This window comes from Mustela lutreola, chromosome 11 (genome assembly GCF_030435805.1).
Source record: "Mustela lutreola isolate mMusLut2 chromosome 11, mMusLut2.pri, whole genome shotgun sequence".
NCBI classification, from domain to species: domain Eukaryota; kingdom Metazoa; phylum Chordata; class Mammalia; order Carnivora; family Mustelidae; genus Mustela; species Mustela lutreola.
The window spans coordinates 70200430-70270402 of NC_081300.1; the positions used below are offsets into that span (position 1 = coordinate 70200430).

Sequence of the window (69973 nt, forward strand, 5' to 3'; positions counted from 1 at the left end):
CACATGGGAGGGGGTTTTACAAGGGTATAAATATCAAGATGCTAGATTTTGGGGGTGATTTATTCCACAGTAATTAGAAATGGTCTAATTCCTTATTTGTAGAATTGTTGCCCAACATCTACTTGGTTTGCTGCCCAGAATGCCCAGTCCGTGGGTCAGGAACTCACTCCCATCAACTGCTCAGTTAACCAGCACTGCATGTCACTGAATGTCACAAAGAGAAACCCTGTGCACCACTCCTTCAAGCAAGGTAAATGGAGTTAGTTAAGCAAGGAAAAGATTCTGGGATGAAGTGGGCATATGTTATGAAGAGAGGGATGGGCGCCTGGGTGGCTCAGTGGGTTAAGGCCTCTGCCTTCAGCTCAGGTCATGATCTCAGGGTCCTGGGATTGAGCCCCACATCGGGCTCTCTGCTCAGCAGGGAGCCTCCTTCCATCTCTCTCTCTCTCTCTCTGCCTGCCTCTCGGCCTACTTGTGATCTCTGTCTGTCAAATAAATAAAATCTTTAAAAAAAAAGAGAGAGAGAGAGAGAGAAGGATAGGCCCACAATTGGGATGACCAAATCTCCTGGTTTTCCTGGGATGGAGGGGTTTCCTAAATGGAGGTCTTCCAGTGCAAAAACTGGGAAAGTCTAGGGTAAACTGGAATCAGTTGGTCATCCTAGCTGGGGTTGGGGTTGGGGTCTCGAAGCTGTACTTCCAGTCAGCTCCCACGCTGTGGTTCATAGGATGTGGGGAAGAAGATCTATCTCCCATCTCTCCTGGTCTGGGGTGGGAGATGCTCCTGGAACCACCTACTGTTATCTTCTTACCTCACTTAAGTGGATGGAGATGGGGAAACCCTCTTGGAAATGTCAGACCAGTGTGAGGAGGCTACAGGTCAGCCCTCCTTCTTGCCAGCAGATGTGGCCAGAAACATCTGGAATTTGGTGAAGACTCACCCTAGACCAGGAGGGCCAGCCCCTTCCTGTCCACGGGTTCTGGCTTCCCATGGTTTCATTACCAAATGCCCTCTACCGCTTGGCCAATGTATTGCTCTGTAGTCTCCCTTGGCATAATTCAGTCATAGGTCACCAAGGCTGCTCCCTCCATCATTTGAGAGCTATTCTTTGTACTCGGTGATAAGTTGGCTCCACATAATCTCTACCCTTTGATTATATATGATTGTGCTAAACATTTCTAACCTGTTTCAGCCTGGCACCCTTTTCACATACTATGCTCACATTGCTCTCTCTGCCCAAGTTTCCCCTTGCCCTGCTCCCTTCTCCTGCAAACTCTCTCCACTTATCCTTTCAACCATAGGTTCAAAGTCAGGCCCCCTGGGAGGCCCGTTAGGACTCCATTTCTGCCTCTCCAGGTCTACCACACTCAGAGCCTAAGGGAAGGAAAAGTTCTACCACATGACGCAAGTGACATCCCATTTGTTTCACCTCCATCTACCCATCTGGGCTTTTCCTGAGTGACTGGGACTGGGGAGCTTCTGATCACACCAGCTTCCAGAAGGGGAAGTTTATTTCCTTTTGGTCGTTTGGATAAACCCAAAGAGCCAAGGGGCACAGCTATGTCCGAGTTCTTCGTCTTTGTTTTTGTTTTGTTTTTTTAATTCTTTTTTTTTTTTTTAAGATTTTATTTATTTGACAGAGAGAGAGAGAGAAAGCCCGTGCACAAGCCAGGGGAGCAGCAGGCAGAGGCAGAGGGAGAAGCAGGCTCTCTGCTGAGCAAGATGCACGATGGGGGCACCATCCCAGGATCCTGGGATCATGACCTGAGTCTATGGCAAACACTTAACCAACTGAGCCACGCAGGTGCCCCTCGTGCTCTTCTTTGGTAACACAGAGAGAAGGCCTCAGACTCACAGCCTTCTGCCCTAGCTATAAGGCAGTGGTCACAGTGCTGTGTCCACAACATAATTTCGATGGTTCTGCCTGTTTATGACAGGTTTTCCATTTATCATGAGATTATAGTTTCCTTTTTAAATAAATCACAGATATATGTTCTTTTAGAAAGCAGAGGGGAAAAAATTACAGTGCAAGCCTCACTTCCTTATAGAAGTCATTACTGACCCTCAAGTGTATATAGGATGATCTCCCTTTTCCTCTTCCCCACCCATTGTTAAGTCCTCACAGCCTCCCATATTTCTCCCTAGTCTGCACTATAACTGACAAAATACTTTTGTATATATTTTTCACTTATTTAGTAAATATTTAATGTATATCAGGCAGGAGAAGTGAGGGGAGAGCAGCCTAAGGCATCTGTCCTGAAGGGGCTCAAAGTCAGTGATTTTGTCTCCCTTACCAGATCTCGAGTCCCAAAAGGGCTGGGGGCTTGTTTGTCCTATCCATCTTTAGTGTCTCAGAGCCTAACACAGAGCCAGGCTGACTCAGTATTTGCTGAAGGAGTAACAAAATTAATGCCTGCCCTCCACCCCCCTTGCCGAGTGTAGAGAAGGGGGCCAACGGTCAGTGGGTGGATATTCTTTCAGGGGTATGTATGCAAGTATCCATGCATGCACCCAGGAACCTGGGCCCCTCGTGGGGTCTGCAAACTCCCTGCTCTTGCTGAGATCTGTGACCTGGGGGATTGTGGACTGAGAAAGGATTAGTTTGGAAGGCAGGCAAAAGAGCCAGGACAAGGCCAGGAGAAGGCATGGGGCCCAAGATGCCCAGGTAGAGATGGTAAAACGGGATGAAGATAGAAAAGGAAATGAAGAAAGTACTAGTGGCCCAGAGCCTAGTCCAACTGTATTCAATTGTTAAGGGTTTGTTCTTTTTTTCTTTTTTTTTTTTTAGATTTTTTAATCTATTTATGAGAGACAGAGAGAGAGACAGAGACAGAGGGAGAAGCAGGCTCCCTCCCAAGCAGGGAATCCAATGCAGGACTCGACCCCAGAACCCCGGTATGAGGACCTGGGCCAAAGGCAGGCGCTTAACCATCTGCGCCATCCAGGCGCCCAAGGGTTTGTTCCTTTGATAATGTGCTAAATACTGCCCGTGGATCCTTCCTCCCCAGAAAAACGCACAACTTCAGGGGACCTACTCACTGACCCTCTGCTACTAATCTTGAGTGCCCAATTAAGAACCTGCAGTATCAATGTTCGACGCTTCCATTTTACCGAGGTGAACACTGGGGCCCAGAGTGGATAAAGGCCTTCGTCAAGGGGACAGAGCAAGTCAGTACCAGAGCTGCAGGAACTCTGAGGACAGGAAACTGTCTTCAGCCCAGCCGTTGTGGAGTTGGGGGATGTCCCGCGGCAACGCCCACCTGACTGCTCGCGGATGGAGGCGGGCTAGCTGGGTGGGGCGGGGATTAATCACGCCCCGCCCTACCTCGGGGTTCGGGGGCGGGACCTTTCTCCAACCTGCGCCGCTCCAACATGGCTCCGCGGCTGTGCAGCATCTCTGCGGCGGCGCGGCGGCTGCTGGGGGGCCCGAGGCCGGGCGCCGGGGACTTTGCGGCTGCTGCGCGGTGAGAGCCGGGTGGAGGGTGGGGGAACGGCGCGCGCGAGTTGGGTGCAGGGGCGGGGGCCAGGGTCTGGGTTTGGGGGATGGGCAGGCTCGGGCTTGGAATCTATGGGTTAGAGGCGGGGGCAAGATATAGGCCTGGGGAGGAGCTCTCGGCAGGGAATGGGAAGGATGGGTAAGATAAGCGCAGGGTCTTTGTCCTAGTGGGTATTTGGCTCTGGGTACAGAATGAAAGATGGGGTGAATGGGAGGGGCATTTCCTGGGCCCTGGAGAGTAGGAACCGGGCAGAGGGCAGGAGTGGCTCCTTCTTTAGGCCTTTGGGATGATTGTGAAATAGCATCCACTGGGGACTTCTAGGAGAGGCAGCTCCAGCTTCGGGAAGTTCTCGGAGTTAGAGATATGGGGAGCAGTGGGGAACCCCCAAAGGCCATGGTTGCACAGACCCTTTGCTCCCCAGTCCTGAACAGTATAAGTGGGGCAAAGGAGGCCTGGAAAGGGATGAGAGTTGCCCAAGGTCACTCTCTCTGGTGTCTCTGGGTCTGGACACAGGTCTCCTAACAACCAGTGCTCTTTGCACCACAACTGGTGGCCTCCTGGGAGGAGGAGGCTGGCTTGACCATGCCCTCATCCTGGGCTTTTTTTGGGACTGAGGCAGGGCTTGACCTCCCTCACCGGGCCTGGGTGGCCCCTCCCTCCTCTGTCTCGAGGACCCTGTACTTTCCCCATCTCCTCATCACCCTGTAGACACATTTGCCTATCTCCCCGAGTGGCGTGTCACATCACTTTTCTGTTAATCCAGCCCTTAGCACAGGGTTCAAGACAGTATGCTCAAGAACATATTGCTAATGAAGTGAAGACACCTGTCTCCCCACCTGTGGAAAGGAAGCAGGGGGCTCTCCTGTCCAGCAGCCCAGCCAGGCATGAAGCTGCAGAGTTCTGTTAGGCCTTGCCATGGGATCTCAGAGCATTGTGCAGTGTGGCTCTTGGGCTGTTGGGAAAGAGGAGCCAGACCTGCACCCCTACTCTGACTGCCCAATAACTGGGGAGAACCTTCCTAGCATGAAAAGAGCCTGGAGTTTGTCTGGCATGGGCAAATTTAACTCAGCCTGTTAGTGTGGTGACCTTGGGCAAGTCATTTGGCCTCTTGAAGTATCAGCTTCCTCATTTGTAAAACAGGAGTGATAAAATGGTATGTATGTCATAGAGCTGTTGAGGGCTAAAAAGCCACATCACATATGTGAGGCTTCTGGCTCCTGGTGAACATGCAACAGATGTTGCCCTTGTTCAGACAATTTCTGCATGAACCCCTTATGCCAGCAGGGCTGAAACGGGCTTGGGGAGATCATCTTCTATGAGGCTTTTGTTTTCCAGATGAGAAAATTGAGGCTGGGGACGGGACCTCCCTTCCTCAGGGTAAAAGAATCAGTAGGTGGTAGAGCCATTTGTGTGGCAAGTGTCCAGAGGCTGCAAAAGGAGCATGGGACATAGAGGCCACCTGAAACTCCTTACTTAATTCACTTGGATGAAGCGCTGAACCGCTGTAAACCTTGGTTTCCTTTTCTGTAAAGGGGGGATGATAATCCCAGCTGGGAGTTTCTGCGGGATTGCTGTGAAGGCACTTGCGTTGATACTTATAAAATCACTCAAAAACTGCATCTGAGTTACTTATGCCCTGATCTCAGTTTGGGTACCTGGCAACATCCCCTCCTACTGACCTTTAGCTGGTCCCATATCTCCCTGGAGTCACTAGAGGGTCAAGCAGCAGCCTTTCAGGCTCTGAGGTTTGGGGGCTGCTGGGATGGAGACAGAGTGTGGGCTTTGAAGTCAGATGGATGTGGATTGGAATCCTCTTGGCCATTAATGAACCATCTTTGAATAAGGCATGGAAAACTTCATTCTTCTCAAAAACATACTGTGGGGGGGTGCCTGGGTAGCTCAGTGGGTTAAAGCCTCCACCTTCGGCTCAGGTCATGATCTTGGGGTCCTGGGATCGAGCCCCACATGGGGCTCTCTGCTCGGCGGGGAGCCTGCTTCCTCCTCTCTCTGCCTGCCTCTCTGCCTACTTGTGATCTCTGTCAAATAAATAAATAAATCTTAAACAAACAAACAAATATACTGTGAGGATTAGTTCTTAGCACATAGTAATTGTTCAATAAATAGAGTTGCTACTCTTTTTTTTTTTTTTAAAGATTTATTTATTTATTTGTCAGAGAGAGAGAGAGAGAGACAGTGAGAGCACGCACAGGCAGACAGAATGGCAGGCAGAGGCAGAGGAAGAAGCAGGCTCCCTGCCCAGCAAGGAGCCCAATGTGGGACTCAATCCTAGGACGCTGGGATCATGACCTGAGCTGAAGGCAGCTGCTTAACCAACTGAGCCACCCAGGCATCCCAGAGTTGCTACTCTTGCACCAGTAATCCTGTTGATAGAACTATAGTTATTTTATTTTTATTATTATTAAGTAAGCTCTATGCCCAGCATGGGACTTGAACTCAGGGCCCTGAGATCAAAAGTCCCATGCTCCACTGACTGAACCAGCAGGGCACTCCAGAACTTCAGTTCTTTTAGTTCTCCTGGTGTGTCTTCTCAATATACACTTCTGCAACAGTAAGCAGAAACATGGTCCCTTCCTGCAGTCAGCCATCTCTAAACAGAAGTGTATTTCAGATTGTGCCTAGAGCTGAGTTTCCTAGCATATAAATCTAGAGAACTTTCTGGAGCAATTTCATGTTGAGGGGGGCAGGGCATCAGACTGTTGATCCCTGTCGAGAGTGCAAATGTGACATCTACTGAAAAGTTCTCATCCGGGACAAACATTTGTTGAGCAATTCCCATGCCAAAAGCACTGTGCTGTGTACCATGGCAGGGGCCTGGGGGAAGACATTAACTAGTGACTTCTGGTGTGCCTGGGGAAATTAGACAGATGAAAACAATAAAAAGGCTGATGGGGAAATGTGAGGGGTGTTTTGTGGAAGGGGCTAAACTGGTCCATGTGGGGCAGCTCCTTCCCATAGATTGGGCAAAGCTGCATGGTGTTTTTCTAGGCCTAATGAGATACCAGAATCTTTGGCATTCCTGAGATGACATGGAAAAAAAAAGAGGAAAGAAATTGGGGACTGTTCGAGATCAGTGATTCTTAAACTCGAGCAGGAATCAGAATCCCTTGGTGGGCTTGTTAAAACCCAGATTGCTAGGCCCGCCCCCAGAGTTTCTGTTGCCATAGGTCTAGGATGGGGCTTGAGAATTCTTCAGGTGACATTAATGCTGTGGGTTTCAGAACCACCAGGATAGTGAATTCTGGCTCTGTGGAAAGCTTGCCAAAGTACACAAGAGCTGGAATTCCAAGTGAAGACATCCAGCCTTCGTTTTGTTTTTGTTTTTTGTTTTTTGTTTTTTTGTTTTTTTAAATTTTATTTATTTGACACAGAGAGAGAGATCATAAGTAGGCAGAGAGAGAGGGGGAAGCAGGCTCCCCACCGAGCAGAGAGCCCGATGCAGGGCTCTATCCCAGGACCTCGAGACCATGACCAGAGCCCAAGTTAGAGGCTTAACCCTCTGAGCTACCCAGGTGCCCCCAGCCTTCGTTTTGTACACAATGGGGAGCCACAGAAGACTTTTGAGCCAAGCAGTAATAACGTTACCAAATTGTGCTTTACAAAGACAGGTGGGCAGATTAGGAAAAGTGGGAAAAGAGTAGGAGCTTGGGGATCTGTGAGAAGTTTGGTAGGAACCGTGATACTAGCTGCACTGCCATGTGAGGCCCTTTCTCTAGAGGACCTATCCTAATGCCCCTATTTTACAGAGAAGGAATATGAAGCTCAAAGAGACAAAGCTGTGCTGAGATTAGAACCTGGATTCATCCAGAATTTGTTCTCTTAAGCACTAATTCTGCTCCTGATGGTGGGGTGGGGGCGCGTAAGGGGTCCTGAGCCCTGCATCCACGCTCTGAGCCACCCTTTCTCTACTTACTTACCTTCCAGCTTTTATTGTCTTTAAGCAGCTTTCTGTCTTAGCTTCCCCGCTTCCCCCGCCCCACTGCCTTCATTTATTTCCCATATGCAGACTGAGCATGCGCCAGCTGTCCAGCACTGTTCCAGGCACTGGGTTACGTGGGGCAGACAAGATCCCTGTCCCTGTGGGGCTGCTTCTAATGGGCAGACGATAAACCAGGCACATAATCAAAGGAAAAAACCAAGGTATAATGTGTTAGAAGGAACTATGGAAAAATAGAGCACAGGGTGAGAGGGGTTGGGGAGTTCAAGGGAAGGAGGATGTTGTGATTTCACTGAGAAAGTGAAATTTGGATTCTTGAGAATGTCAGCCTATGAACACTGCCTTAGAGTTCAGACCCTGACCTGGGATCCTGGACAGGTCCCATCTTGGGTTTTACCTGGAGAAAAGATCTTTAGAGATAGGCTACTCCAGTTTGCTCATTTGACACACGGGGAAAGAGGCCTGTAGGCATGACAGATTAGGGAGTGGGGAGAAGAGATGGGAGCCCATCAGAGCTCTGGGACCCCCTGCCATTCCCCCGGAGTGGAGAACATTCTAGCCCCCCACTCTTTCTCCAGGGGCTGGCCTCCTGGCTGTTTATCTTGGTCAATACTGATGTTAATAAATTACTCAAAGCCCAGTCCTGGAGCAAAGGTCTTGGCTGACAGTAAGTAGGAGCCACTGTTTTCCCTGCCACCACCCCTTCCAAGGGAAGCATCCCCCCCTACTTTCAAACCAAAGGTCAGATCTCTCTGCTGGTGGCTTTGTTGAAATACCTGGTTCTTCCCCGTATGTGCCTGATGCCCCCCCCAGGTCAGTGCTCAAACCCAAGTTGGGGGCTGATTTAGGAGGAAAGAACTCTGGGTGGGTTCTTGCCTCAGCTCTGCCCCTGATTTACTATGTGACCTTGGGCAAGTTCCTTAAACCTCCTATTTTCAAGAGAAAATATCAAAAATGGCAATACTAATAGATATCAACACTGTGTCAACACTACATAGAGCATGTCTGAAAAGCTCATCACGGATCCCTGACAGAAGATGTCCTCAGCTGAAGTACCGAGAGCAAAGCTCCCTTACTCTGGTAGCCAGATTTCGCAGAACCACACTGATGATCAGAAGATAATCATCTTTTTGGTTTTTGTTCGTGAAACAGATACATGCACAGTGACAGAACACCTATGAATTCAGAAGCACTTAAAGTGTTTTTTTTTTTTTTTTTAGCTTTACAAAGAACTATAGTGAATAAATAAAAATTTAACCATCTCCCTTTCCCCTTTCCAAGGTAAGCAATATTAGGTTTGGGACAAATCTTCACTCATTTTTCTCCATGTTCATACAACTGTTTTGCTACTTTAAGATACTTTTTTTAATTTCATCAGTCTCGTGGCTGCTCCATATTTTGAGGAAAAAAATAATACTTTGATTTGCAAGACAATTCTTTTTATTTTAGTCATAGAAAAGGATTGAAAAAGGAGAGGACTTGCGGGCCATTAAGGCTCCCACTGCCAGGCTCCCTGGCTGGAAATCATCTAGCAGGAGACTGGTCTTCAGGCCTAACTACAAATTGTATCACTGCTGCTAAGCAAGAAGATTTAGAGCCTCTGGCAGTCTAAAAATAAGCCCTGCCCCTGCTGGGACCTTGTGTGGGAAGTATAATTCCAGCTGGCAGGACGTGCAACAGGTCCCCTGCTCTGAACAAAATTTTTTTTCTTTTCTTTTCTTTTCTTTTCTTTCTCTTCTTTCTCTCTCTCTTTCCCTTCCTTCCTCCCCCTTCCCTCCCTCCCTCTCTCCCTCTTTCTCTCTTTCTTTCAAAACACCTTAGCCAGGTTCACAGGATAGACATTTGTCAATTAAGTGTGGCCTGGATGAATGAATGAATCTTGCCATGGAATGCCTTTTTACCCCCTCTATCTGCTGTTATCTGCCAAATCAACCCTGGAGATTCAGAGACTGGTCAGATCACCTCCTCTGGAGAGTTTGCCTAGATTGCCAAAGGCTTGCTGACCTAGGCTCTCCCAGATCCCTCTGGCTACAATTACGTTTCAAAGCCTGCTTCTTGCAGTGGACTGTGACTTCCTCAAGGACAAAGTTTATTTTTCTTTGGCTTTCCATTTGTGGAGGCTGGGAAGGGGTCACAAGCCAAGTGGAGTGTGAGCCCTGGAGAGGACAGTGAGTATAGGCTTCTGCCAGAGGGAACAGAAATTACAAATAAAGCACTGAGGAAGAGAGTCTGGTATGTTCGGGGAGGAGCAGATCTGGATAGTAGAGTACACAGGTTGGGCGGAGGGGACAGCAAGGAAGGCTGGTAAGATCAGACGGGCTGTTAGGGATTTTGAAAATCTGGCAAGGTGGGTTTGGGGTTGAGCCTCTTGTCAGAGGGCTGCAAATATGTGCCCCAGGTGGAGAGGATGTGGCAGATAAAGGGAGACTGGAGAGAGGTGGGAGGTAGGGCTGCTTTTTCTGGCCTCCTGAGGCCCTTGCAAAGCTTTAAGAAGCAAATTGGGCAACCATGATCTTGAAAAGGGACCACTCTGCTCGGCTGGCTCCAGTGATGTTTTTGTTTTGTTTTGTTTTTTAAAGTTTTTTTAAAAAAGATTTTTATTTATTTATTTGGCAGACAGAGATTACAAGTAGGCGGAGGAGATAGGCAGAAAGAGAGGAGGAAGCAGGCTCCCCGTCGAGCAGAGAGCCTGATGTGGGGCTCGATCCCAGGACCCTGGGACCATGACCCAAGCCGAAGGCAAAGGCTTTAACCCACTGAGCCACCCAGGCACCCCTGTTTTTTAAAGATTTTATTTTATTTATTTGACAGAGAGAAAGACAGCAAGAGAGGGAACATAGCAGGGGGAGCAGGAGAGGAAGAAGCAGACTCCCCACTGAGCGGGGATGGAATCAGGCAGGACCTGAGCCAAAGGCAGCCGCTTAATGACTAAGCCACCCAGGCGCCCTCCAATGATGTTTTACACCCTGGAGCCGCCGCTGGATTCCATGGCCCCGTTCCTAGAGATGTGGGTCATCCGGCTATCTGAGGGATGGGGAGCAGGATATCTGAGCAGGTGGAAGAGCCAGGGCTATCCCCACCTCTTTTTGTCCTCTGCCCTGCAGCTTCTATTCCAAGGACAATGAAAGTAGCTGGTTCCGCTCCCTCTTTGTGCACAAAGTGGATCCCCGGAAGGATGCCCACTCCACCCTGCTATCCAAGAAGGAGACCAGCAACCTCTACAAGATCCAGTGTGAGTGGCTGCTGAGGCAGTCCGCCCTCCCAGAACCTCCAGGGGGCATGTGAGGCTTCCGCTGGGACACGAGAAGGGCTGGGACGTCCTGAGCTCTCCTGGGAGTCCTGCCCCTTGGGGGACAACCTCCCATCCCACCTCCCCACAGGAACACAAGCCCCTTGCTTCACCTCCCACTCTCTTTCCTCTGTTGCAGTTCACAATGTGAAGCCTGAGTGTCTGGATGCCTACAACAGCCTGACGTGAGCACCCTCCTCCGTGTGCTGGTCCCACCCCCTGCTTGGGCGTGAGCCTCCGTCCCAGCCCCATTCTCCTTGCAGAAATCTAGGAGACATAGATTTCAGAGCCAAAAGTCCTAAGAATGAATTGTCCAGTCTCTGCATCTTAGAGATGGGGAGACTGAGGCCCAGCCCTGAGGGCCTGAGTTGGAACCCTTATCTCAGGGGCCCTGGTGGCTGGTGCGAGCCCTTCCCACCTTCTCTGTCACCCTCCCCCCACTCCAGGGAGGCTGTGCTGCCCAAGCTGCACCTGGATGAGGACTATCCCTGCTCGCTCGTGGGCAACTGGAACACATGGTACGGGGAGCAGGACCAGGCAGGTGAGGTGCCCACCTTCCCAATGCCATTGCCACCCAGCCCAGGTCTCTGGCACCCCTCATGCCTGGCCACCCTCCTCTCCCTCTCCACAGCGCCCTCCAGAGGAATCTTTCTAAATGCAGTCCTCATCAGCTCACTCCACTGCTCTTTCTTCTCAAGGGCCTAGGTGCCCTGCCTGTAATTGTTCCTGTTGGTCCTCAGTATGAGGTTTATCCCTTTTCCACCGACCAGCATTCATGGTCTTGGTAGACTTCCATCCATACAGTATTGTTGCTGTTTCCCTTGGGAAAGAGGTCTTTAAGCTCTAGGGGCAGACCATATTGCAGGTAGGAAAATCAAGGCACAGATGGAATCAGAAGGTAGGTAAGGGACAGGTCAGGGAGGGAAGGAAGAGAAGTCTGAGCTTCCAAACTGCTGGTGAGCCAGCTGCCCTCAGCTCTAGCCTGCCTGACTCACCCTTTGGAGACCTTCCTCCCTCAGCCCCAGCCAGGCTCCCAGGAATGGCAAGATTGTTTCCTTTCTTCTCTTCCCCCTTGGTTATTGGAAGGAATAGTAGTTTATGGGACTGCCATAGCAAAGTTCCAACTGCTGGGTGGCTTAAAACAACAGAAATCAATTCTTTCAAGTTCTGGAGCCCAGGAGTCTGAAATCTAGGTGTTGGCAGGGCTTTGTTCTCTCCAAAGGCTCTAGGGGAGAATCTTTTCTTGCCTTTTCCAGCTTCTGGCAGTTGCTGGAAATGTTTGGCTTTCCTGGGCTTGTCGAGGCATCCCTCCCATCTCTGACTGTTGTCACAGAGCGTTCTCCCTGTGTGCCTCTGTCTTTACATGGTGTCCTGGTGTCTGTGTCCAAATCACCGTCTTCATATGAGGACACCAGTCACTGAATTTCGGGCCCACCCAGTAGGATGGCATCTTAGCATGATCGCATCCATGAAGACTCTGTTTCCTATTCTGAGGTTCTGGGTAGGCATAGAACTTCAGGGGAAGGGGACACCATTTGACCTAGCAGCACAGAGAATTCAAACAACACAAAGAATTTTCAGTGAAAAACAGGCCTCCCTCCTTCCCATGAGCCCCCAGTCCTCAGAGGCATCTCCTGTTACAGTCTTTTGGGTCTCCATTGAGAGATGGTGCATAGCTTAACATCACTGAATATGTCCCCTTACCCCTAGACAGATGTGCTAGCGCACTGTGCGTCCTTTTGTGGTCCTTGTTTTGTTTTGAATTCACTGTTCTAGAATGTTCCATCTTAGCTTATCAGATCTACTGGCCCCTTTTTTTAAGATTTTATTTATTTATTTGACAGAGAGAGAGATCACAAGTAGGTAGAGAGGCAGGCAGAGAGAGAGAGGAGGAAGTAGGCTCCCTGCTGAGCAGAGAGCCTGATGCGGGGCTTGATCCTAGGACCCTGAGATCATGACGTGAGCTGAAGGCAGAGGTTTTAACCCACTGAGCCACCCAGGTGCCCCTCTACTCACCGTTTATCCAACCTATCCATCCTAAGCCTCGTGGTCAGGTTCATGTGTGCTCTTGTACTTTGGGTACAAGGACACATCTGATCCTCTTGTGCTATTTAAGGAAGGTTGGGTGGAAATGTTATTCCCATTTTTAAGATGAGGACGTCGAGCCTGGAGGGGGTCAAAGGCCACCTGGCAGACCTGGAGCTCAAACTCAGGCCTCCTGGGTTTGTGTCTGGGGTTATCCCCTGCCCAGCGCCATCCCCCACCAGGGCAAAGGGAACTCAAGAGAGTCCTGGGGCTAAGGAGACCTAGCTGGAGACTGCCCCATTTCATATGCCCTTAGCTGGCCTTGGGGTATGCAGGGCAGAGTCCCGGCAGCCCTCTGACCTGTACCTCCTGTTTTCTCCCCCACGTAACAGTACACCTGTGGCGATTCTCAGGTGGCTACCCAGCCCTCATGGACTGCATGAACAAGCTCAAAAGCAACAAGGTATGTTGGCCTCTGCTCCACAAACCTCTCTGAACACTGGCTCTGGCTCAGCCCTGTGCCGGGGGCTGCCAGCACTACCCCATGGGGACAGCCGCTTGGGAGGGGGTGCTCTTCATGGTCATCACGGCCAGACTGCCGTGCCCGCAGGAGTACCTGGAGTTCCGAAAGGAGCGGAGCCAGATGCTGCTGTCCAGGAGAAACCAGATGCTCCTTGAGTTCAGCTTCTGGAACGAGCCACAGCCCAGAGCAGGCCCCAACATCTATGAGCTGAGGACATACAAGCTCAAGGTGCCTCCCCCCACTGGATCCCTGCCTGCCTCCCGTTTTCCCTGCTGTGGTACCCTGACCTGGGGAGAGGGGGGTCCTGTGCCCAGCACCTAGACTGGTGCTTCTGGCCTCTCCCTCCCTATGCACTCACACTTATGTGCACACATGCACACCCAGGTGTGAGCCAGGGCCCCTGAATGAGGGCAAGTAGCCCCTGGGGCTGGGGAGACAGGACAGTTTGCCATCTCCACCTAGCTTGACATTTGGAATCTGAGATGGGGGCTCATTTCCATTCTTTGTTCTGGTTCTCTTTCAGCCAGGAACAATGATTGAGTGGGGGAACAACTGGTGAGTGGGAGTGCCAGGGGTTGGGGGACCCTGCCTACCTGCCCTGCCCAGTTCCCTGGCATGCCGCCTTTCCCAGGGCCACATGGCAGGGAGCCTGGCATCCTTTGCCCCTCATGGATCCAGAAGAAGGATCCAGCCAGGAGGTGAGGACCTCCTAGAGGATTGTGAGGCCTCCCCTAGTGGCGGAATATCCAGCCCCTGGTTGTACCTTTGTTACCCACTTCCCTGATCATCTCTGAGAGCTGAGGGTCCTACCTCTGGCTCCTCCTTTGGGGAGGAGTGTGGCTGAGAAATCAGCCAAGAGACACCTCAGAGGGCCTTTTGCACTGGCCCCAGCTTCTGTTTGACACTCTTCTTGCCATCCCTAGGGCTCGGGCCATCAAGTACCGGCAAGAGAACCAGGAGGCAGTGGGCGGCTTCTTCTCGCAAATAGGAGAGCTCTACGTTGTGCATCATCTCTGGGGTAGGCTGAGGACCCTCCAGGGGCCCTCTGCTAGCCCATTTCCCCACTGTCACTCTGTATAGACAATGCAAATACATTAGTGCCCTTCTGGAGTTTGTGTTCTAGTAGGGAGAGATACCACCTCAGGCATAAACTAACACAGAAACATAATTTCCAATTACTACAATTAATAAAAAGACAGGGGAAAAATGATAAATACATGGGAATGGTTTGGATAGACAAAGACAGCCTCTCTGAGGAGGTAAAATGTTAACTAAGCTAAAGGATGAGAAGGAGCCAGCTTGTGAATTGCCAGGGAAGGGCATTCTAAGTAGAGGGGACATGTGCAAAGGCCCTGAGGTGGGGAAAAGGCCTTTGAAGAGTACAGAGGAGGCCAGTGTGGAGAGAGTGAAGAGTGTGAGGATATAGGGACATACCAGATCAGGCTGGGCCTTGCAGGCTGTGGGGATGCATTGGGATTTATCCTAAGTGCAACAGGGGACTGATGTAGCATTTTAAGCAGCATGACATGACCTGATTTGTCAAGCAGGATTCCTCTGCTTGCCATGTGCTTTGCCAAGAATGCTTTGTAGGGGAGCAAGAGAGGAAGTGGAGCATCAGGAGATGGTTAAACTTTTTCAGGCAGATGAGTTTGGGAGGATGGTGGCCTGGCCTAATGTGGTGGCAGTGAGGATGCTGAAAAGGCCACAGATAGATTCATTAGTCTGGAGGTGGAACCAGTGGGCCTTGTGGATGAGTTGTCTATGTGGGGCGAGGCAGGGAGAAAACTAGATTCTTTTTTTTTTTTTTTTTTTTAATTTATTTGACAGAGAGAGAGATCACAAGTAGGCAGAGAGAGGAGAAGGCAGGCTCCCTGCTGAGCAGAGAACCCAATGCGGGGCTTGATCCCAGGACCCTGAACTGAGATCATGACCTGAGACAAAGGCAGATGCTTAGCCATCGGAGCCACCCAGGTGCCCCAGAACTCCAGATTCTTGCTTGAGCAGCTGTGTGTCTTTTACTGAGACCCTAGGTGGACCAGGTTGAAGGGATCAAGAGTGTAATTTTGGCCCCCGGAAATGTTGCATTTGAGATGCTGACACATCCAAGTGGAGACATCAAGTGGGCACTGGATACATGGGTACGGAGCAGAAGAAGAGTTCTGGGCTGGAAATAGAAAGTTGGGAGTTGTCAACAAATGTACTGATGGAATGAGATTGTCAAAGCAGACAGTGTTGGCTAACAGTTCGAGACTGGGAAGAGACAGAGGGACAGGGTTTGGGGTAATGATAGGAGGGCCCTGTGCTAGGTATAAGATCAGATCCTCTATTTCCCCGGAATGAGCCAATGCGTTTCCCACAGCCTATAAAGACCTGCAGTCTCGGGAAGAGACTCGAAATGCTGCCTGGAGGAAGAGGGGCTGGGACGAAAATGTCTACTACACAGGTGAGTGCTTCCTCTGAGGGGTCAGTCTAGCCCTTGGAGGTCAACTGCCCAGAGCCTAATCTGAGGATAGAATCCCCTCTGCAAGGGGATCAAGCCACACTTGATTACCTCCAGTGACGGGGAACTTACTCTGAAGACAATGAGTGGGTTTCTATCTGGTGGCGCGCTCCACATGATCTAGGCAGTGGGTCTAGGAAGGTGCTCGCAGTGATGAAAACACAGGTAGTCCCCAGGCACTGTGACCTCAAGCGTGGTTCTTCACCATACCAAGGCTGTTTCTTCATCTGTAAGATGGTGACAGTGGTAGCACCTCCCTCAGAGAGCTGAAGGGAAGATTCTAGGAGCTAAGTTAGGAAAAGTGCTTCACCCGGACCGGCACAGAGGAAGTACACAGCGCATTTTTTTGAGAAGTTTTCGTTGTCTTGTGTTTGCCACCGTGCTGGGACCCATGAGAACCGCTTGGAGTCAGTGGGTGTTGACTGCAGTGGGTGGGTGGCTAGAGGACACAGAATGAACAGGAGCTCCTTGAGGAGCTTACAGTTAAGTGTCTGCACTTACCAGCTGGTGGGGGAGAATGCTTCCTGAAGGAGTTAGTGGGAGCCTCACTCTTGAAAGCGTGATGTTGAACGATCGTATCAGGATCTCCTGGAAGCTTATTAGAAATGCCGACTCTCAACTCCCACCCCATTTGCTGAATCAGAATCTGCACTTTAACAAGAGCTGTGGGTAATTTGTATGTGGGTAATGTTTGAATAGCTCTGAGCAAGAGTAAAGAGTCTGACCTCCTGGGTGACCTTGGGCTGACCTCCTGTGGGCTGCAGCCTCCCCATATGTAAAGTGAATAATTTGAACTAAATCAGTATTTTTCAAATCTTAGCCCCTTGAAGGACACCCTCTTAGCTTTTGTCCTACCGGTATACTAGGGCTATAATTATTTTCTTGATATTTTTCTTTAAATCCTCCTACTTTCTTCTCCACCTAGCTTTGTCCTAAGCAATATTATCTGTGAAATCACTTTTTGCTATGCTACTTATTCTTTCACATCATAGAAACATAAATAGATAATAATGAATTTTAAAAAATGTTGTATCTCAGCGACACCCAAGTCCCCTCATATCCCACAGTTGGCTGCTCTCCATTCTAGGAGGGCAGAGGGGCTTTCCCCACCTCAGCATCCCAGGCCTACTCCTTCAATGTCCACTTTTGGGATTCGCTTGCTGCTGCACCCTCTGTGACCTCTGCCTCTCTTTCCACAGTCCCACTGGTGCGACACATGGAGTCTCGGATCATGATCCCATTGAAGATCTCGCCTCTCCAGTGATGCTGCCTCTGCCTTCTTTCCCTTCTCCCTCAGGGCAGCCATGACAGCAGAGCTCCCAGTTCTGCTGTCTTGGTTTTCTCTTGGATTTGGGAAGACTCTGGTGGTTTTTGCTCAGCTCAGACAAGGGGAAGCTAAAGGATGACAGGGTTCTGAGGACTTGCAGCTCCGCCCAGACCCTTCCCACCTTCCCTGTTCACCCCTTCCCCTGTGCTGGAAGCAGTGTTTAGTTTCTCTGAATGAAGAACAGCAACCTTTTATGTCTTCCTACATTCCCCCCTAAGATTCCTCATCTCAAAGCCACCAGTCCCCATTTATCACCATGGAAGCCCTCTGTTTAGCTTTAGTTGTGCAAAAGGTAGGATGTTGAGTGGTTAGGGAGGAGATGGGAAGGGAGGTCAGATCAGGCCTGGCTGTCTGGAATTCCCTGGTCTCCACTGGACCACTCATTTGCTGAGTAGTCTGAGCCAAGGCCCTCCTGTCAGGGAAAAGCCTAAAACTGCCTCAAAAAGAAAAGGGGAAAACTGTCAAGGTAGCACAGCTGGGGTGAGGTCCGACATATTCCACTCAGACTGGGAAAAGGGATGGGACCTGGAAAGGATCTGGGTCACGGAATAGGACATGAACCTAGAAGGTAGAATTCAGAACTTGATTTGAACTGCAGAATTTGGAATCTGGAATCAGGAATACAGAACAGAGGTTATAGAAGACCACCTGGGGAGGGGTTCCTAATACAAGACAGTTGGAAAGGCTCATCTCTTTCTCCCTAGGTGAGACTGAGAACTTGACTGTTTCAGCCCTTTTGTGTAGGGAGAATCTCCTGCACTTTCTTTTTCATTCCTGCAGGCAAAGTAAAAGGCCAGGGCCTACATTCCCCTCACCCAGCATTCTTTTTCTCTCTTCATATTCTATCAGCCGAACCCCCATTCTACTGTGCCACTGGGTATCTGGAGTGGGATAGTGACTTTGGGAGGCTCCTCGGTGATCCTTACACCTCATGAACCTCTAGGTTGCTTGATTCTGTCTCCCTTTCAGAAAACTTGTGCTGGAGTCACCGATGGAACCAATTAAATATTTACTATAAACTATGATGTTTTTTCTTCATCTGCAAGGAACTTAGGTGCTAGAGGCAGAGCCACTTTCCTAGTTCCACCTGGCTAATTTACCTCCCCTGCCCTGTATTGTGTTCCCTGAGCCACAATGTTGGAGGGCCTCCCCCTAAGGCAGAAGGCATTCGGGACATCAGTGTTTCTACCTCCAGATAAGCAGAATTTACATGAAAAGTCCTGAACTCTGTAGAATTCGTGCCAGGGGTAGAAAACACTTGAGGCTGTCAAATGCTGCATTAGAATTGTGACTCTGCCCTAGGCAAATGGGGAAACCACTGATGCATCCGTGGGAAAAAAAACAAGTGTAAGAGAATTGAATACCTTCCCTGACTTGCTACCCTCAGTAGTGTGGTATGTCTGGATGAATATGACAGTGGTTAAATATACAGATTATAAAGGCAAATCCACAGGGTTTCGAGTCTTGGCACTACTACGCCCTCGTGTTATCTTGGGCATAGACACTCATTCAACTAATAGTAAGCAGAGCGCCTACTAGCTGCTGGACGTTGCTTTAGGCGCTGAGAAAGGAGTAAACAAGGCAAAGAATCGGTCCCTGAAGTCTCAAGTTGCCTGGTTCTAGAGGGCAGCGCGAGGATGCTGGCCGCTGATTCCCGCCCTGAAAACCTCAGATCTGCGACAGCCGGTCGCAGCTTTCACCACGCGCCGGCGGCGGTCCCGGACCTTTGTGCTTCGCTTCCGGCCTCCGCGCCTCGCTTCCGGCCAGCCGCTCTTTCCTTCCGCTTCTCTATGGTGTGCGGGAAGACGTCTCTCAGCCGCCGGAAGTGGCTGTCTTGCGGCGGCGGGTTCGGGGCTTGGATCGGTGAGGGGGCTGCTGCGCAGCGTGCTGGTCGGAGAAGCGGTGCTGGGCCCTCCGGCACTGAGGTGCAGACCTCCCGGAGGGCGTCTCCGGGCTGGGGACCGACCCGATTCTCCGTGCTCATCCTCCGGGGTCTCCAGCCGCTGAGCGCGGTGCGCTCAGTCTCTGCAGGTGAAAATACCCGCTGCTGCAGCAGCGTCGGGCCCCACAGGGTAGCCTCTAGGTGACGATGTCTATGTCGAAGGTGGTGGTGATGATAGCTCACATTTATTATGTGCTTGCGTGTGCCAGGCTGTTTTTACTAGGTTTCCGAAGTCAGGATTTCCCACAATCCAGCTTTTCGCTTCCTAGCGTTGTGGGGTTTGTACAATTTACCGTTTAAGACTTTGCTAAAGGTTTTTAATCGAGTCACCTTTTACATTTTAAACGTGAGTTTCCTTTAGGAGAAAATTTTAAGTCTCTCCCCTAAATGGAGATTTGTCCTATATAGGAGATAATGATGAAAAACTAATGTTTTTTTTTTTTTTTTTTTTTTTTAGAATTTATTTATTTATTTGACAGAGAGAGACCACAAGTAGGCAGAGAGGCAGTCAGAGAGAGAGAGGAGGAAGCAGGCTCCCCGCTGAGCAGAGAGCCCGATGCGGGACTCGATCCCAGGACCCTGGGATCATGACCTGAGCCGAAGGCAGTGGCTTAACCCACTGAGCCACCCAGGCGCCCCGAAAAACTAATGTATTTAACATGAAAACATTTTAAATTCTGGCTAGATTTCATTGTCTAAGGCTCTCAGAGTCCTTTTGTTAACAAAGGATCATTGTTGTTCACGGGTGTTAAAGACAAGCTAGGAAAATGAGATATTCTTGAAGCAATCAGAAGTTTCTAAAAATAATTGGTAAGGGATGAACTTTCTCTTAGGTGTTCAACATTATTTCAGATTACCCATGTACCACCTAAAGTACCAGTCATCTTCATCACCTTCCCCGGTGGAGTGCCTCCTGTGTCAATGACCACGGCAACCCCGGAGGTAGGGACTGTAATTCGCATTGGATCTGTGAGGAAGCCTGCCCAGAGAACAGTGAAGCAACTATGAGTCCCAGGACTCATAGCAGTAAAATAGAGTGGAGACTCCCAACTTTGGGCTTCTCTGACTCACTGCTGTGAGCCATTGGTTCCTTCAGTAAGCGTTTGTGACTGATTTTGGGGGGTTAGAGAGATTGTGCTGCCTACCTCAGGGCTGTGGTGACAACCAGGAGAGGTAGCAGAGGGAGGATGCTTTGTGACCCCAGTCCCATGAAGTGTAGGTTCTATTTTGAGTTTTAGGGCCAACCAGAGAGTTGATGGCATTGCCCAGTGAGATGGCAGCAAGACACACTGGTGTCACAATAATGTAGTTGTCAAGAGCACTGATGTGGTGTCAGATGGACCCAAGCTTAAGCATACCAGCTGTGTGACCTTCAACACCTCGTTCGCCCTTTTTTTTTTTTTTTTTTTGAGATTTTATTTATTTATTTGACAGAGATCACAAGTAGGCAGAGAGGCGGCAGAGAGAGAGAGGAAGGGAAGCAGGCTTCCTGCTGAGCAGAGAGCCTGCTGTGGGGCTCAATCCCAGGACCCTGGGATCGTGACCTGAGCCGGAGGCAGAGGCTTTAACCCACTGAGTCACCCAGGCACCCCTACTCGTTCTTCTTTCTGAACCTCAGTGTTCTTACCCATAAAATGGTACTTGTTTTTATCTGAAAAGTTTCATATAAGGATCAAGTAAGAACATACCCTTAAGGTGCTTAGATCAGATCCAGCGTGCAGTGATCAATCAGTAGTACTGGAAATGGGTATATATGCTAGGCAGAGGAGTTTAGTCAGAGATGTGGTTGTGGTGCCTTTAAAGAAGGTAGAGCTGGAAAAGATGAGTTCATTTTGGACAGGCTGAGGGATGATTCCCCCCTTTTCTTTGAGATACAGTGTGCCCATGGGACGCCGGGGGCGGGGGCAAGGGGCAGAGGGAGAGAGAATCTTGAATAGACTCCACACCTAACGCAGAACCCGATGCAGGGCTTGAACTCACAACCCTGAGATCAAGACCTGAGCTGAAATCAGGAGTCAGCCACTTAACCAACTGAGCCACACAGGTGCTTCATTTCCCCTTTTTATTTTTAAAAAGATTCTGTTCATTCATTTGAGAGAGAGGGAGAGATTACAAGCAGTGGGGAGAGGGAGAAGTGGTCTCCTCACTGAGCAGGGAGCCCAACAAGGGACTCGATTCCTAGGACCCTAGGATCATAACCTGAGGTGAAGGCTTCACCTTAACTGACTGAGCCACCCAGGCATCCCTCCCCCCTTTTACAGAGGATTAAACTGAGGCTTTGGAGGGTTAAGTGACCTTTTTTTTTTTTGAGCTAACAAGGGCATACGTGGCCAGAACTACTAGTTAGACTTCACTATTTGACTCCAGGAAAATCTCCCAATTCCAGCTCTGAAAAATCTTTAAAGTTTCCTCCTTTTAACAGGTCTCTGCTATTTCCTCCTGACGTGATCAAACAACCATGTCATCAGAATCAAGCAAAAAACGGAAGCCCAAAGTGATCCGAAGTGATGGAGCACCCGCTGAAGGGAAGCGTAACCGTTCTGATACAGAGCAGGTGAGGTCAGCCAGGATTGCCACACTGCTAAGAAATTATAGCTTGTGGCCAAAGCACCAGGCTGAGTTTGCAGCAGCTGAGTGTCACAGGGACTGCCGCCCAGATGGCCTCTGCTTGACCAGGTGCTGGGACTTCCCTTGGTTCTACAGACCTTAGTATTTACATCTGATTTAGCTGCAGCATCCCAAGAACCTACCAGCCTGTATTAGACATAAGTAGTGTGTGAACAGAGACCTCATTCTAGTATGGTGTATGTCTCCATTTTTCCTGAAGGTCAGAAGAAGCCAGTACACCAGAAGAAGCAGCACACCACTGGTGACTGGAGATGTGGCATCCCTGGTCTGCTGCTGAGTTAGTATCAGAACAGCATCCCCACAGAATCTCTTCTGTGGCCTGAGAGCTCATGTGGTCAGCAGGTTCTTTTACTGTTTCTTTCTCCTTGACTCTGTCAAGCTGATTTATGAAATTAATAGTTTTGGTTGGTTGGTTGGTTACTTTATTATTTAATTTTAAGATGTTATTTATTTATTTGAGAGAGAGTGCAGGAGAGAGAGAGCAAGCACAAGTGGAGATGGAGAAGCAGGTTCCCTGATGCGGGGCTCTGTCCCAGGACCTTGGGGTCATGACCTAAGCCGAAGGCTGATGCTTAACTGACTCAGCCACCCCAACACCCTACTTTTTTTTTTTTTTTTTTAAACTAGAATAGAGAAACATAAGAATTTGAATTTAAGTGAAAATGATGTTTTCCTCAGATTTAGGAACTCTAGACTAACAAAAATACCTTATCCACTGCAGGCACTGGTTCTTTTTTTATTGAGATATAATTGATATATAACGTATTAATTTAAGGTGTACAACATTCAATATCTGTATATATTGTGAAATGATCACCACAAAAGTCTAGTTAACATCTATCCCCATGTATAGTTAAAATTTTTATTTCTTCTGATGCGAACTTTTTTTTTTAAGATTTTATTTATTTATTTGACAGAGATCACAAGTAGGCAGAGAAGCAGGCAAAGAGAAGGGAGGAAGCAGGCTTCCCGCTGAGAGAGAACCCTATGCTGGGCTTGATCCCAGGACCTGGGATCATGACCTGAGACAGAGGCAGAGGCCCTAACCCACTGAGCCACCCAGGCGCCCCGAGAACTTTTTTTTTTTAATTAAGTAGGCTCCACGCCTAGTGTCAAGCCTGACATGGGGGTTGAACTCACAACCCTGAGATCAAGACCTGAGCTGAAGTCAAGAATTGGACACTTAACTCACTGAGCTACTCAGGCACCTCTGTGATGAGAACTTTTAAGACCTACTGTCTTAGCCACTTGTAAATATACAGTGCGGTATTATTAACTATAGTGGACTCTCTCTTTAAGAAATGCATTCTGTTCACTTTTAAGGCTGAGTGACCAATTTTGATTGGCCCACATCAGGTTGAAGAAAGGAAGAGATCAGACCCATGAGGTAGAAATTGAAAGGTTTAATCCTCCTCCTCTCTCTTCCCCACATTCCCTTCTTAATTTTAATCTCTGCTAAAGCTTTATTTGATCATCTAAACACTCATCAGTAGGAACTTAGATAAATGAATTCTAGTTCATCTATATAGTGGATTATAATGCAGCCATTTTAATGGATATTTAAATTTATTGGGATGAGAAATTGCATGAACAGTATGATCCCATTTTGTTTAAAAATAAAATTTGTGTTTATCCGCAGTATTAAAAATAGTTATTTCAGGCTGGGAGGTGAGATTACAGGCAACTTTTCATTTTGCTTTTGATACTTCTCACTGTGTTCTGAGTCTCTGACACCAAGCACACATTACTTTATGGTTAGAAATAAGAAAAGAGGAATGAATTCTTTTCCATTTTGAAAAGAACAAAAACCTTTGATTTGAGGACCAGATTTTTTAGACACCTGATTTGGGGTTTCATTGTTAACTGATTTCAGCCCATGTCCCTGGTCCCAGCAGGGCGACTTTTATTCCCCACCTAAGGCCTGTTTCCTCCCCTCCACAGGAAGGTAAATACTACAGTGAGGAGGCTGAAGTGGATCTGCGGGACCCTGGCAGAGACTATGAGCTGTACAAGTACACATGCCAGGAGTTGCAGAGGCTCATGGCTGAGATCCAGGACCTGAAGAGCAGAGGAGGCAAGGATGTGGTAAGGAGTGGGACTGGGATTGGGCAGACAAGAACCTGGTGGGTTTGAATGGGTGGCCTGGTTTTGCACCCATCAAAGCCTTTCCTCATCATGGTCTTCTGTCCTAACCGTGATCAGGGGGTTGAAGTCTGGGGGCTCCAGAGACGTGCCTGTTAACTTATGGGAATATGTCATCACCACCCAACTCAACTACCAGTTACAGTAACAAAAGTACAGGACAACTGATTTTTCTCATAACTGTAATTTGATAATTCATCTAACTGTGTTACATGTTGGGCATTTTGCTAGGTTTTAAGAAATGATATGTGTAAATTCCTTTGCTTTTTAAGGATGAATATGTACAAGTATGTCATTTCACAGTAATTTCAGAAATGAAATTATTTAACATTAAATGAATGGAACAGACTTTGGGTCAAAGAAACCAAACAGTGGCTAAAAACAAAACCCATATTTTTCTAAGAATCTCACTTATTTGTGCTTATACTAGCCAGTATTGTTACAATAATTACATCATATTTTAATGTAGCCAAACTTTTCATTTATGGTATTCTGTAATGTTATTCTCAGAGACCGATAGTGTGCAGGGTGTTGCTATTGTTAGGATCTCTGTATACAATACATAGGGACAAATTAATTGTTCATCGGCTGTACTTGCTCCGTCTTCAATTCCTGTTACTTCAGTCCAAGCAGAAATTGTTTTTTGGCCCAGATTTCCCTTCTACAGTCATTCTTGCATTTCCCACTTACATTTCTCTTGGTTCTGAGTTCCTTCCAGTATTTATTTTTGGTCCTGGATGGGGATGGGTCAGAAGTGAGGTGCTGAAGGAAGCTAAGCCAGCACCTGTTGACAGGATCTTTACCAGTTTTCTTTGCCTACAGGCGGTTGAGATAGAAGATCGGAGGATCCAGAGCTGTGTGCATTTCATGACCCTGAAGAAGCTTAATCGATTAGCCCACATCAGGTTGAAGAAAGGAAGAGATCAGACCCATGAGGTAGAAATTGAGAGGTTTAATCCTCCTCCTCTCTTTTCCCCACATTCCCTTCTTAATCCCCTTTACCTCTTCCCTGAGTTTGCTTCTCCTCTGTCTGACCTGACTTGACCCACTCACCTCTGACCTTGTCCTCCTTTCAGGCCAAGCAGAAAGTAGATGCCTATCACCTGCAGCTGCAGAACCTGTTATATGAGGTGATGCACCTGCAGAAAGAGATCACCAAGTGTCTGGAGTTCAAGTGAGTTTCAGAGAACAGCCTTTGGCAAAATAGTCTGTTAATAACTGCTTTTCTTACATAGCTCAGTGTGAGCTACTCTCCTTAAAAAATCAGATGGGCTTGGAGACTGCAGGATCTGGGACAAGGGTGAGTAGATCACTTTGATTGGGAGAATTGGAGGCAGTGTTTTCAGGCTGCACAAAGAACCTTGGAAGCCTTTCTGACTTTTCAAAGTTTTGAGCTCTGCACCTGGTCAAAAGCAGTTGTCTTTCTCCAGCAGGGGCCTTTACATTACCAGTCTGATTCCTGGGCACCTTGCATAGGAGCAACTGCCTTCCAGCCAAATCATTTTAACCTTTGGCCCATTTTTTCCTCTCTAAAGTTCCAGCCGTTCATTTTTGCAACTGGATTTTATTCTTCAGAAGCTGAACTTCTTGCCACTTAGCTGCTTTCAGGTGAACAAACTATAATCTGTCAGTGTCTGTCTTAAAATGTAATGCCTCTTGGCAAATCCAACCTGAGAGATGAGAAGGAAGGAGGAGTAGACAGAGGAAGAGAAGGGAATATATTCTTGCTTGGTTAGACCTACTTGTGCAGATTGAGAAGAGGCAGGTGTTTTGGGGTTTGTTTTTGTTTTTTGCGTAGGGGGGCACCTGGGTGGCTCAGTAGGTTTAGCGGCTGCCTTTGGCTAGGTGACGTCATGGTTCCAGGTCCTGGGACTGAGCCCTGAGTTGGGCTCCCTGCTCAGCAGAGAGCCTGCTTTAACCTCTCCCTGCCGCTCTGTCTACTTCTGCTCTCTATCTCTTTGTCAAATAAATAAATAAAATCTTTAAAAAAGAGAGAGAACAAGCACGAGTGGGAGTGAGGAGCAGAGGAAGAGGGAGAAACAGACTCCCTGTTGAGTGGGAAGCCCAATGCAGAACCTGGTTCCAGGGCCTTGAGATCCTGACCTGATCTGAAAGCAGATGCTTAGCCATCTGAGCCACCCAGACCCCCGATGTAGGTTTTATTTATAATAAACTTGGGATAAGAGGGGCATATCAGTCATTGAGTCTGGTGTATTTTTGACAATTATGCTGATTTGGGGGAGGTACCTTTATCTGCTGTACAAATTCATGTAATAATAGTTAAATATTAATAGAGGTGAGATCTGTGTTAGGCTTGTATCTCAGTTAATAATATTGTGTCATTGTCAGTTTCCTGGTTTTCGTAATGTACTGTGTGTAGATGTTATCATTGGAGGAACCCAGGGGAAGGGTACACAGAGGAAATAAATTCTCAGTACTATTTTTGAAACTTCCTGTGTATCTTAAACTGTTTAAAAATAAAAGGGTATTAAATACAAAAGAATGTGATGCACCAGGCTGTAACCATCACTCAGATGAAAGCTGACAAATGCAGAATGCAGTAGAACCCTGGCCTATGGAGAGGTGGGTGACCACCCTTGGCCCCCGTCAGACAGCCTGGATTCACATCCAGATCTGCCACTCACTAGCTGTGTGACATTGAGCAAGCTGCTCAGTTGTAGAAGTCTTCATCTCATTTCAGGTATGGAGATAGAAATCCCCATTTGATAAGAGTTATCATGAGAAATAAGTGAGATGAGGCTGGCATACAGTGGGTGCTTAATACCTGGTAACTGCTGTTACTATCATCTTTTGTCCACAGCCTGTGCACTACTGTGTTAATGCAGGAAAAGGCATTAGGTTTCTTTTCTTGTGAGTCACTGTATATGAAACAGTTGAAGCTTCTAAATCATTATACCCTGCTGGATCTTCCCCATCCCATGCTTAATGCAGTTAATATTTTTTTTTTTTTTAAGATTTTATTTATTTATTTGTAAGAGAGAGTGAGAGCGAGCACAGGCAGACAGAGTGGAAGGCAGAGTCAGAGGGAGAAGCAGGCTCCCTGCGGAGCAAGGAGCCCGATGTGGGACTCGATCCCAGGACGCTGGGATCATGACCTGAGCCGAAGGCAGCTGCTTAACCAACTGAGCCACCCAGGCGTCCCTGCAGTTAATATTTTGAACTTAAATGCAGTCCCTTACTTTTTTTTCCTGTCTCTAATTCTTGGTTTCAACCTGGCAGTCTAGGTCTAGACTGTAGTGTTTTTTGTTTGTTGGTTGGTTGGTTGAAGATTTTATTTATTCATGAGCAAGAAAGAGAGAAACAGGCTCCCCACTGATCAGGGAGCCTGATATGGGACTTGATCACAGGACCCGGGATCATGACCTGAGCTGAAGGCAGATGCTCAACCAATTGAGCCACCCAGGCGCCCTATAGTATTTTTATTCACCCTTCAGTTCTTAACCTCTTTTGCTAAGCTTGGACATCTGTAAGTTTTATAAGCATCCCTTCCAGGTATTCAGCTAATTCATGGATAAAAACGTTAGACACGATGGATAAGGATCCTATCGTATGTCACCAACTATATTTCTTCAAAATGAAACATTTACTAATGAGCATTTGCTGAGAAGACTGGGTTCTAGGTTCCTGGATATTTGTAAAACAGGGTTGAGTAAGCATATGTGGAGGGAACTGTGGGCTCACTTAATCCATGGTTTGGGATCCTGAGAAGAGCAACCTGACATGTAGTTCTTCTCTGCAGGTCGAAGCATGAAGAAATTGATCTGGTCAGTTTAGAGGAGTTTTATAAGGAGGCTCCTCCAGATATTAGCAAGGCTGAAGTCACCATGGGAGACCCTCACCAGCAAACCCTTGCACGTCTGGACTGGGAGCTAGAACAGCGAAAAAGGTTGTGTATCCTTCCTGACCTTGTTAATCTGTGCTGACACAGACCTTTATGGGGACGGTGCTTTGTGATGCATGACCCACAATCATACAGCAGAGTTCTATGGAACCAGTGGACTGGTTTAAGACCAAATTAATTTGCACCTGATAATTCAAACTTGACCAACAATATAATGGGTGGGGCTGGAATTGGTTAAGGCTGTTAATAGAAGATTGGAGTAACTTTTCCTTTAAAATTTTAACATTTGAGATGTAACCTTTTGTACTGTAAATTTAATTTTTTTCTTTTTCTTTTTCTTCTGCCTCTGTGGTACTTTAAAGATTTGCAGACAATGGGGCGCCTGGGTGGCTCAGTGGGTTAAGCTGCTGCCTTCGGCTCAGGTCATGATCTCAGGGTCCTGGGATCGAGTCCCGCATCGGGCTCTCTGCTGGGCAGGGAGCCTGCTTCCTTCTCTCTCTCTCTGCCTGCCTCTCAGTGTACTTGTAATTTCTCTCTGTCAAATAAATAAATAAAATCTTTAAGAAAAAAAAAAAAAAAAAAAGATTTGCAGACATTATTTTAGAAGATTATATACAGCATTCCTGTGCATAGACAAATTATAATTTACATAATCTTTCCTCTGTTGGATCGGACTTTCAGTTATTTTTTTGCTATCATAAATTATGCTTCAAGGCACACCTTTACATGAAAAATCCTGTATTAATAAAGATCTTTTATTTATTAATTGTAAATAGAACACATATACTGTGTAATCTAATCGAGGTCTTTTTAAGGGGATAGTGTATTTTTCATTATCAGATCTTTCATGGTTGTATTCCTTCATTAATAGTAACTTTCTAAAAAAAAAAAAAAAAATAGTAACTTTCTTCCCCATATTTGTATGAGAATAATAGGGCTTTTGTTGACACATTTGCTCTGTTTTCCATTGAAGAAGCGGGTGTTTTTACTTCTTTTTCTTTTTCTTTTTCCTGTTATAAAATGTATTTTATGCTTTTGGTCCATGTTATGAATTTAATAAGCACTAAGTGTGGTTCTTACGGAATTAGTGTCAGGTGTTGAGCAGATGGGGCTGGCCCATCACTCCCCTGTCCAGTACATGGCTTGCCTTGGCACAGGCTAAATCATGAGTGTTCTATTCCTGTGGTCCACAGTCCATCACCACTCTGCCCCACTCAGGCCAGTTTAAGTGCTTCATTTGGGTTCTGTAGTTGCTAGGTCCACATGTTTGTGAAAGTTTTGGCTGTAGACCCTAGAGGCAAGAAAGGGAATAGAAAATGATACAGGGATATTCCCTAGTGGTTAATGGGCAGAGTCTCTGGAGCCAGACAGGTATGGATTCAGAGCCCAGCTTTGTACTTGCTTTTAGCTGAATGACCTTGAGCAAGTTGTCTACTTGAGCCTTTGTTTCTTCCTTTGGGGAAAAGAAGAGTCCCTACCTATCTTCCAGGATTTTTATAAGGATTAAATGCAATAATGCTTATAAAGAGTTCTCGAAGTATCTGACACAGAGTAAGTACTAGGTAAACATTAGTTAATCATGACTAACTGTCATTAGGTGGGTTGTAACAGTCAGTAGGTGTGTTGGGAGATCTCTGAGGAGCTTCGAGTGACAGTGGTCTGTCCTTTCCCAATAGGCTGGCGGAGAAGTACCGAGAGTGCCTGTCCAACAAGGAGAAGATCCTTAAGGAGATTGAGGTCAAAAAGGAGTACCTAAGCAGCCTCCAGCCTCGCCTCAATAGCATCATGCAGGTAGGACTCTCCCCCCATCATCCCCAACACTGGCCTTTTGCTTTGCCCTCAGCACCCAGTGAGACCTTGCTGACCTGAGGCCTCCAGCAGCCTGTCTCCTTTTGGGTTTTGCCAGGTATGTTACTCTAGTGGGTGTCAGAGCCCAGTGCGAGGATGGTCCTGTTTGGAGTTTCTGCCCAGCTAGTACGGTAAGGTTGTGTCCTGGGTGGAAGAGATGCTGGGTGGGTTCAGGAACATACACATACGTTTGTCTGGAATTTTTTCTTTTCACCCAGAGCTGCTTCCAGGTAAAATACTTTTGCAAACTCTGGGGGGTTTTTTGTTGTTGTTGTTTTAAGATTTTATTTATTTATTTGTCAGAGAGAGAGAGAGGGAGAGAGAGCGAGCACAGGCAGACAGAATGGCAGGCAGAGGCAGAGGAAGAAGCAGGCTCCCTGCCGAGCAAGGAACCCGTTGCGGGACTCGATTCCAGGACGCTGGGATCATGACCTGAGCCGAAGGCAGCTGCTTAACCAACTGAGCCACCCAGGCAAACTCTGGGTTTAATTTACCCAGAATGTTTTCCACCAGCCCCACAGCCTCCAGGCCTCTAAGCCTGCTTCTGTGGATGTCTGTTAGACTCCTGACTGCCCCTTGGGGGCAGATGTTCAGTAGAGGTACTCTCTCTGAAAAGAACTTTACTCATATTTGAAAACTGTTAGGTGCCTTTGGGAGGAAAAGTCCCCACTTTAGAATATAATGTAAAATGTCATGTCTTTCTGTATAGGTGACCTGATTTTTATTTGCTCCGTGAGGCCAGATTTGCTCTAAATCCTTATAGTTGTTTTTTTTTTTAAAGTAAACACTATACCCAATGTGGGGCATGCATTCAAGACACCAAGATTAAGAGTCACAAACTGGCTCTACTGACTGAGCCAGCCAGGCACCCCTCTAAATCCTCATAGTTTTATGTAGCAGAGTAAATGGTTAATAAGGAGGAACTTCGCAAAAGGACCCTAGAGAAATCAGAGATTCCCTTTTCTAGGATTTGGCAAGATCTGCATTTCCTCCCTTCAACTCTTGACATAGAATTAGAATTGTTAACAAATATTCTGAGTAGCACTTCATAATAGGACGAAAAGAAAATGCAAAGTTTGTACTTAATTTTTCCTGATTGGTTTTTGTTTTTGTTTAAGATTTTGTTTATTTATTTATTTGAGAGAATGAGTGGGAGGAGGAGCAGAGGGAAAGGGACTACCAGGCTCTACCTCCATTGCAGAGTCCAGTGCAGGGCTTGATCTCTTGACCCTGAGATCATGACCTGAGCCCAGATCAAGAGTTAGATGCTTTATGGACTGAGCCACGTGGGCACCCCTTAATTTTTCCTGTTAATTAGAGTTTCTCTAAACATGCCTAAATAGGATGCAGTTTAAATAAAAATTTTTTTAAAGGATTTTATTTATTTGACAGAGTAGGCGGAGAGAGAGGAGGAAGTAGGCTCCCTGCTGAGCAGAGAGCCCGATGTGGGGCTAGATCCCAGGACTCTGGGATCATGACCTAAGCTGAAGGCAGAGGCTTTAACCCACTAAGCCAAACAGGCGCCCCAGGTTAAATAAATTTTTGTATGGTACAGTCTTAATAGCTGTGATGGAAATAGAGGACATCATACCACTGATCAAATAATTGGACAGAACAAAGATTTATCATCTAATTAAACAAAACAATGCCTATTGTAGGACATAAAGTACTATTTGATTGTATACCTTTGTTAACAAAGTATCCATATGCATATATATGGTATATACATATATACATATGCATATATATATGCATATGTGAGTCCAGTGTATGCTTAGAAGAGTCATTATTTATACCAAACTATTAACAATTACTTTGGAGTTTGGGAACTGGGATGTTTGTTTGTTTGTTTGTTTTTAAAGTACTTTACACCCAATGTGGGGCATTGACCCTGAGATCAAGAGTCACATGTTCTACCAATTGAGCCAGTAAGGTGCCTCTGGAGAGTTTCTGCTTTATAAACTTGAATACAATCTTTTTAAGTAGATTTCACACAGGTCTTGAACTTAAAACCCTGAGATCAAGACCTGAGCTGAGATTAAGAGTTGAATACTTAACTGACTGAGCCACCCATGTGCCCCAGATATAGCTTTTTAAAACAGTGCACGTATATTACATTTAAAAAAATAATTTTGTGTATAGAAAAGCATATCGTTCATAAATGTATAGCTCAGTGAATATTCACAAGTGAACACATCTCTGAAACTGGCACCCAGATTGAGAAAAAGAACATTGATTTTTCAGAAGCAATTTTATTTCCCCTTCCAGTCACTGTCTCCTCTCACCCACACAACCCCCCCCAGTAACCATTATCTTGACTTCTAATGTCATAGGTTAGTTGGGCCCATTTTTGAACTTAAACAAATGGAATCATATAATATATACTCTTTTTTTTAAAGACTTTATTTATTTATTAGAGAGATGGAGAGAGGACACAAGTAGGCAAAGCAGCAGGCAGAGGGAGGGAGAAGCAGGCTCCCTGCTGAGCAGTGAGCCCAATGCGGGGGCTTGATCCCAGGACCCTGAGATCATGACCTGAGCTGAAGGCAGAGGCTTTAACCCACTGAGCCACCCAGGCACCCCATAATGGTATCTTTTAATGAGCATATGTTCTTAATTTTTATATGATCTGATGATCAGTTTTTTCCTTTATGGTTAGTGTGTCCTATTTAAGAAATTGATCTCTGTCCCAGGGTCATGGAGATACTGTCTTATTTTCTTATAGAAGCTTTATTGTTTGTCTTTCACATTTAGATCTCTAGGCTTCCTGGAAGGGAATGTTGTACGTAGTGTGAGTTAAGGGTCAGATTCATCCCCCCCGTGTTGGTATTCAGCAGGGTTATTTATTGAAAAGACCATTCTTTCCACACTCTGCTGTGCCACTTCTGTCTTAAATCAAATGTCCCTGTAGGTTTGTTATGATCTATTTGTCTACCCAGGCACCAGTACCACACTGGCTTATTTACCATAGCTTTTTTTTTTTTAAGATTTTATTTATTTGACAGAGAGCGCAAGTGTGAGAGAGAAAAAGCACGAGTGGGAGAAGAGACAGAGGGAAAGGGAGAAGCAGGCTCCCCACTGACCAGGGAGCCCAATGTGGGGTTCAATCCCAGGACCCCGGGATATGATCTGAGCCAAGGGCAGACACTTAAACAACTGAACCACCCAGGCACCTTGGCCCTTTGCATTTAACATAATCAATTTTAGAATCAGTGAGTCAATTTTCACGTGCTGGGATTTAGACTGGTATTGCATTGAATCGGTAGATCGCTTTGGGGAGAATTAATTATAAGAAAATATTGAGTCTTACAGACCATTAACATGGCGTGTATCCGTTCATTTAGACCTTTCATTCTCAGACCTTTGTGTGAAGCTTACATACCTTTCACTTACTTATTCATAGGTGGTTGATGTTTTCTTGATGCTATTGGAAATGGCTCTTTATCTAAGTTCATTTTCTTACTGTTTGCTGCTTGTTTAAATTGGGGTTTTTTTGTGTTGACTTTTTGTCTACCTATTTTAGTTTATCACATATTTTTAGTAAGTAAAAAGCTATTTATTAAATAAAAAGCCACCCCTTCACATGTGGACTGCCTAAGAAGAGAAAACAAAAACCCTTCTTTTATTGCATGCAGGCTTCCCTCCCCGTGCAAGAGTACCTGTTCATGCCATTCGACCAAGCTCACAAGCAATATGAGACAGCTAGACATCTGCCACCTCCCCTCTATGTCCTCTTTGTCCAAGCCACTGCATATGGGCAGGCCTGTGGTGAGTATGGGGGTTGGGTAAGGAAGAGGGGCTGTGGGAGCAGCAGCCTTGGCCGTTTGAGTCATTTGGAAGTCCTGCCTGCTGAGGAAGGCTCCCTGGTCCTGCTCAGAAGCCCACAGGTGACAGATGCTACTTCCCCGCCACACTACCCAGCATGGCTGCTTTGACCAGCTGGCCTGAGGCTAGACTAACCTGGTGGGCATTTCAGAGTGGATGGCTTTGAATCTTTGATGAGCCTGGCTGGGCAGCTGTTGGGTGCAGTGCCCCGGCAGCTTGTCTGGGCTCCCAGACACTCACTCCATCAAGGCACGCTTGGCAGGGGGATCGGCACCTCTTGCTCTGCTTCAGAGAGAGGACTTGGTGAACACAGGTACCAGGCAGCTTTCCCAGACTTTCACCAAGCCCAAATAAGCTGCATGCCATTATAGTGATTACTAAGTGGGAAGATGTCTCCGCTTTAAGCTTAAGGGCAGCCCTTTACTTCACTAGGATTTTGAAAAGTTTTTGGAGACCCTAACTTTTGCCTTATTGCAGCTTTTACCCAGCACCTAAACTTTTCTTCTTCACCCCATCGCATCAGACAGTTATGTATCGCACCAGTGCATGCCTCTCCTCCCAGCCATGGGCACCAACACATTACTGTCTCTCTTCTTGTGTTTTCCTGGTCCTTCTGGTCCGCTCCCTCCCTTTTGTTCTCCTCCTTGTTTCCATCATCAGCTCATATGAAATCCTCCCAGCCCCCTAGACAGGGTGAGTAATTTTCTTTTCTTTTGTGTTTTAACCCATCCTGTTTCCTTTCCCATTTTACTGTAGAATTTCAGGATTAAGTTACCCAAAAGAACAGTTAGGCATTTGCCAGTGGTTTGTGGGGGCAACCACCTTATTTGGGGTGAGGTATGTTAGTTTATGAAGGGCTGTCAGCAGTAGCCAGCCACCTGGGAGGATTATCTCAGTGGCTTGCCAGGTAGAGGAAGTTTGCCATCCCTCCTTAGTACAGTTGGGCAAACCATTTCAGGCTCCTGTGACTATCTGTAATCTGTATACCCTTTTGAATGGAGCCAGAGGGGTGGTGGGCTGTCTCGACCTCCCAGCACTAGACCTCTGGAGTTCCACAAAAGCAGGCCAAGTGTGACCCAGGGAATTGTCAGTCGGGTGCACAGAACAGCCCACTTACATTTGTGCTTGAGACACTGGGCTCAAGTTGAGTAGACCTGGTCTTGAATCCTAGCTTAGCGACTTCCACCCATTATATCCTGCAACTCTGAGCCTTAATTTTCTCATCTCATAGCTATAATAATTGTATGGCTTTCATAGGGTTGTTGTGAAAGTTAAACGTTAATTTGAAAAAAATAATTTTATAATTATAAGGATGAGCTCATTTGGTCCTCACCACCCAACTGGGCAGCTGCTGTCTGTCAAGACAGAACTTCATTGTTGCAGAAAGTGGGGCTCAGAGCAGTGACATAACTTCCCAGATGTTTAGAAATTGGGGCAGAGACTCAGATTTGGGACTAGACTGCAGGGTCCAAGTTCCTATCCACTGTCCTGCCTCCCAGTTAAATGTGACGGTACCAGCGAGATGCTTGGTGTAGTACAGAATGGAGACTAAGCACTTAGATGAGAGCAGTCATTTCCAGGATGTGGACAGTGGACAGGTTCTGGATGAGAATCCTTAAGACAATTGTCAGCAAAGTATTCTGTAGCTTTAGGCCCTAGGTTGGTATTGTGCATTGGTATAAGCCTGAAAAGAGAGGAGTTCACTGTAGTCTCAGGTAGTGCTGGTCCAGAAGTTTGCACTTTGGGTTCTTTGTTCTTGGTCAACACTGGAAAAAAGACTTAAGTATCCTCTCAGGTCCCTCTTCATTTGGAGAAAGGGCTTTTGCCCTTCCACCCCCCAGTCAGTAAGGACCTGTGACAAACGCAGAAGAAATGCATTCCCAGAGCTAGCCTTTTTATATAGCTTAGCTCCTTCCCTCAGCAGCTATCATATGAAGCCTTTTTCTTGCTCACAGATAAGACATTGTCTGTGGCAATAGAAGGCAGTGTGGACGAAGCCAAGGCTCTGTTTAAGCCTCCTGAAGACTCCCAAGGTAATGTAGTCAGATTCTTCCCCATGTTTCCCGTAGCTGGTTCCCGGGACACAGGGTCGCCACTCACAGGCAGTGCTGGGTCTTTGGAAATTAGCTGTACTAGTTTTGAGTATCACGGAGCTTAACTTTAACGTCCTAATGCTCCGGATAGACAAGAAAAAGCAGTGCTTGTGGATTTCAACCCTGCTACTCACTAGCTCACTGATCCTGGGAAAGCTCTTTATCATTTCTGAGCCTCAGTTTACGCACCTGTCAAAACAGGATAATAATTACTTGTGTAGGATAAGTGGATTAAGTGAACTCATGTGTGCAAAGTCCTTAAACATCATTCTAGGCACATAGCAGCCCCTCAAATTGTATGAACTGCCGCTGTTGTTGTTATTTATACTACTGTTACTGCTACCACCACCACTACCAGTGGAGGGGCTTGTGGTCCACAGGATGACAATAAAAAGCACTTTCAGAAATAGGAGGAAGGGGGTAGTGGGATTATGAGGCATTCCTCTTTTTTTTTTCTTGGGTCACCATGTTTTCTGTACCACATAAACAGCAGCAAATCAGTTCATCGGGTATTCTGATGAAACGTATTTACAAGTGACACAGTCTTGGTGCCTATATGCCCCCTCACCTCTAGATGCCTTCTCTTTGTGTTTGCAGATGATGAGAGCGACTCAGACGCTGAAGAGGAGCAGACCACGGTGAGAGCTGTTGCCCCACAGGAGTGTGCCATGCAGCCACGCCTGGGGTCTGCTAGTTGGCAGGTGCTATTATCCCTAGAAGCAGAAGAAAGAGGTTGGAAAGAAAGGGCTCCTGGGGGCCTGGCAGCCAGATAGTTGAAGCAGCAGGTCCCAGGCAGAAGTCCATGGCCTATAGGGAGAAGGAAGGGGGAAATTCGTAGGACTAGTGCTTATCTGCTTTGCTCTTTCCTTTATCCAGAAACGCCGGCGACCCACACTGGGAGTTCAGTTGGATGACAAACGCAAGGAGATGCTGAAGAGGCACCCGCTGTCTGTCATGCTGGACCTGAAGTGCAAAGGTCTGGCTTCCCTTGTTCTGGGCAATCCCATAGCTGCAGGTGCCCAAGATCCAGCAAGCCAAGTTCTGTTTGACTAAGAAAAGATTTTGGTTTCATATTTCTCTATTTTTCCTCATTGTTTGGCATGAAGTTTGTTTGATTTTTTTCCCCCCTAAGTCATAACTGTAACAATTCAGTACAAAACTAGACACATAATGGATGCTCAGTAAAATTACACCAGTTTCTGAATTTGTTAAATCAGATACACAGAACAAGTTGCAAGAGTATGCTGGTTTTGAGTAATATGACCAAAGTGCTTAATATAACAAATGTAGGTAGAGGTTTGTGTTCTGTAGAGAATGTATGTTTTGAATCTAGTTTTGTTTGGATAAAGAAGCATATGATAAGGCATTCTAGCAGGGTGAGAGTAACCATAATGTAAGTTTCCCTCTTCACCTGAGACTCCCAGACTGTGGTCCTTGGTCTTACCTCCAGTGACAACCATTGTGATAGATTTCTATGTGTTTTCTAGAACTATTCATGCATTTGAAAGCTCTTATACTAGTGTTTGTATATCCCCTTCTATTTTTAGTTTTTACACAGGTGGAAACATATTCTACTCACTGGTCCTCTCTTTACTTTTTTTTTTTTTTTTAAACTTGTTATTTTGAGATAATTTTAGACTCAGTAGAGTTGCAGTAGTAGAGTTCTCATGCTCTTCATCCAGCTTGCCCTGATGTCAGCATATTACTTAACTGCCGTGTAACCAATGTTAATTTTACTGGTATAATATTATTAATTAAGCTACAGATTTTATGTGGGTTTCCCTGGTTTTTCCGCTAATGCTCTTTGTTCCAGGATCCAGTGCAGGATCTCACATTGCATTTGGTTTTCTTGCCCCTTCCAGGCAGTGATAGTTCCTCAGTCTTTGCTTATCTTTCATGACCTTTGCAGACAAGGTCTGTTACGTAGAAGGACTCAGTTTGGGTTTATCTGGTCCTTTCTCCTGATTAGACTGAGGTTATGGGTTTGGGGAGGAATACCATAGACATGGTGTTCATTATGACATCATATCAGGATTAAATGGTGTCACTCTGTCTTATTACTGATCATATGAACCTGGATCCGTTTGATCACTTCCTTTCATATTGTTTTTGTTAGAAGCAGCTAAGTCCAGCCCACACTAAAAAGGTAGGAAATGAAGCTCCCTGTCATGGAGAGAGGAGTTGTAAAGAATTTGTAGATGTTCTTCTTTTTCAACCCAGTATGAAATTAACATTGAGTTTTTGTTCAGTAAAAGCTCTTAAAACCCTTGCTGCCTTTCTGTTCCCTAATACTATAAACTCTGCTCTCATGTTCAGATTGTACATGGTCTTCTTTTCCTCCTCTTGCTCCAGATGACAGCATGCTTCACCTGACTTTCTACTACCTCATGAACCTCAACATCATGACAGTGAAAGCCAAAGTGACGACTGCCACAGAGCTGATCACCCCCATCAGTGCAGGGTATTGGGCGGGTGTGGTGGAGAGTGGCGCATGGGGGTGGTTGTAAGAAGAGCTTCAATGTGGGCTGATCTTGGTTCCTCACACTTGGAGGAGGTACACGGCTGTGTTGATTTCTGTTGTCATGTCCACATGGCCTAGGAGTCCTGGCACATCACTGGTATTTAGGAAGCACTAACTGACTTTAGTTGGTCCTCTAGCTACACAGCAGATGATGAAATGACTACAATGTATGGCAAATTGAGTAGGTGGGGCAGAGCTCCGCTTTTTATGAACAGTGGAAAAGCATGAATGGAGAAGTGGAGTTTGGCATACTTAGGTTGACAAATTTAGGCCGCCCTCTCCCTTTACTTTTTCTGTCCCAGAGTGCTGGGATTGTTGCTTGACAGCTTAGCTCGGTCCCAGATTGTTCTTACTTGGAGATGAGAGAAGATTTTGAGGAGGGTGAGAGGAAGCAGAGTAATCAAGGACACAGGTCGGGAATCCCCAGGAAGCCCCTGACTGCGGCAGTCTTGTTTCACAGCTAGGAGTGGGAAGAAGGGAGGAGGACCCAAGAGATCCTGGGGTTCAAATAGCCTCACTTACAAACGCACTAGCCTGGCCTGGCACTCCAGCATACTGAGTCCTCGTGCTGGCTGTACAGAGACCAATGAGGGAGGAAGCACAGGTCTGGTGCCTGGTGGGCTGGGGCTCTTCCCATGGCTGTCTGGTGGTGCCTTGTCCCTGGGTTCTCTACCCTGCACTTACAGTCCACGCCCCCTTCAGGCTACAGCCCTGGTTCCCTAAGGCACTCTAGATAAAATTGACCCTATTCTCACCAGACCCCAGCAGAGGGAGCCCAGAGCATTTAGTTACACTGCCCAGCTAGAGCTCTTAGTCTGGCAGCTTGAGGCCATGGTGGAGCTCCTTGTCACCAGCATTCTGCCTGCTCGCCTCTCAGACGCCATACTTACTAAGAACAGGGCTACCGGCTGGCCTCGGTGCACACTTCCAGCTCCTCATAAAGCTCCACATGTGCCACAATGGGGGCAGTGCTGCTGACTGGTTACCAGCTGGGCTCCAAACTCCAGCCTGTCCTGTCTGCCACTTAGAGCTGTGTGTGCACCTTGAGCCAAGTGTCCTGGCTTCTGAGTCAGCTTCCTCACTCTGGTCGTTTAACTGTAATATCTCCTTCAAGGGTGTTTGTGAAGGACCAGGTCCAGTGCTCAGCATAGGTGAAGCACTTGACAAATGACAGCTGTGTTTATCATGAATTTGCTTAGCTCTTCACAGTAACTTTACAAGGGGAGGAAATTGAGGCCTGTGTGACTGACAGTGAAAGATAGGCTATGGCCCCAGAAGAGGGAGGAGATAAGAAAGAAAGCACTACCCTGAAACCAGGATTATATCTTTATGGGCCTCCTGGTGTAGTTTTAGCTCATCCCCCAGTTTTCTGGATGGAGAACCTGAGGTCCAAAGAGTATGTGACCAGTTATGGATGCCCCAAGCCTCGCACTCTGGACTTCTAGCCTACAGGCCTTTGCTCAAGTACAGGCTGCTTTGGCCCTTGGGGAAACCAGGCTGGTGTATGGTTCTATTTATTATCTACTAAAACATAAGGATACTTTTTTTTCCCCCAATATAATCACAGTCTCACACTAATTCCTTAGTATCACCCAATATCCAGTCAGAGTTCAAATTACCTTGATTGTCTTGTACATGTTTTTGTTGTTTTTTGTTGTTGTTGTTGTTGGGTTTTTTTTGTTTGTTTGTTTGTTTTTTGTTTTCTGTTTTGTTTTTATATTGAGTTTTGAATCCGAATCTCTATAAAGTCCAAGTGTTGCAGTTGGGTGAGGCTTCTCTCAAGCTTCTTTTCAACTGAATGTCCCTGCCATCTGTTCATTTGTTGAACGGAATGAGTTGTTTATAGGTTTCCCTGGTCTGGATTTTTATGCTTGCATCCCTGCAGCACAGTTTAATGAGTTACTTCCTCCCTGTGTATTTCATGTAAATTAGATTTAGAGGCTTGTTCAGATTTTATTTTGATTGTTTTGGCTGGGGAGACAGGGAAGCCAGAAGATATCATAGATGTCGAGTATTTCCATCAGGAGGCATAGGTGGTTCTTTGTTTTTGTGGCATTAGCATCATCGACAACCATTGCCAGAATCTATTTCATTAGGGAATTGATGTTCTTAATACAAACAATTTAACATTTAACCAACCTTGCTGAATATTCTTTTAAGAAATTATTTTCCAGGGGTGCCTGGGTGGCTCAGTGGGTTAAACCTCTGCCTTCGGCTCAGGTCATGATCTCAAGGCCTTGGGATCGAGCCCCACATCAGGCTCTCTGCTCAGCAGGGAGCCTGCTTCCTCCCCCTCTCTCTGCCTGCCTCTCTGCCTACTTGTGATCTCTGTCTGTCAAATAAATAAATTAAAAAAAAAAAAAAAGAAATTATTTTCCAGAATGATTTCCTTTAGGGCATTTGACTATTCAGTTTTTCATTAAGCCATTAAACCATTCTTAATTATTTTGCAATTTTACCAAATTTTTAACCCTTTATTATTATTTTATAACAAAGATTTGAGTAATTGAGTATTTTTTGTTTCAGTGTTGTGGGGGGTTTTTTTGTTTTTTGTTTTATGTTTTGTTTTGGTTTTGTTTTTGTTTTTTGGTCAGAGAGCCCAAAAGCAGGGGGAGCAGCAGGCAGAGGAAGAAACAAGCTCCCTGCTGAGCAAGGAGCCTGATGGGGGACTAGAACCTGGGGCCCTGTGTTCTTGACCTGAGAGCAGATGGTTAACCAACTGAGCCACCCAGGCATCCCGGTGGTTTTGGTTTTGCTTTTTTTTTTTTAGTAGACCCCATGCCCCGCATGGAGCCCATTGCAGGGCTTGAAGTCGCTACCCAGAGATCAAGACCTGGTTGAGATCAAGAGTCACATCCCAACTGAATGAGCCACCCAGGAGCCCCTTGGTGTTGTAGTTTTATGACTATATATAACCTCCCCTTTTATGTCCATTATTTTGTTGTCCTGAACCACATATTACAGAAGTAATTTTGTCAAGAAGATTTGATTCTTCCATCAGGTTTTGTTAATTAGAAATCTTTTCATACAGCTTTAGCTGTTTCATTCTATTAGTAGTAGTTGTTAAATATAGGCCAAAAGACTGACAATTTTTTTTAAAAGATATATTTATTTATTGGAGGTGGGGAGGGGGCATAGGGAGACTGAGAGGGAGAATGTCAAGCAGACGCCCTGCTGAGTATGGAGCCCAGTGCAGGGCTCAGTCTCATGACCTGAGACCACAACCTGAGCTGAAGCCAAGAGTCAGAGGCTCAACCAACTGAGCCCAGGTGCCCCAACAAAAAAAATTTTTTAAGATACTTATTTTTTTGAGAGGGGAGATCATAGAGGGAGAGTGAGAGAGAGAAGGATGGGACTTGATTCCAAGACCCTGAAGTAATGACCTGAGCCAAAGGCAGCTGCTTAACCCGACTGAGCCACCCAGGTACCCCAACAAATTTCTTTTTAAGATTTTATTTATTTGAGAGAGAGAGCATAAATAGGGGGAGGAACATAGGAGGGGGAGAAGCAGACTCCCCACTGAGCAGGAAGCCTGATGCAGGGCTCAATCCCAAAACCCCAAGATCATGACCTGAGCCAAAGTCAGACACTTAACCAACTGAGCCACCAAGTTGCCCCAAAAGACTGACAATTCTTATTTATTTTCTAGTCAGTTCTACACGAAAGGCAGTGAAGGGGCAGAGATCTAGAGGAGGGCAGAGAGTCCGTAGGAGAGACAGGGAACTGGGAAGAGTCAGAAGCTGCCACTGTCCCATTGCTAAGTTCTTGAAGGTGTGCCAGGGCTCTGAGCAGCAGAATTAGCCCATTCTGCTAATTGAGTTGCTCCTGAGTTGCTCCTATTACGATACCTGGAAAGGTAAAGAAGAAGGAGGATCTCCCCCGCCCCCCACACTGGCTGAGGGAAAGAATGAGCCTTGTCCTTTGCGATTAGATTACTCCATTATCCTCCTCTTCTCCCCTCCCATTCCTTCTCCACTAGTCATGTTTAATTACAGGCTGTGCCCTAACCATTCCAGGTGGGTGGCAATGGCGCTGTCTCTCTGCTTATAGCCCTGGGTCACCTTGTCTCCAGCACATGTGATAATGTCTTTCTCTGGCGACATAAAAGGGGACCTTTTTCTGTAAATAGTATAAAATTTGGCCAAAGTAAGATAGACACACCATCAAAACTGCACACTTGTTCTTTTGGGGTAGAAAGGATTCTCTTCTGCTCTTAAGAAAATTGTGATTAATTTATCTCCAGTGTCACAGGGCTTTGCTGCCTTTGAGGTAAGGCCCTGGTCATCATATTACCTCGAAGGGATAGGGTTTTCAAAAAAACTCGGTGCTTAGAACAACTACTGTCTTTGATCAGATAGTGCAAATCCCGGCTCCAGTATTTATGAGTAGTATGATCCTAGATCAGCCATATTGTTCAAAGCTTTGAGTTTCTCCTCTGTAAAATGAAAATGGTTATACTCCCTCCCTCATAGGGTTGTAGGGGTCTGGTGACCTCAAGTATAAAGGTCCATAGGAAGCATTCTGGAAATGGTAGCATGACCCTCAGTGATAGGTGGCATTACCATCCCCAGATCACCAAGTCTGCCTTGAGGCAAGGCATTGGCCAGCATTCTCACTGCGGTCTTTTCCCTTTGCCAGTGACTTGCTGTCTCCTGACTCAGTCTTGAGCTGTTTGTATCCAGGAGATCACGGAAAGAAAACTCCAAATCCAGCCAATCAGTATCAGTTTGATAAAGTCGGGTGAGTCAGCAGTGTCTCCTCCTCTCCCAGCCTCTCTGCTTTGGAGTGCCTCTGGCAGCTCACCATTTAGGGCCAGAGGCCTCTCAGTGGGGAGGGGAGACTCTGGGGTGGGGTGGTAGTGTGGTTTTAAGAGAAGGGAATGCAGGGGCAAATGAAGGTCATGGAAGGGTGAGGAGGGGTGGAAGCATCAAACTTGGAAGACATAACATATGATATAACATGGTTTATCATTTTAATTCTCTGAGGATTAAAAACTTTAAAAACATTTAAAAAATTGGTAGGCTGGTGAAAAGCTCAGTGGCACTGCCTTATTGAGATTTGCCTATGAGTAAGGGTAGCAAGAGAAAAGCAAACATGGGAGAGGTGAAATTCACAGTAGGGAGGTGATGTAGTTTAGATCCTGGCTGTGAGTGGCTGAGCCTGCAGGACTCAGCCACTGAGGGGGTGAGGGGATAGGAAAGGCTGTGTCCTGGGACCACTGCAGAAAGGACTTATAACTTTTATTTATGTATTTATTTATTTATTTGACAGATCACAAGTAGGCAGAGAGAGAGGGGGAAGCAGGCTCCTAGCTGAGCAGAGAGCCTGATGTAGGGTTCTATCCCAGGACCCTGAGATCATGACCTGAGCTGAAGGCAGAGGCTTTAATCCAACTGAGCCACCCAGGTGCCCCTATAACATCTTTTTATGCTGTGTTCTTTTCTGCAGCATCCTGACTTTGAGAGACTACGTACTTGACCTAGGTCACCCCTATTTGTGGGTACAGAAGCTGGGTGGCCTCCACTTCCCCAAAGAGCAGCCCCAGGTGTGTTCACTGATTCTTTCTCCTTGGCTGAAGATCTCTACTTCCTCATATCCTGTGCAGACTCCAGAAAGGCTTCTGATGTCCTCTGGGGGTTTTGAATGATCAGAATGCTATCCCTCCAGGCTATGATCTGTCCTCCCTCCACTCAGGATACTAAAATGTCTGAGGCCTACAAGTGTTTTTGTACCTTTTGCCTTCTCCCTGAGCATAGCAGCTCTCTTAATTATAACTTTGGTCCTTGCCTTGGGTACAGCAGGGCTCCATGCTCTGCCACCCCTCAGTTTTATGTACAGAGATGCCAAAAATTAGGTGTCAACAGAACCCCAGGGGATGTGGCATATTAGAAGTCTTTCTCAAGAGGTGACCAAGCCTCTCAAGAACCTAGTAGTTTATATTGTTCCTACTGAAACTCAGCATCAGGCCTGTCACAGCAGGCAATTCCTGCAATTTCTGTAAGATAATCTATCTCGGTGTGGGTGGTCCCGGCTGCCATAGGCATGCGGGGCCTAGGAGAGAGGCAGTGCCTGGAGGAAGGGACAGAGCACCCAGGTGTGCTGCTCTCTGTTGTCCACAGCACACGGTGATTGCTGACCACTCGCTGAGCGCCAGCCACATGGAGACCACCATGAAACTGCTGAAGACCAGGGTGCAGTCCCGTCTGGCCCTTCACAAACAGTTTGCATCCCTGGGTAAGTTAAGAGCCACTTGGACAACACAGAGACAAAGATGACTTATCCTTCATTCAGATTTCTCCAGTTCTGATGACACATCAGAGAGGGCTTGGTTCCTGGCTCTTGCTGAGCAGAGCTGGTGGCAGGGCCACTAGAGAGAGCTACAGGCCCATCCATGCAGAGTTCTGAGCTCCCCTCAGGGCCATCATGATTGTCCTAGCTCACAAAAGAGGCCCAGAGCCGTCTGGGTGGTCCAGGATAGTGGACTGGTCAGGAACAACTACTACTACTAACCTACTTTAGGTTAGCATATGTCAGCCTTTGGTGTCCATTCTACTGATACTTAGTAGAAGCCCAATTCATGCTTTGTAGACTTTACATTTAGCTTATTTGAGTACAGCTGTTCAGGAATCCACGCCCTCCCCCTTCCCCTGAGACCTACTGAGCTAACGTCTTCCATGGTAAGGCCGAACCCCAGTGTTTTTCATAAGCTCTCAGGTGATTCTGATGAGCCATTGACCACAGTGGTGCCCTGTTGGATGTTTCTCCTCATTCACAAAATACTTGTCAAGGGCTTACCATGCATAAGGCAATTGTGGGATAGTGAGAGTTAAGGTCTTTCTGAACTGAAATAGTAACTCTCGGGAAAGTCATTGGGTTTCTGGGACCCATCTAGAGATCATTACCCTGTCAGGGAGCTCTTGCAATCTACGTGGACCCAGGTGTCCCCAGGGCAGCATTGCTTGTGGCAGGCTTGCTCCCCATCAGCATTGCTCCACTTGTTTTGTCCTGAGGTTGGATGATTTTCATCCTGGACAGCATTTACTGTGTTGGCATATTTGCAGATTGAAGTGCCAGCAGGAATTTGCCCTGGAGCAGTTCTCTAGCTCTCCTCCCTTAGAGGAACTGACACAGAACACTTCAGTTGTTTCCTCCATCAAGGTCAGCTATGAAAACAGCCCTCTTAGCTATTTGATCTAATTAACAGTCCCTGCTGCAGAGACACTGTCACTGGTTCTGGCTGCCAGCGGGGGTTTTGTTTTGCTGACAATCATTTGCATTAAAGATAAAGCACCGTGAAAGCTAGTGCTAGGTCTGGCCACAAGCACTTAGCACCCGGGTAAGGTCAAGTGGTGCACCTGCAATCCTAGCACCTGTTGACCAGGGTATCTGTGGAATGCCTCCTGTATCTGCACAGCTGGCAGGGCAATCTGAGCCCTCCAGATACTAGTTACCCTGTGTGGCACCTGATTGCTACCTGTGATACCACATATCTTGCTCTCTTTTAGAACATGGCATCGTACCAGTTACTAGTGATTGCCAGTACCTCTTCCCTGCAAAGGTTGTCTCCCGCCTGGTGAAGTGGGTGATGATTGCCCATGAGGATTACATGGTAAGTGGAGGAGGGCCAGATCACCCTTGCCATCCCAAAGACTCCTGTCACTTTTCAGCTCCTGCCTTTTCAGCGGGGCACTTGACTGGAGTATCTAGGAGTTCACTCCGCTGTGGTGACTTCTAGGAGCTGCATTTCACCAAGGACATTGTGGAGGCAGGACTGGCTGAGGACACGAATCTCTACTACATGGCACTCGTGGAAAGGGGCACAGGTAATTTCTTTTCTGATCATGGTACTAGACAAGGGGAGCTAGTAAGAATAAAACATTCCTGGGACACCTGGGTGGCTCAGTCAATTAACTGTCTGCCTTTGGCTCAGGTCATGATCTCAGAGCCCTAGAACCAAGTCTTACATCAGGCTTCTTGTTTAGTGTGAAGCCTGCTTCTCTCCCTCTGCCTGTCTCTATCCCTCTGACAAAATCTTAAAAAAAAAAAAAAAAAAAAAAAAAAAAAGGAATAAAGCATTCCTGAGGGCTGCCCAAAGAAAGCAAAAGATCCTAGAATCCTGCCAGTGTGACTTAGCAAATAGTAATGATTGGAAGATCCACCGTTCAGTGAAGACTTGCTCTGTAACACAGCCACATCTTATCTCATTTAATCCTCATGACAGTACTGAGAGTAGTAATAAAGGTAGCCCCCGTTTTCCTTAAGTTTGCATGCCACCACTTTGCTTTTACAAAAAACCTACATGAATACCTATTTCCATTAACTGAAAGAAAGGAGGATTTTCACTTTTACCAAAAAAGTCATTACTGTGCTGATGTAGGTCTTTTGTAAAAGTAAAGTGGCATTAATGCTCAGGATGTGGAGGATGCCCCTTTATTTATGCCCTTTGGGCTTAGGAAAGGGTTCATAGGAACGTTTTGCTTTTGGATAATAGGAGAAACCTGTATTCCCATTTTATAGGCAGGCACACTGAGACTCAGTCCCAAGTGCAGTCTGACTTCTGAGCCTGAGCTCTTGGCCCTTTTCTTTACCATTCTCTAAAAGCAGGTACCTGTTCTTCCTCCTCTTCACAGAAGGGCTGACATGTTATTCTCAGGTTGTGAAGTGTGCAGGGTGGCAGGACCTTCCTCCCTGTCGGCGGTTCCTACACTCACTTTGGAGGCATCGCAAGCTATTATTTCTCACAGCTGTCCTGGCATCTAATTTGCCAAGGCTTGCTGTGGAGCCAACCAGGTGCTGCCTCTGGAGCTGTTTTCTGGCTCCTGCCCTGGCGAGCCTGGCACTGCCCATAGGATCTGACCCCCGTGTTTCTGTGGCTGCAGAGCTGGGGGATTTTCTGTGATTCTAAGCTAGTGGGAGAAACATAAGGAAAGATTGCACTCTTTGATGTTAGAGTTTCTCTACCCTGTGGTTTCTTATCTTCTTTTTTCCTTTGTATGGTTTTAAAATATTGTGAGGAGGGGCGCCTGGGTGGCTCAGTGGGTTAGAGCCTCTGCTTTCGGCTCAGGTTATGATCCTAGCCTGCTTCTCCGTCTCTCTCTGCCTGCCTCTCTGCCTACTTGTGATCTCCGTCTGTCAAATAAATAAATGAAATCTTTAAAAAAAAAATTCTGAGGAAATTAAATATTTTAGATATAGTTGAGGTCCCCTTACTTTATACTTCTTTCTCTCCCTCAGGATAGGTGACTACTATTTGGAATAGGGATTTGGAATTTGGAATTTGACTATTTTTTGTACATTTGCTTCTCATTCTTCTCCCTTTAAGAAAATACTTTTAGGGACGCCTGGGTGGCTCATTTGGTTGAGCAGCTGCCTTCGGCTCAGGTCATGATCCCAGCGTCCTGGGATCGAGTCCCACATCAGGCTCCTTGCTCAGTGGGGAGCCTGCTTCTCCCTCTGCCTCTGCCTGCCATTCTGTCTGCCTGTGCTTGCTCTCTCCCCCTCTCTCTCTGATAAATAAATAAAATCTTTAAAAAAAAAAGAAAATACTTTTACCAGGTGCCTGGGTGGCTCAGTGGGTTGGGCCGCTGCCTTCGGCTCGGGTCATGATCCCAGGGTCCTGGGATCGAGCCCCGCATCGGGCTCTCTGCTCGGCAGGGAGCCTGCTTCCTCCTCTCTCTCTGCCTGCCTCTCTGCCTACTTGTGATCTCTGTCAAATAAATAAATAAAATCTTAAAAAAAAAAAAAATACTTTTACCTTGTTCCTAAATAACATAGAATACTGTTTTAAAAGGGTACAAAAAGGCACCTGTGTGGCTAAGTGGGTTAAGCCTCTGCCTTCAGCTCAGGTCATGATCTCAGGGTCCTGGGATGGGTTCTCTGCTCAGCAGGGAGCCTGCTTCTCCCTCTTTGTCTCTGCCTGCCTCTCTGTCTACTTGTGATCTCTCTCTCTATCAAATAAATAAAATCTTTAAAAAAAATTTTTTTAAATAAAAGGACACAAAACATGTAGTCCAAGATGTTTAATTTTTTTTAAAGATTTTATTTATTTATTTGACAGAGATCACAAGTAGGCAGAGAGGCAGGCAAAGGGTGGGGGGAAGCGGGCTCCCCTCTGAGCAGAGAGCCCAATGTGGGGCTCAATCCCAAAACCCTGAGATAATGACCTGAGCCAAAGGCAGAGGCTTAACCCACTGAGGTGCCCCGAGTCCAAGAATTTATAAAGCCCAAGTGGGAAAAGTCACAGACATCACTCTGTTGGTTGGGCAGATGAAAGCTTGAAAGGTAGTAAGTGTTCTAGATCCATCAGAGTGAATATGATAAATAAAATTTTCCTAAGATGCATTGAAGAATTTGAATATTTAAGAGTGAAATTTAAATGAATAAGTGGGCAGTCAATTCCAAAAAATTTAAATCACTTTACAACAGATCAGTTTGAAAACTGATGAATTAAAAACAAAAAAATTGAATAGAGATAAATCTAGGAATATATGCTGTTAGGACACCAACAATATGGCAGGAGAGAAAGGACTTACTTTTTATTTTTAATTTTTTCATTTAATTTATTTAAATTCTATTAATTATAGTGTATTATTAGTCTCAGAGGTAGAGTTCAGTGATTCATCAGTCTTACATATACTACTCAGTGCTTATTACATCATGTGCCATCCTTAATGTCCATCACCCAGTTACCCTATCCCCCCACCCACCTTCCCTCCAGCAACCATCAGTTTATTTCCTATACTTGAGTCTCTTACTCTTTGTCTCCCTCTCTGATTTCATTTTATTTTTCCCCATTCCCCATGATCCTGTTTTGTTTCTTAAATTCCAAATATATGTGAAATCACAATTTTCTTTATCTGATTGTCTTATTTCACTTAGCCTAGTACCCTCTAGTTCCATTCACATCATTGCAAATGGTAAGATTTCATCTTTCTGATGAGTAATATTCCATTGTATATATATATACCATGTCTTCTTTTTCCATTCATCTGTCATTTGACATCTGGGCTCTTTTCATAGTTTGGCTATTGCAGACATTGCTGCTAAACACTGGGGTGCAGGTGCCTCTTTGGATCACTGTGTTTTTATCCTTTGGGTAGGATAAAATGTGTGTACTAATAAATGTGGTTGCAACTGTCAGGGAAGAATTGTCTTAATTTATATTCTCTTGTTCTCTTTTGTTTGAATTACTGGTGTGTCACAGTTCTTTTTCTTTCCCCTATAAATAATGAAAAAAGAATGGCATACTTCACCCATTGGTAGAAAGGGTAAATTTCCTGTGGAGAAATGCAAAGGCTGTCACCAGAGAAGAAAATGAATACATTAAAAAATATAACTTTTCAGGGACACCTGGTGGCCCAGTCAGTTAAGCGTCTGCCTTCACTTCAAGTCATGATGTCAGGGTCCTAGGATCAAGCCCCGTGTCGAGCTCCCTGCTCAGCAAGAAGTCTGCTTTTCCCTCTCCCTCTACCCCTCCTCACTGCTCATGCTTGCCCTCCTTCTTTCTCTCAAAGTCTATAAAAAAGAAATACAACTATTTCCTATAAGGAGTATGAACATAGCTTTGATATCCGACAGTTCTAGTTAAGCTCAGCACTGCTGCTTTGCAACAGTTTGATCCTAAGGAAGATTTTGTCAGAGCTTCGTTTTCTTTGTATATAAAACGGGCATGTAATAATGGTACCCATCTCAGAATCATTGGTAGGATGAAATAAAATGTGTGTAAAGAGTACAACACAGTGCTTGGAATACAGTAAGTTGGCTATTAAAAAGTTTCACATAACAAAATACCTAAAAAGAAAAGGAATAGAGTAGAGAAAATATATTTGATATAATAGCTAGTACACAATATTGCTGGAAAGAAAAAACAGATAGCCTTCACATGGGAAAATCCTTAACTTGCTGGCAAAGAAAGAAATGCCAGTTAAAACAAAATTCTGTCAAAGGAGCAAATAAAACTCTTGGGCAGACCCAGTGTGGACCAGATTCTGGGGAGTCCACACACCTCTGCATTCTTGGAGGGACCAGAGTCACAGGACCTCACATTCTGCAACCTGACAGTTCTACTTAGGAGATTCTAAAACAAAAATAAAGGTACCAGAATGTGCTGTGCAACACTCGGATTAATACAAGGCAGAGCTAGCCTCAGGGGCCCAGTGGGGAGGGTCCATGACTGGTATACCCGGTCTCAGAACTGGTTTTTCCTCCTTACTCCCTTCCCAGCCAAACTCCAGGCTGCTGTGGTGCTAAACCCTGGCTACTCCTCCATCCCACCTGTTTTCCAGCTCTGTCTGAACTGGAAAGGAGAGAAAACCAATAGCAATGATGACAACATTCGGGTAAGACCCTGCTGGAGGTGATGGAAAGAGCACGGAGAGCCTCTTTGGGGGAGGGAGGGCAGTGGCAAGATGTGCTGCAACTGAGAGCTTAGCCACTGGTCTAATTCCAGTGGACCGTGAGGCCTGCCAGGATTTGTAGAATTTGCGGGAGGCTTTTTGGTATAGTAGAAGAAAAAGCCTAGCGCCATATTAACCAGTTGCCTAGCTTGGGGTCACCCCATTTTAAAATGGGGATACTATAAATCCTTGCCTTGAAAGGTTGCTGTCTTGGGCTTCGGTGGAAATGTGAATAAACTGGGAAGCATGGAAGTGTTGGCATGAGGTGGTGTGTGAGATTATTGTAGCTAGTAAATAATCATTGTACCTGTTGATTTGATTCTGTAGTGTCCTGCTGGCTGTGGATCATGTTTTTAATGCTAATACCTTCTGACTTAGGTCTTGAGATTTCTTCTCCACACACCTCCATCTTCTTGGCTGTGGGAATGTTGGCTAGGGAAAGTTACAGGTCAGAATCAGGAAGACACTGGTGTCCTGAGCCTGAGGATAAACTCATCGGGTTTGATCTGGTGTGACCGAGGTCCTATAGAGGCCTGGCTACTGTTCCTGTGGAGCTGTCAGACCCAGTTAGTCTGAAGGTAGTGCTGAGTTTCTGGCTTTCCCACTCCTTAGGCTATGGAGAGTGAGGTCAACGTTTGCTACAAGGAGCTGTGCGGCCCCCGACCCAGCCATCAGCTCCTGACCAACCAGCTGCAGCGCCTGTGTGTGCTGCTGGATGTCTACCTGGAGACTGACAGCCACGATGACAGTGTGGAGGGGCCCAAGGAGTTTCCCCAGGAGAAGATGTGTCTGCGGCTTTTCAGGTGAGGGGACGGGTGGGAACATTGGAGCTCTGGAGGTGTCCAGCCTTGCCTCTCTCAGGGACTCAGGGCAGAGATCAGAACCTGGTATGGAGGGCGTGCTCGTACTCACGTGTGCTTGTCTCTCTTCACAGTGGAAATAAAAATTCTGTAGCCAGATTTTCTGAGCAGGGCTTGCTCCCTCTTTCCTGAAACCCACTTCCTACAGCTGGTCCAGCTGTTCTTCTCGAGCACCCCTGAAGGTGGGCCACCCACTGAGTGAGCCCCACCAGAACCAAAAGGATTAAGCTAAACTTCCTGTGCTTCTTTTGGAAAACAACATGGTTTGCTTTTTATTGTCCAAATAAGCTTTTAAAACTACATAAAGCCCCACCAGTCCCAGAGTCTGCCATATTCTTCCTGGGATGCTCCTGAGTCTATGAGAATGGCAGTTCTAGGCAGTTCTAGGCATCATGGAAGGAACCAGTTCTGAAGTAAGACAAATAATAAGTACAGATCATTGCTTTGCTGCTCACCAGCTGTGTGATCTTGTTAGAATCACTTTAGCTCTGGACCTATTTCCTAAAGGCTGACATGGAAGTATATTGTCTGGCTCGTGGTGAATTAGAGATAATTCATATAAGCTATGAGAACGGTTCCTGGCACAGACAGGGCTCACAAAATGCCATTAGGTCCTGATGACTTGGTGTTCAGTGTGTCTGTGCTCATGGCACTTTTAGCTACTTTTCTTTTCACTTTGGTGAGGTCCTTTCTCTCCCTTTTATCCCTTAACACATGTTCTTGTTCTTTTGTTTTGTTATTTCTTTTGTTTATTTATTTATTTGACAGCACAAGCAGAAGGAGAGGGAGAAACAGGCTCCCCACTGAGCAGGGAGCCCAATATGGGGCTCTATCTCAGGACCCTGGGATTACAACCAGAGCCAAAGGCAGATGCTTAATAGACTGAGCCACCCAGGCACCCCACATGTTCTTGTTCTTAAAGATCAGTTTCAAAATTCCAGAGTTCATGCTGTTAGGCTTTCCTTCCCTTTTGAGCAAGCAGCTAGGGAGGAATGGTGTCTGGGAGAGAGGAAGGGCTATAATCTGTTTCTAATTGGGTCATCCCTGTATTCCCTGTCAGTCTAAATGTCCCTTACCTGCCCCTTACCTCAGATAGCCAGTCCCAGCACCTGGAAGCTGTGCCAGCATCCTTCCGCCTCCATCTGGCACCTCCACCTGGCCTGGTTCTTCATGTTATCTGATAATAACCAGTTCCAGCCCCCAGGTGGCTGCTGGAAGGTGGAGCTGGCGGCTAGATGTTGGTAGCTTCTAGGACTTGCTCTCCCTAGTGAGTCTGTGTGAGAACTCTGTTCTTCCCACCCTCCCTATCTGCTGTAACACATTTCGAGGGTGGGAGCTCTCACACAGTCAGTGTTTATTTTCTGTTACCTAATGGTTCCCGAAGGATCCATTTCCTGTAGTGCTTTTTGTCACCCAGGCAGAGGTCCTCCATCAGGGCATTCTGGGTTTGCGCTCCTTTGGCTTCTCAGATCCAGTTAACCCCATGACTGGAGAGATGCAAGTTTCTCAGCCTAGAGTCCAGCTAACCACTGGTATCAGACCAAGAAGCTGGGCTGCAAAGTGCTGGCCTGGCAGCAGGAGGCAGGAGGTCTAGTTCTGCCTGCGGCTGGCTACCTTCAGACTGTGGGTTCTCCATTAGCCATATGCCTAGACTTGCCCAGGTGATTCTGTGCCCTTGTGATGTTGGGAGTATCTGTCATTATGGTTATGAGCAAGGACTTTGGGCCCAAAAAGATGTGGGTTCACATTGCAGTTCCAGCCTATGTGATGAGGGTCTACACTTAGCCGCCTGAGCTTCAGATTCCTCATTGGTTAAAAACAAAACAAAACAGCATCCACTTCAGGTATTATAGGGAAGATGAAATTAAACGAGATATAGTGTGTAAAGTGCCAAATACGATGGCACACAGAGTAAGCCCTCACTTAAGTAAGTAGTTGCATTGGTATTGGAATAAAAACCTTCTTTCTCTTGTCTCTGTGTACACACACACACACACACTCTTCAGACTGATATCCAGGGTGTCACCTTTCAAGTTACCACTGAATGTCAACCATAGCAGACAAAAGTGGCCCTTTAGATGGTCATTGTTCACTGTGGAGTTGGGTAGAAGAGGTCCGTTTGTGAAGTTTTGCCTGGGATCCCCAAATCCCTACCATTATAGCTGAAGCACCTTAGCTTCAGAGCGTTGAGGTTTTGGCCATGATTGTCAGCCTGCCTGTGGCCAGTAGGATTTAGTGTTAGTCCTGGTTTTGAAGTTGAGCCCGTTGCTTTCTGACAATTACCTTCGGGCAGACAGTTTACCTTCCTGAGACTGTTTCTTCATCTATAAAATCTATAAAATGGTAGAAATAGTATCTCAGAGGTAGTAGTATAAAGCACGTGGCTCTTGGCAGACACTTAGTGCTGATTCTTTTCGTTCTTGTTTACACGGGAATCTCCCTGCAAAAGGAGGATTTTAAGGTTTTTTCTTATTATAAAAATTAAATAGGGGCACCTGGGTGGCTCAGTTGGTTAAGCATCTGTCTTTTGCTCAGGTCATGATTCTGGGCTCCTAGGATTGAGCCCCGCATTGGGCTCCTTGCTCAGCAGGGAGCCTGCTACTCCCTCTGCTTCACCCCCTGCTCCTGTGCACTCACTCACTCTCTTTCTCCTCACTTTCTTTCTCAAATAAACAAAATCTTTTAAAAAAGAGAGAGAGAGAAAGAAATATGTTTGTTGTTAAACATAAAAACGTCAATGAGCAGTTTTGTAAAAACACTAAAAAGTGAGGGTCTCCGAAGTGCCTGTTGTTGGTGAGGGCCTTTCCAGGTTTATGCTCATGCCTTTGCAAGCATACATTTTCGCCAAAACAGTATGACACCTTACATATTGTTTTATAGTCTGCTTTTCGTTCATTTTTCACCTCCCAACAGTTGCATAGTTTTCCCTTGTGCAGATGAATTGTAATTTCTTTTGTCAGCCCAAAGGGCACGGTATTAACTGATTTCCCTTCTCCTCTTTCTTTAGGGGCCCCAGCAGGATGAAGCCGTTTAAATATAACCATCCTCAAGGATTCTTCAGCCATCGCTGACCTTCCACTCAGCCTGTTGTTCTCCCCCATGACCAAAGTGCTATGCCTCTACCTTCTGCTTTGGCCCACATGTGGCTCTTGATAGTCTCCAAAGACAGGTTTTTTTATTTCTAGCTTATTAAAGTGTCACTTGACCAAGTGACCTTTGTCTTGTGGCTTCCTGGAGACGACGGGGGTGGATTTGCAGTCTGGAAGGGCAGCTGGGGACCACAGCATATTGTGAAAGAGTTTTTGTGGACTGGCTTTCTCTAGGTGGCCAAGAAAAGCAGAGTGCAGAATATTCTGAGTCTGTAGAAAGATGCTGCCCTCTTATCCCCACTCATCTTTCTTGTTCTTGCTTTGGGAAGGCCTCATTATTTTGGTGTTTATTACCCTAAGTCTCTGCCATTAGGAGGTGGCAGGGAAAGCCCAAGTGAGCACAGCCCAAAAAAACAAAAGTTCTTTCCCTTCCCCTCTCCCTCCACTAACTTCAGTACCTTCATTGGGCAGATTCTCTCTGATTGTTGGATTTTATAAACATCTGACTGTGTAGCACAAAGAGAAGACAGGTACAAGGAGTAATTGTAAATATTGCAGCATTGTGTGAAGTCAGTGAGAATGGTGTTGGAGAATCACATGTAGAGCCACCATCTAATGAGGCTCTGGCAGAGTGAGACCAGGAGCCATTTGAAGAGAATCTTCATGGTGAGGACATGATAAGTGCCTCAAAAATAATGGTTCGACTCTCAGGGAATTAGGAGAAGTCCTAGGAAAATCGATAAAACCCTCTAAAATATTTTCAAAATAACCTCCTTTATAATTCTGCAAAAGTCAAAGTGAAGGATGGCATAAAGTGTTCTTGGACAGTTTTGTCAAAAAACTTATTCCCCATCTCCTCAAAAAAAAAAGTCAGTTTTCAGTTCATTATTTGTTTAAGAAATAAGATATAAAGCTGGAAAATATTTAAGAATTATTACAGGTGTACCTGGGTGGCTCAGTCAGTTAGGCATCTGTCTTCAGCTTGGGTTGTTATTGAGATTGGGCCCAATGTCCAGCTTCCTGTTCAGCAGGGAGCCTACTTCTCCCTTTCCTTGCTCACCCCCCTGCCGCCACTCTCACTATCTCTTTCCCTCTCTCTCCCTTTCTCTCTCAATTAAAATATTTAAAAAAGAGAGAGAATTATTATATACTTGGGGCACCTGGCTGACTTAGAACAGCAAGCAACTCCTGATCTCAGGGTCATGAATTAGAGCCCCAAGTTGGGTGTAGAGATTACCAAAATAATAATAATAATAATAATAATAATAATAAACCTAAAAAAAGAATTACTATAGGGGCATGTGGGTGGTTCATTGGATTAAGCCCCCACCTTTGGCTCAGGTCATGATCTCAGGGTCCTGGGATTGAGTCCCACATCGGGCTCTGCTCAGCGGGGAGCCTGCTTCCTCTTCCCCCCTGCCTGCCTCTCTGCCTACTTGTAATCTCTCTCTCTCTGTCAAATAGATAAATAAAATCTTTAAAAAAAAAAAAAAAAAAAAGAATTATTACATACTTCTAAGAATCATCTATAAAGTTTTTTTTTTTAAGATTTTATTTATTTATTTGACAGAGAAAGAGAGATTACAAGTAGGCAGAGAGGCAGGCAGAGAGAGAGGGGAGGAAGCAGGCTCCCTGCCGAGCAGAGAGCCCGATTCGGGACTCGATCCCAGGACCCTGAGATCATGACCTGAGCTGAAGGCAGAGGCTTAACCCACTGAGCCACCCAGGCACCCCCATCTATAAAGTTTTTAACTACCAGATGAAAATCTACAAAATCTACTCTTGTAGCCATTTTTAATGTATATAAAGTTTATTTTTTGTGAGTCTTCTTTCTTTTTTTTAAAGATTTTACCTATTTATTTGTCAAAAAGAGAGAAAGAGCCAGTGAGCACAAGCAGGGGGAGCAGCAGACAGAGGGAGAAGCAGGCTTCCTGCTGAGCAGGGAGCCCAATGTGGCACTCGATCCTGAGACCCTGTTATCATGACCCGAGCCAAAGGCAGACGCTTCACCAACCGAGCCACCCAGACGTCCCAATTTTTGTGATAGTCTTGATGAAGTGGCTTTTTTCTCCCACAGTATACTTTGAACTTTGTTCCCCATTATTGGACTTCTGCTGATTTTCCTTGGATAATATGGGCATCTGGTAGAAGAGTTGTTTCCTCCTGTTCTCTTGGCTGATCACTGAGCATCCCAGTGATAAGGATTTCCTGAGAAAGAACTAGAAGACTCCTGGCACTGCCAGGCCCTTCATTTTATAGATGGAAGCCTGAGCCCTTGAAAAAAGGAAAATGTGACCTCTGTTGGCTGTTTTAATGACTGCCACTACCTCTGCCTGTCCTCAGCCTACATCATTCTTTTGAATTCAGAGGTAGAGACTTTTCTGCCCAGTGATCCTCGAATTTCAATATGTGTGAATCCCCCATCCCAGGAAGAAATTAATAGATTCCCATGCCTCACTGTAATATTCGGTCTCCGTTGAACTAAGATGGGCACAGGAAGTGAAGTATATTTTTAACAAGCTCCCCAGGTGCACGTTGCCCTAGTCTCTTTTTGGAAGTGGTTGTACTTTCTTCCCTTCTCTCATTTTTCTTGGTGACTCCTCATAGAACGCAGAAGGCCCAATTCTTTGCAAGCAGCTCCACATCTTCTGTCTTGGGTACCTTGGGCAGCAGTGTGAACCTCCCTCTGTGTGCTTCTTTCTTTCCACATAGTGTGATCTCTTTGTCTTTTTCCTGACCTACTTGCCTGGACTCTGTCCCTGCTAGCATCTCCTTGGTCTGGCCACCTTCAGGCCCTGTGTCTCACTGCCTGTGCTGAATAAGATTGAAATAGGGTCTAAAAATAGTTCCTTTAATGGCCCTGCATTGCAGCCTCCACTGTTCTTGGCTGGAAGACAGCCAAACTGACTCAGCACAACCAACAGCTGGGACAAGGTTGCAAAGATGGCTTGTGAGCAGTGGGGAAAGGCTCTGCTTTCTGGGCAGGGGATGTCAGAGTCTGTCACCCTCCAGAAGAAATTTTCCCTCTTCAAAGGAGCTGGCTGAACAAAGGAATCCTTTGGCTGTAAGGAGAAGTGTTTTCAAACTAGTGAGAAGCCCAGGACAGTCCAGCCCATTTGAGCTACTTAAAAGGCACTTGTGCTTCCAGTAGGCAGATTAGGGAGAAGAGTCTGGCTTGGGAAGACCTTGAAGCTTCCTCAACCAAAATTGGCCTTGGCCTTCCCTGGGGCACATCCCAGAGAGCAGTCCCTTTCTGTCATCCTTCCACACCTGGGACCCAGTCTATGTTTCATATCTTTCTTACCTTTTTATTATTTTTTTAATTGAATTGAAATTTTTTAAAGTAATTTTTATGCCCAACCATGAGGTTTGAACTCCCCACCCCAAGTTTGAGTCACATGCTCTACTGACTAAACCAGCCAGGTCCTTCTACTAGCTTCTTTTTTTTTTTAAAAAAATATATATTTTTTTTTGACAGATCACAAGTAGGCAGAGAGAGATGGGGAAGCAGGCTCCCCGCTGAGCAGAGAGCCTGATATGGGGCTCGATCCCAGGACCCCGGGATCATGACCTGATCCGAAGGCAGAGGCTTTAACCCACTGAGCCACCCAGGTGCCCCTCTCTTAGCCTTTTTAAAGCTACCATTCATGTTCTTGGTTTCTTAATATATGCTAGTCTCTCCTTTATTTTCTTCCCAACTTGCTCTCTCCTCTTTTCTCTACAAATAAATATAAAAGCCTCTTTTTATTTTAAGGGTGTTCCTGCTGATCAGTGTGGGGAAAATGGCTAAAAGTCCTATCCATGGGAAGGAGCAGAGCTGCCAGACTGCCAAAGGAGCTTTCTCCCTGTCTGTAGCCCCACCTCTGTCCTTTCCATGGTGTTCAGCAGACTCTGTTGAGAACAGGTGTGAAGCATCTATTTTGGGTCAGGCCTTGTGCTAGTCACAATTTTCCATTCACTGTCCTATTTAATTACAACAGACTACCAAGAATCCACAGTCCCTTCGTTTTTACAGATGAGAAAACTGAGGCTCAGAGGGTTAAATGACATGTCCATGCCCACCAGCTTTCTTGAGCTGCACATCCAAGATGAGCTCTCAACAGATCTATCTGCCTCTAAGACTTTCGTTTTTCTAAGAACAGCTCTGGGCTCAGCATAGTTTCAGGCTGGCACTCTTGCTGGGCCATTTGTTCATTTCAGCAACACAAGCACACCAAGAGCACTGTGGTGGTCAGGAGTTATAGCTTAGGGGCACTTGGATGGCTCAGTCAGGTAGGTGTCTGCCTTGAACTTAAGTTATGACCTCAGGGTCCTGAGATTGAGCCTGCTTCTCGCTCTCCCTCTGCTATTCACCCTGCTCATGCTCTCTCTCAAATAAATAAATAAAATCTTAAAAAAAAAAACAAAAAAAAAGGTACAACATAGTGACAGGCTAACCTATCAGGTCCTTGTTCCACACTTGAGCAACTTGGGCAGGTTGCTTGACTCTAAGCTTTGCGGGGTCCCTGCTTGCAGCTGGGAGTGGTTATAGGGATTAAACATCAATTTAGCATCATGCCCAGCACCTAGCATTGCTCACCAAAGGGGAGGGAGTCTTTTTTTTTTTTTTTTTTTAAGATTATTTATTTATTTATTTGGCAGGGATCACAAGTCAGCAGAGAGGCAGGCAGAGAGAAAGGGGGATGCAGGCTTCCTGCTGAGCAGAGAGCTCGATGCAGGGCACGATCCCAGGACCCTGGGATCATGACCTGAGCCGAAGGCAGAGGCTTTAACCCACTGAGCCACCCAGGCACCCCAAGGGGAGGGATTCTTATCCTTGCCCTCCCAGTTTAGCCTCGAGAAAAGGCCTCTTAAATGAGGAAGGCCTTTGCTACCTGGTGTGCCATTCCCTGGCCAGAGGGTTCCCAGACTGTGGAAGCCCACTCTCTGGTCGTCCCTCCTTGCCGGCAGCACTTTCATCAGTTGTGGCTAAGAATAGAGGTTAGAGAAGTAGAAGCCAATGAAGACCTGCTCCTCAACTGGAGCCATGCTCTCATTACCTGTTAATAGGCCAACCACAGCCTGTTAACCAGACATCTGTTCCCTGCTGTCTATGGGCCTATGTCCTGGTTCCCACCAGACAGTCACCTCAACTTCATGGGCTCTTGCCACACCCTCTTCTAACTTGGCTTTCTCACTACCTTCATGGATGACCTAAACGGAAGGAAACAGCAACATTACCTGGTGGTAGTGTTCCACCTGCCTTGGAGGCTGGTGGAAGACCCACAGAGTATATTTGTGCAATGAAAATATTTTAAAGATGGGCCCAATCTAGGGTGCCTGGGTGGCTCAGCTGGTTAAGCGACTGCCATTGGCTCAGGTCATGATCCTAGAGCCCCAGGATCCAGTCCTGCATCCTGCTCCCTGCTCAGCAGGGAGTCTGGTTCTCCCTCTGACCCTACCCCCTCCTGCTTTCTCTCAAATAAATAAATAAAATCTTTTTTTTTTTTTTTTAAAGACTTTATTTATTTATTTGACAGAGAGAAATCACAAGTAGATGGAGAGGCAGGCAAAGAGAGAGAGAGGGAAGCAGGCTCTCTGCTGAGCAGGGAGCCCGATGTGGGACTCGATCCCAGGACTCTGAGATCATGACCTGAGCCGAAGGCAGCGGCTTAACCCACTGAGCCACCCAGGCGCCCAATAAATAAAATCTTAAAAAAAAAAAAAAAAGGCTAGACCCAATCTAACAAGTTGAGATATAAAGTCCTACATGAAGGACCCCAAACCAATCACAGAACCAGTGCAGTATTTATTTCCTACTGTATACAGAATAAACACTCCTGGGCTGGGTGTTTTGTATTTTCCAATCTCATAAGTATTTATTTGTTATCTCACAAAAATTAGACCATAGTGTACAAAATTCTTAATTTGATTTTTAGAATAATAACTTATTCACAAGATTCATAAAACCAGAAAGCATGAAAAGTGAAAGTACAGTGAAAGGTTTTACTGTCAATCTTATCCCCGACCTGCCTAGTTCCTATCTCCCTCTATAAGCAACCAACTTGCTTACTTTCTTTTGTATCTTTTCAAGTTCTGTAAGCAAACACAAATTATTTTTCCATTTTTTGCAAAATATATTACATACATTGTTCTGCACCTTAATTTTTTCATATCTTAGACATTCTTCTGTATCAGTGCAGATACAGATTCCTCATTCTTTAAAGCTGCATACTGTTCCATTCAATGGATATACCATAATTTATTAGGTTAATTTTATTTTTTAAATTTATTTGTTTATTTGACAGAGAGAGTACAAGTAGGCAGAGCAGTAGGCAGAGGGAGAAGCAGACTCCCTGCTGAGCAGGGAGTCCGATGTGGGGCTCGATCCCAGGACCCTGGGATCACGACCCAAGCCAAAGGCAGTCACTTAACAGACTGAGCCACCCAGGTGCCCCTAGGTTTATTTTAAAATATTTTATGTATTTGTTTATTTGACAGAGGGAGCACAAGCAGGGGAAGGGGCAGAAGGCGAGAGAGAAGCAGACTCCCTACTAAGCAGGGAGCCTGACCCAGGGCTCAATCCAAGGACCCTGGAATTGTGACATGAGCCGAAGGCAGATGCTTAACAGACTGAGCCACCCATGCTTTTCTTGATACATATTTTTTAAACAAAAAAGAATTTATTGATTCAAGTGAAAGAAGTTCACTGGATGACTTTAGGCACAACTGAATTCAGCTGCTTATTTTTTTATGTTTTTTAAAGATTTCATTGATTTGTTTGACAGTGAGAGAGCACAAGCAGGCAGAGCAGCAGAGGGAGAGGAGAACCAGACTCCCTGCCGAGCAAGGAGCCTGACACAGGGCTCTGTCCCAGGACACTGGGATCACAACCGGAGTCGAAGGCAGTCGTTTAACCAACTGGGCCACCCAGGCGCTCCTAATGTGACTGTTTAAATGGTGTCATCGGGGCGCCTGGGTGGCTCAGTGGGTTAAAGCCTCTGCCTTCGGCTCAGGTCATGATCCCAGGGTTGTGGGATCGAGCCCCACATCGGGCTCTCTGCTTAGCGGGGAACCTGCTTCCTCCTCTCTCACTCTCTGCCTGCCTCTCTGCCTACTTGTGATCTTTCAAATAAATAAATAAAATCTTTAAAAAAAAAATAAATGGTGTCATCGGTACTTAAACACTAGCAGTAATTCCAAGGTGCTTTCTTCACTGTTGTTTATTCTCAGGGTGGCCTTTGGCAGAGCTTCTCGCCACCAGTAGCTTCTACAACAGTATTGGAATTTCATTGGATAGACTTGCATCACTTGTAAATCTCTGAACTAGTCACAGAGATAGTATATAATGGGCCATGTCTGACACATGTATATCTCTGGGTCCTGAGTCCATGGACACCCAAACCACATGGCCTATATTGGGATTCTGTGGGTGTTGTAACAATTTACTGCAAGTTTGATGGCTTACACAAATGGATTCTCTTAACTATTCTGGAAGCCAGAAGTCTGAAATCAATTTCACTGGGCTAAAGTCAAGATTTGGGTACAGATAGGGCTGGTTCCTTCTGCAGTCTCAAGGACAGCATATTTCCTTGCTTTTTCCAGCTTCTAGAGTTGGCTTGTGGTTCATTCCTCTATCTTGAAAGTGCATCACTTCAGTCTCTGCTTCTGTCATCACATCACTTCCTCCTCCAACTCTGACACCTGCTCCGTCTAGTAAGGAGCCTTGACAGTGGTTCCAACTGGATAATCCAGAATAATCTCCCATCTCAAAATCCTTTATTTAATCACATCTACAAAGTCTTTTATGCCATACATGGTAACATTCACAGGTTCCAGGGATTAGGACATAGATATTTTTGGAGGACTATTATTCACCCTATTGCATGGCCTCAGTGAGGAAGATGTGGTTTCTCTTTTCATCAGAAAAAGAATGGAGGCTAGAGAAGTAAAAGCTAATGGAGACCCACTAAGATGGAACATGTAACATACTTCATTATGCAACCACAACTTCATCGTGTTTTACTCTTCAATTCTTGTTTTCTCACTAGACTCATGCTCCAGAAAAGGCAGAAACACACTTCTATTTTGCTCACCTCTATATCTCTCGGGCCTTGCACAAGGTTGATACAAAACAGGAGATCAATAAATATTTCTTGAATGAATTAATACATGATTTTGTTTTAAGATTTTGTTTATTTATTTGACAGAGATCACAAGTAGGCAGAGAGGCAGGCGGGGTAGGGGTGGGGACAAGAAGGCTCCTTGCTGAGCAGAAAGCCCCATGTGGGGCTTGATCCTAGGACCCTGAAATCATGACCTGAACCAAAGGCAGAGGCCTAACTCAATGAGCCACCCAGGTGCCCAATACATAAAGTCTGTTAAGAGAAGATTAAAGTGAAAAGTTAAATTTTGTAAGTAAACTCAGGTTTGGGACAGCAAGAAAAGCAGAAAGCTTTTTTATAATCATTATTAATGTACTTTATAAGGCTGACATATATGATTGTTAAAGAATCTTCAGGCTTTCCCTAAAGGCTCCTGGGTGGCTCAGTGGGTTAAAGCCTCTGCCTTCGGCTCAGGTCATGATCCCAAGCCCCGCATTGGGCTCTCTGCTCAGCAGGGAGTCTGCTTCCTCCTCTCTCTCTGCCTGCCTCTCTGCCTACTTGTATTCTCTGTCTGTCAAATAAAATAAATAAAATCTTTAAAAAAAAAAAAAAGAATCTTCAGGCTTTAGTGAAAACCAAGGAGCAAAAACACCTCCTTCCCCCTATCTTCCTTGTGTTTGGTATTACAACCTTCAGGATAGACTATTCCCAGAAAGAAGCTAGGCACAAAAGGTCATGTATTGTATGATTCCATTTATATAAATGTCCAGAATACATAAATCCATAGAGACAGAAAGCAAAGTAGTTGTTATCAGAAAGCAGGGGTGGGAGGAATGGGAAAGACTGCTTAATGGGTAAGGGGTATCCTTCTGGAACTAGATAGTGGTAATTGGTTGCACAACATTATCAATGTACTAAATATCACTAGTGGTGAATTTTCTGTGTATTTTGCCACAGTTTTTTAAATCTATTGAGGTGTGATTCACATGGCATAAAATTAACCATTTTAAAGTGAATCATTCAGTGATTTATTACTTTTCCTTATATTACCATCATTTCCGGGATAAATCCTACTTGATGATAGTGTATAATCTTGTTAATATGTTGCTCAATCGAATTTGCATAGTATTTTGTTGAGGATTTTTGCATCTGCATTCGTAAGGGACATTATTCTGTGGTTTTGTTGTTCTTTGTCTGGTTTTTGTATAGGGTAATAGAGACCTCTGAGAATTAATTTTGAATTATTATCTCTTCTTTTTTCTTTAATTTGAGAAGGATTGGCATTAATTCTTTAAATGTTCGTTAGAGAATAAATGAAACAAGATGGGATCAGGAGGGAGACAAATCATAAGAGACTGTTAATCTCACAAAACAAACTGAGGGTTGGGGGGGTAGGGAGAGGGTGATGGGGTTATGGACATTGGGGAAGGTATGTGCTGAGTGCTGTGAAGTGTAAACCTGGCAATTCACAGACCTGTATCCCTGGGGCTAATAATACATTATATGTTAATTTAATTTTTTTTTAAGATTTGATTTATTTATTTGACAGAACAATCACAAGTAGGCAGAGAGGCAGGCAGAGCGAGGCAGAAAGAGGCAGAGAGAGAGGAGGAAGCAGGCTCCCTGCTGAGCAGAGAGCCCGATTCGGGGCTTGATCCCAGGACCCTGGGATCATGACCTGAGCCGAAGGCAGAGGCTTTAACCCACTGAGCCACCCAGGCGCCCCTGTTAATTTAAATTTTTAAAATTTTTTTAAAAATTAAAAAAACAATAACAATAAAAACAAACAAACAAACAAAAATGTTTAGTAAGAAGTCACTTTGGAAGCCATCTAGGCCTGAACTTTTCTTTGTGGGTAGTTTTGAAATTACTATTTTAATCTCTATTTGTGGCAGATCTATTCAGATGTGCTATTTTTTTCTTGAGTCAATTTCAGTAGTTTGTGTCTTTTGGGGAATGTCTATTTAATCCAAATTATCTAATTATTAGGCATGCAGTTGTTCACAGTATTTCCTTATAATCCTTCTTATTTCTCTAAGTTTGGTAACATGTCCTCTCTTTCATTCCTGATTTTAACAATTTGAGTGCTCTCTTTTTTCCTTCGTTAGTCTAACTAAAGTTTTGTCAATTTGGTTGATCTTTCAAAGAACCAACTTTTAGTTTCACTGATTTTTCTCTTGTTTTTTTTATTTTTACATTATTAAGTTTCACTCTAATCCTGCTTTGAGTTTAGTTTTCTGTTTCCATCCTTCAAGTGGAAAATTGGGTTATCGTTTTGAAACTTTCTTCCTTTTAAATGTAGGCATTTGCAACTATAAATTTGCCTCTAAGGAATTAGTTGCATCCCATAAGTTTCTATATGTTGTGTCTTTATATGCATTCATCTCAAAGTTTTTTTTCCCAATTTCCCCCCTGGTTTCTTCTTTGATCTTTTGGTTATTAAGAAGTATATTGTTTGGGTGCCTGGGTGGCTCAGTGGGTTAAGCCGCTGCCTTTGGCTCAGGTCATGATCTCAGGGTCCTGGGATCGAGGCCCGCATCGGGCTCTCTGCTCAGCAGGGAGCCTGCTTTCCTCTCTCTCTCTCTCTGCCTGCCTCTCTCTCTACTTGTGATCTCTCTCTGTCAAATAAATTTTAAAAAATCTTAAAAAAAAAGAAGTATATTGTTTAATTTCCATATATTTGTGAATTTTCTAAATTTCTTTATTAAATTTCTTTAAATAAATTTTTGTTATTTCTAATTTTATTCCATTGTGGTCAAGAATAGACTTTGTCCTATTTCAATTTTTTTAAATTTTCGAGGCTTGTTTTTAGCCTAATATATGGTCTGTCCTGGAGAACAGTTCATGTGCATTTGCATGGAATGTTCTATAGATGTCTACCAGGTCCCATTGATACAAATTATTTTTAACATTAAAAACTAGTTTTCGGGGGCACCTGGGTGGCTCAGTGGGTTAAGCCGCTGCCTTCGGCTCAGGTCATGATCTCAGGGTCCTGGGATCGAGTCCCGCATCGGGCTCTCTGCTCAGCGGGGAGCCTGCTTCCTCCTCTCTCTCTCTCTGCCTGCCTCTCTGCCTACTTGCGATCTCTCTCTGTCAAATAAATAAATAAAATCTTAAAAAAAAAAAAAACAAAACTAGTTTTCGGGGGTACCTGGGTGGCTCAGTTGGTTAAGTGACTGCCTTCAGCTCAGGTCATGATCCCAGAGTCCTGGGATCGAGTCCCACATCAGGCTTCCAGGTCCATGGGGAGTCTGCTGCTCCCTCTGACCTCCCCTCTCATACTCTCTCACTCTGTCTCTCTTTCTCTCAAATAAATAAATAAATAATCTTTTAAAAAAAAAAAGAAAAAAACACTAGTTTTCGGGGTACTTGGGTGGCTCAGTCAGTTGAGCATCTGCCTTCGGCTTATGTCTTGGTCTCAGGATCCTGGGACTGAGCCACGCTTTGGGCTCCCTGCTCAGCAGAGGGTCTGCTTCTCCCTCTCTTACTGTGATCTCTCTTGTTCTCACTCTTTCTCAAATACATTTAAAAATTTTTTTTTATTTTTTTTATTTTAAAGGTTTTATCTATTTATTTGACAGGCAGAGATCACAAGTAGGCAGAGAGTCAGGCAGAGAGAGAGGAGGAAGCAGGCTCCCTGCTGCACAGAGAGTTGGATGTGGAACTCCATCCCAGGACACTTAAGACCATGACCTGAGCCGACGGCAGAGGCTTTAACCCACTGAGCCACCCAGGTGCCCCCAAAATTTTTTAATTGAAAAAAAAAAAACCAAAAAACCCTAGTCGCTTCTTGGCCTTTTGGCTTAGATCAAGTGTGGGAAAAAAAAAAAACTAGTTTTCTTTTTTGCTGCAGAATGTTTACTAATATAAATGTAATTTTATTTAGCCATTTTCCTATTATTGTATATTCAGGGAACTTTCCATTTTTCCAAAATATAAAGAAAGCTGAAGTGAATATATTTTGTATTTAAATATTTCTATAATAGATCTGGTTATTAATTTAGGATACATTCCCCAAAGTGGCAAACTTTGGTTAGAGTATCTGAGTTTTTTAAGCTTCTGATGCATCTCATTAGATTGCCTTCCAGGAAGGTTTTGTTCACTTTCATTCCAACCTTTATTTCCAGAAAATTCAGGTTTCTCTGCATACCCTCTAACACTGGGTATTACTGCTCGTTTGGATCTTCTGCTACAGGTACTGTGGACATTTATCATTGTTACTGCCCAGCATCAATTCCTTTTTCTTCTGATAACAGTCCCCCTAATTGCCTTTGGGAACTACACCTCCCAAACTCTCTGTTTCAGTTTGAGGAGCCTGACGTATTTCCCCAGCTTGGCATAGGCAAGTGACCACAGCTCAGCTCATCAATGTCTTGTGCATGCCCAGAGAGGAACACATGACCTTACTGGCCCAATGAGAATCAACCCCTGGACTTTTCCTGAAATATTGAACAAGGATTCTCTTCCCACTGTCCTCCCATCCCGAGTTGACTCAACTGTTGGTACATAAACCACAGGGAGAGCTCGGTCCTGCCTGAGAATGAAGCCTACACAAAAGAAAACAGCCAAGAGGGGAGAAAGGACTGGAAGCATCTTTAGGAACATCATTTGAGAATTCCCCTGGATCTAGCTTTATCTGAAGCTAGTCAACGTTCTTACACTCCTTGGTTGTAAAGCTGATATATTTATCATAATTAATAATCAGTAGCAATAGTATCTTGCTTAAACTCATTTGATTCTGTTTTGACTACTTGTAGCAGAAGTAATGCTGATGAGTATGGGAACCTCCAAGGCCTTGCCTCAGGAGCTGCTGGTCAGAATTCTCTGGAACATTGCTGTAGAGTTATCAGTGCTCCCCCTAAAAAAGATCCCCCCTCTTCTCCCTCTAGCACTTCAGTAACATTGCTCTGCCTGTCTCCTCTGACGTTAGATATCTAACTGTGAATTACTTTGTCTGGTGCCATGCTGCCAGAAGAGACCTGCCTCACGTCCAGGTGGGACTTTTAAGAGCCTGTGCATAGTTTGTCTCGTTCTCTCTCCCCTGCCTCCATGAGCCTGGAAACCTGGATCCAGATGGATCACCTATTTACTTGGTTCTTGAGTGACCACTATGAACAGAGACCCATGCCAATGCAGACTGGGTGTGTAGCGTGCATGAGAAAGATGCTTTCTTTGGACTAAACCACTGAGATATGCGTTGTTTATTATCATAGACAGGGCCTAACCTAGCCTTTCTGAAACAGTTTCCCTGGGGGAAAAAAAAAATGAAGGATGTTTTTCATCAACCCAACTATGTTTGCTGAGCCAAGAGCTAGTTCACAGGAAAGGCACATCCCAAAGCAGTCAGCTCCTTTCCATGTATTGTCTGTATCCCCCAGGCCCTTGACATCTGACAAGCAATTTCTTAGTAAATTGACTCTATTCGTTTTTCCTAAGGTTTGTTATCCTCCCAGAGGGAGAATTATTTTGTTTGGCAGATAGTTAAAGTTAGTCCTAGTTGGTATCTGGCCGGCTAATCCTGCCTACAGTCCTGGGAGCATGCCCACTTAGGGCAAAGAGGAGAAATGGCGGGGCAAGATCCTCCTGCCCTCCCTGTGCCACATGGGGTCACCATGAGAATGACACCACTGTGGAAGGCTGGGGCTTTTCACATTCCAAATACCTACAGCGTCTGGTCTGGGGTGGCCGTGGAATATGTCAGGACGCAGAATGACAAAGAAAGGGAGCCTGGGCTTCCCTGTTCAGACAGATTCAAATTTAAATCCAGGCTCCAAATCTTACTGGCTCTGGGACTTCAGGCAAAGTCACTCTCCGAACCTCAGTTTTCTCGATGGAGAAATGCAGGTTCAGTAGTGTTCATTTCATCGGGCTGTTGTTAGACTATAGATATAAAATGTGCAGCCAAGCATCTAGTCCTTGGAAAGTGCTGATATGATGGTACCAAAGCTGATGGCTTGGGTTCTAATCTAGACAAGCCCCTTCTTTTCTCCTGTGGACATTGGTTGAATCAGAGATATTGAAGAGCCCTTGTATTTCTACTGCCTATCATGTCTTCCCTGTGATTTCAAAACTGAGAAAGTATAAAATTTCTAAATAAGGGTCACTGAGAGCAATTTTTAAAAAATAAGACTCTAAAAAATTAATATCCAGGTTATTCATATTTTCTGTATAGAACAAATAGGAAAGTGAACTCTGCAACCAAGTAGGCTTTAGACAGGCTCCTGCCCCTCTGGCCTCAGTTTCCTCATCTATATAAGGAGATTGGGCTGGAAGCTGTTTGGGGCCTGTTGGCTTTGACTGGTTATGATCTGCTTATAATGACACATAGGGGCCTTTGCCTTTTCCTGACCTTCGTCTACTTTACCTTCAACTCCAGGTCTTAGGTTCTGATATCCTATTTACTTTGTTTTTAGTCATGTGCAATTTCTTGACATACCAATTTTTTAAAAAGATTTTATTTATTTGAGAGAGTGTGATCAGAGGGTGAGGGAGAAGGAGATAATCTCCAGCAGATTCCATGCTGAGCGCAGAGCCCAATACCCGCTCCATCCCAGGACCCTGAGACCATGTCTGACCTAAGCCAAAACCAAGAGCCAGACACTTAAACCAGCTGAGCCACCCAGGCATACATTGATTGATACAACACTTTTTAAAAGAATTTATTTTGAAGTAATTTTATTTATATTTTCTTAAGATTTTATTTTTAAGTAATCTCTATACCCAACATTAGCCTTGAACTCACAACCCCAAGATCAAGAGTCACACATGCTCCATTGACTGAGCCAGTCAGGTTCTCCCACTCCCTTATTTTTTTTTAAGATTTTATATTTTGAAGTAATTTTAAATTTACTGAAAAGTTGCAAAGGCAGCATAGTAAGTTCCTGAATACCCTCTCCCAATTCCTTATAATATTCACACCTGTGTGATCATGTATTTGTCAGAACAAAGAGATTAATACTGGTACATTGCTCTTAACTGAATGACAGATTGCATTTGTAGTTCACTGCTTTTTCCACTGATGTTCTAGAAGTCAGTGCAGGATACCACATTGCACTGAGTCATCATGTCTCCTTAGTCTCCTCTAGTCTGGTAGTTTCTCAGTCCTTTCTTTTATCGATTTTAAGCATTTTCTCCAGACTGGTATGAGAGATGAGTGTTTTTGATCAATTATACACTCCATTTTTCCTTTCCCCATCTTCCCCTTATATTTATCTTACTTTTTGGTATAATCCATATTCATTGCTTTTGTTATTTTTTAGATTTATTTATTTGAGACAGAGAGAGAATGGGGGAGGGATGGAGAGGGCCAGAGAGAGTCCCAAGTAGACCATTTGGTTTCCAGCATAGTTACCATCCCCCCTCAGTCACTTCATTACTTTTTTAAAGACTTGATTTATTTGGCAGAGAAAAACACAGTGAAAGAGGGAACACAAGCAAGGAGAGTGGGAGAGGGAGAAGCAGGCTCCCTGCCCAGCAGGGAGCCCGATGGGGGGGTTCGATCCCAGGAGCCCAGGATCATGACCTGAGCCAAAGGCAGACGCTTAACGACTGAGCCACCCAGATGCCCC

The 69973-nt window shown here is 45.5% G+C and overlaps 2 protein-coding genes across 4 annotated transcripts; both read left to right on the forward strand.

Moving 5' to 3' along the window:
* The first annotated feature begins 3314 nt into the window (after window positions 1-3314).
* NIPSNAP1 (nipsnap homolog 1) lies at window positions 3315-18138 on the forward strand. The gene is made up of 10 exons (XM_059139103.1): window positions 3315-3464; window positions 10557-10684; window positions 10881-10926; window positions 11188-11282; window positions 13159-13229; window positions 13377-13517; window positions 13813-13844; window positions 14213-14307; window positions 15649-15732; window positions 16989-18138. Exons 1-10 carry the CDS (start codon window positions 3373-3375, stop codon window positions 17051-17053), a joined length of 849 nt encoding a protein of 282 aa, XP_058995086.1. The 5' UTR covers window positions 3315-3372; the 3' UTR covers window positions 17054-18138.
* Window positions 18139-18914: 776 nt separating this feature from the next.
* On the forward strand, window positions 18915-54445 carry THOC5 (THO complex subunit 5). Of its 3 annotated transcripts, none has more exons than XM_059139100.1 (21): window positions 18915-19147; window positions 21481-21612; window positions 23628-23771; window positions 24651-24764; window positions 24905-25002; window positions 27589-27735; window positions 29367-29481; window positions 33174-33306; window positions 34024-34056; window positions 35319-35396; window positions 36054-36094; window positions 36333-36432; window positions 37809-37917; window positions 42616-42717; window positions 43426-43522; window positions 44097-44211; window positions 45483-45586; window positions 45713-45800; window positions 50200-50315; window positions 50985-51175; window positions 54240-54445. In XM_059139100.1, the coding sequence occupies exons 2-21, from the start codon at window positions 21517-21519 to the stop codon at window positions 54301-54303; spliced, it is 2085 nt and encodes a 694-aa protein (XP_058995083.1). In that variant the 5' UTR covers window positions 18915-19147; window positions 21481-21516; the 3' UTR covers window positions 54304-54445. The 3 variants fall into 3 exon arrangements, with proteins under 3 accessions (XP_058995083.1, XP_058995084.1, XP_058995085.1); XM_059139102.1 differs by lacking the exon at window positions 18915-19147 and adding an exon at window positions 21886-21963 and having other exon boundaries at window positions 21475-21612; XM_059139101.1 differs by lacking the exon at window positions 34024-34056.
* The last annotated feature ends 15528 nt before the right edge of the window (window positions 54446-69973 follow it).

Excerpts from the sequence above, each read along its gene's own strand:
- NIPSNAP1 (XM_059139103.1), top strand. The coding sequence starts at position 3,373 with ATGGCTCCGCGGCTGTGCAGCATCTCTGCGGCGGCGCGGCGGCTGCTG. Across the intron at positions 3,465-10,556 it reads GACTTTGCGGCTGCTGCGCG|CTTCTATTCCAAGGACAATG; the intron begins GTGAGAGCCGGG and ends TCTGCCCTGCAG. Across the intron at positions 10,685-10,880 it reads CAACCTCTACAAGATCCAGT|TTCACAATGTGAAGCCTGAG; the intron begins GTGAGTGGCTGC and ends CCTCTGTTGCAG.
- THOC5 (XM_059139100.1), top strand. The coding sequence starts at position 21,517 with ATGTCATCAGAATCAAGCAAAAAACGGAAGCCCAAAGTGATCCGAAGT. Across the intron at positions 33,307-34,023 it reads TGCATATGGGCAGGCCTGTG|CTCATATGAAATCCTCCCAG; the intron begins GTGAGTATGGGG and ends TTCCATCATCAG. Across the intron at positions 45,801-50,199 it reads ACTCGTGGAAAGGGGCACAG|CCAAACTCCAGGCTGCTGTG; the intron begins GTAATTTCTTTT and ends CTCCCTTCCCAG.